Below are 60,505 nucleotides of genomic sequence, written 5' to 3'. Positions count from 1 at the left end.
GGATGATAAAAAAAATAAAAAAGAAATAACGACGACTTACAAGTACCAGCAGCTTTCTTTTTCCCCGTTTTTTCACCATCATGCACAATCGGTATAGACTTTAGAAAATAAATACTATCATATTAAAAATCAACACAGCCGTATTAGGGGTCATCCATAAATGACGTCACTCTTTTTGACACTATTTACCTCCCCCTTCCCTCCGTCACACGTCGTCACAAAAAGCCAGACCCCCCCCCCCCCGCAAATTGACGTCACACCTCAACCTACAACCCCCCTTCAAAATTGCAGTTGAATTTTTTTTAAACATCGAAATTTTTTCCAAAATCTTGTCTAAACTATTACAATTTATTAAAAACAGTTATCTAAAACGCGAAAAGAAAGTCTAAAATTCGTTTCTAACATTGCTTTTTTATAATGCAAAATTGTGACGTCACAACATCTGAACCCCCCCCCCCCCCCTCATCACACATCGTCACAAAATTACGGACCCCCCTCCCCCTACAAGTGTGACGTCATTTATGGATGACCACTTATTTGTCTTTAAGTATTTTTTATAATCTACTGTAAAGCAACACGATCAACATAAAAAAAAAAATTAACGAAACAAGAAATAATTCAAATAGTTTTCATGATTACATAGAACTGGTTGAGAAACAATTCCCTGGTGTGTCCCAGTATGTAGACCTTGAGATTCGCGATGGGCACTGACGTCGATGTTTTGGTCATGTCATTCGGCGCTACATAAAACACACACTGCTTTAACACATCGTGGACACACATATAGGCGACGGACGTTTGTACAAAGGCAGGTTTATTGAAAGCACGACAAATCTCCAATGGTTTTTTTTTATCCAAAAAGAACAATCTCACACAGAGAAACACGCATGCATACACACACATACACACACATATATAATATATATATATAATATATATATATATATATATATATATATATATATATATATATATATATATATATATATATATTTATTTATTTATTTATTTACTTATTTACTTATTTATTTATATATTTATATTCATATATTATATATATATATATATATATATATATATATATATATATATATATATATATATATATATATATATATTTATTTATTTATTTATTTATTTATTTATTTATTTATTTATTTATTTATTTATTTATTTATTTATATATATTATATATATATTTATTTACAAATATTATATATACATATTATATATATATATACATACATATATATATATATATATATATATATATATATATATATATATATATATATATATATATATATATATATAATATATATATATATATCTTTTTTCTCCAAAAAAACCTCTCACACACACAGAAATACGCATGCACACCCAAAACATTATATATATATATATATATATATATATATATATATATATATATATATATATATATATTTATTTATATATAAATTTATATTTATATATATATAAAATGTATATATATATATATATATATATATATATATATATATATATATATATATATATATATATATATATATATATATATATATATATATATATATATATATATATATATATATAATATATATATATACGCTTATACACATGTTTATGTATGCTTATCCGTGAGCGGATGCTCGTGCGTGTGTTTGTGTGTATGTATGTATTTTCGTGCGTGTGTGTGTATGTGTATGTGTTTGCGTGTGTGTGTGTGTGCTTTAAAACAATAAAAAGCATTCTTATATACAATACAATAAGAAAGAGATCGTTAAAATCGAGAGACAGAATAAAATGAAACAGAACAGAATTTACCTGGGACATCCACCGGTAAAACGTTTTTCATTTTTCTAGACAGATGGAGGAAATGTGTATTAAAATATATTCTATACGGTAATCTATATTTTTTTCTTTTTCTTCGTTTTTAATTCTAGTGTCTGGGGGGATTCCGTTCCATTACAATTCAATATTACTTGTCAAATTGTTATGAGACATATATACCGTTGGCTCACGCTTTTTTTTCCTTTTTTTTTTGCTTTTCTTTTTGGATTTGCTTCCATAGCGTTTGATCCAACCTAGAAAAGCTACAAGTCAGCAGTTGTCTGATTTTGGAGTTTTCTCTATAGTATCTGCCCCCAGATATCGAGCCTCATCTGCCTGGGGGTTGATACTTGAGACTTATCTAATATCTTCTCGGGGAATTTTTTTTACACGGGTCCGATATTAGACCCGTCTTTAAAAAGGGATTAGGTTACTGATAGTTAACTAAACTACGCATCTTATTCAGTCTGATCACATAAGCAAATGTATTGAAATAGACCAGATGAATGGCACGTTAAATTAGTACTTTAAAGAACACTACGAACCTAAATATGAATATAAAGATGACCAGGATTGCAATAAATAATGCGGGTAGCACAAACAACAAATGCATTCCACCAGATGTGTCGTCGGAGCCTTCTGTAAATGGTTTACATCGTGTCATATATAAAACATTGTGAGCATACATTCTTGAACAATACAGGAATGTATATACAAATATGTATTGAAACATAATTAAGAAGAAGTAACTAACGCACGTGTGAACATACTCATATTAAAATATCATTGGGCATAGTATAGTAATGTTAAGTGTGCAAGCAGAGTTTCTTTCAGGCACCATTTCTCTTCCACCCCCCTCCCCTTTACGAAGAATGTCAAGCCCACCCCCCCCCCCCCCACCTCGATCAGATAAAAATTATGTATGTATGCTTTTATACGCCCCCCCCCCCCCGAAAGTTTCAAGTGCCCCTCTCCCCCACGCCCCCACCCCCCGGAGAAAGTCTGCAAGAAACACTATGTTCAAGGTAGAGTGTCTGCCCATGTAAAATGAAGACACATTAAAACTACCATTAATATCAAAGAATATGTTTAGAAAAACCAATCGATTCCTTGTCCTGGATGTTCAAACTTTCTCTTGGCAAGCTCGTCTCGACCACACACTCACCCTCGGCATTTGGGTCATCTGGAAATTTGCTTTTGAGAAGACAATCGCCGGTGATGACGTCACACAGGCGTTTGATCTCAGTAGACTCGGGCACACAATTAGGGTCACATTGTTGTTGGCAGTTGGGCCCGAACGTTGTGTTGCTACACTCTGTGGAAGTTAAAGGGTTACAGTGGTTCCAGTTTAAGGGTTAGAGTATTTCTAAAAGGGTTAAAGTGGTTCTAGTTATCCAAGGGTTAAAGTGTTTCTAAAAGGGTTTAAGTGGTTCTAGTTGCCCAAGGGTTAAAGTGGTTCTAGTAGTCCAAGGGTTAAAGTGGTTCTAGTAGTCCAAGGGTTAAAGTGGTTCTAGTAGTCCAAGGGTTAAATTGGTTCGAGTAGTCCAAGGGTTAAAGTGGTTCTAGTAGACCAAGGGTTAAAGTGCTTCTAGTAGTCCAAGGGTTAAAGTGGTTCTAGTAGTCCAAGGGTTAAAGTGGTTTTAAAATTCATGTTTGTTTCATCTTCACACTTATAGCAATCATAAGCAACTGATTTATTTTAACGAGAGGCAGATTGTACTTTTTGGCTTTATGCAACAAATGTGTCTGCATATCAAACACCCTTATTTGTGTGGACCTATGCTACACATTTGTTTTAATGACATTACAACATAATTGTTTTTTCTCAGGTAGGTTAGGCCATAAACGTCAGTTATGTCAGCACCCCAAAATCATTCAAATCTGTTTAAAGACACAACTGAGTCCACCCAGCCGTGATGGGTACCTGACTCGCATTGGGGAAGTTAAAGTCACCTGAAATATTGCTGACTATATTACGATTTCAAAGGCCTTTGACAAAGAAATGTCGGTTTAATTTAAATTCCCTATTGTTTGAATGTATGGGACGGCGTGGCCGAAGAGGTAGATCGCTCTACTGCTAACCCGAAAGTTCGAATCCGGGTGCAAGTAGTAGAACGTCCGTGAGTCTCATGTTAGGGAAAATAAAGGCGGTTGTGCAAGGTGCTGACCACACCTGCCCTTCTTATGTCTAAAATATGAAATCTATTCCATCTGCCCAATTGATCGCAAGGTCTAAAGAGGATTATATATGGATCAAATGTCCGAATAAGTATTATTACTTAAGTATATGAACATTAAAAAGGCATACAAAATCTGTGTACCTATGGTCCGAATAAGGAATATTACTTTACTGTAGAAAGATGTCCATAGGCATACAACAATAAAAAAATAAACGATAACAATTCATTCCATGATCAATTGCATGAAACTACAAGCTGCAATGTTGCCCCAATTTACCATTTTCACAGAAATCTCCAACCCTTCCGGACACACAATCAAAACATTTCCGTGTTGCTGGATCGCAGGCCCGACGGTCGCAGTTGCTGCTGCATTTCTCTTCTCTGTTGCTCTCGTTCGCCCCAATACTTGATGGGTCTGAGGGCAATGTAGGTGGCTGATAAAACACACGCAGGTACACACGCAAACACAGGAACAGGTTCACACAAACACACATCTATGTATACATATATTTACACACACATGTATATGAATATATATATATATATATATATATATATATCTAATATATAAAGCTCAGTTCTGTATGTAATGCATTTGTATGTCGTTGGAATTGTACGATTTTAAGTGTTAGAAAAATTATCGTGCGCATTTGTCTAAATTTATGAGCTAAAAAATTACCATTGAAAGTGTTGGGAAATAATTTTCATTTTTCAAATTATAGTAATAATTGTCGGCATGTTCATTAAACACAAGTTTTAAAAAAAATATCATCTTTTACAAAAATTCTAATTATGTCTTTATTTAGTCCTATAGCACTTACTTCCCTTTGATAAATTAGGAAAAACACAATTACTTCCCTTTATAAAACAATTGCATTCCGTGAAAATAATTTACTTTTTAATTACTTTGTTTTGGTGTTGGGAAAAAAAATAATTACATAATTAGCGGGGATTGATCAAGTGCAAATGTTGTAGGTATTTTACGGATAAGCTTGGAGTATTAAAATTGTTTATTAAATTGAAACAGGCGCGTTCGTTTAAGTGAGTGCAAAAGACTGTGAATAAGTTGGGGTACTATAGTCGTTCATTAAGCTAAAACAGGTGATTCCGCCCCGGGCGTTTATGTTCGCGTTAGTGTTTTCTTTGTGTTTAGGTGGGTTTGCGTTAGTGGTTGCGTTTTGATTTGGTTCGTTTTTGTTCTTTCTTTTTTCGTTTTTGTTTGTGTTTTTTTTTTTGTTTGGGTTTGTATTTGTGTTTTTGGTTGGTTTTGCGTTTGGATTTGGTTTGTTTTCGTTTGCTTTTTCGTTTTTTTTTTTTTTTTTGTTGGTATTGGTGTTTGTGGTTGGGTTTGTTGTTAGGTTTTTGTTTTCGTTTGCTTTTTTGTTTGTTTTTTCTTTGTGTTTGTATTGGTGTTTGTGGTTGTGGTTGGGTTTGTTGTTAGGTTTTTTGTTTTCGTTTTTATTTGTAATTGTGTTAGCGTTATGTTTGCGTTTTGTTGTTTTGGTTGGTTGTGGTTTGGGTGGGCAATGCCGGGTTTATGATGATTACTAAACACACAGGTAATGGTCTTTAACAGAAAGGTTTTTCACAGAAGCCAGAGCAGGGCCTGGCCGGGACGGCTAGTATATATATATATATATATATATATATATATATATATATATATATATATATATATATATATATATATGAATATATATATATATTTATTTATTTATGTATGTATGTATATATATATATATATATATATATATATATATATATATATATATATATATATATATATATATATATATATATATATATATATATATAGTTCCTAACTATCTGAAACATAAAACTGCATGTTATTTTTTCACCTTGTTTAAACAATTCAAACATGTTTACTTGAGCCAAGAAAACTATTGCCTGGCTTAATTTTCGGGATATATTCACAGCAAACTGTGCATGACGTCTGCATTTCCACCCACCTTTATCGCAGAAGTCGCCCAGACGCCCGACAGGACAGCTTAAACAGACGCCATCTGTCATGTTACACAGCTGGTCGACGCAGTTTTCGCTGCAAGTCTCCGTACAGTTTTTTCCGTAGGAATGTTTCTCACATTCTAAATATAGAAACAACTTCTAGTGGTGCTTTTGGAAAATATAACCTGCACTATATAAATGTGAACTTATTCAATTGGTGCTTTTGGAAAATATAACCTGCACTATATAAATGTGAACAAATTAGAGTTCTGCTTTTGGAAAGTATAACCTGCACTGTTTAAATTTGAATAAATTCAAGTGGTGCTTTTAGAAAATATAACCTGCACTGTATAAATTTGAAAAAATGCAAGTGGTGCTTTTAGAAAATATAACCTGCACTATATAAATGTGAACAAATTCAAGTGGGAACTTTAGAAAAAAATAACCTGCACTATACAAAAGTAAATTTAGAAAAGAGTCGTTTTTGTGTAAGATATAAATGGATGAATAATTAGGCTGAATCTATTCCTTATATTTCCTTAAGTATGTGTAAATGAGATGTATATAGATAGGCCTACACAACAACCAACCAAATTGAGATGTGTAAAAATAGACCTATCCAGAGCACAACAACCTACCCAATAGAGATGTGTATAGATAGGTCTACACAACAACCTACCAAATTGAGATGTGTATAAATACGCCTACACAACAGCCTACCAAATTGAGATATGCATAAATAGACCTACGCAGCAGCCTACCAAATTGAGATGTGCATAAATTGACCTACACAACAACCTACCAAATTAAGATGTGTATAGATAGGCCTACACAACAACCTACCAAATTGAGATGTGTATAAATAGGCTTACACAACAACCTACCAAATTGAGATGTGCATAAATAGACCTACACAACAGCCTACCAAATTGAGATGTGCATAAATAGACCTACACAACAACACACCAAATTGAGATGTGTATAGATAGGCCTACACAACAACCTACCAAAATTGAGATGTTTATAGATAGATCTACACAAAAACCTACCAAATTGAGATGTGTTTAAATAGGCCTACACAACAGCCTACCAAATTGAGATGTGCATAAATAGACCTACACAGCAGCCTACCAAATTGAGATTTGCATAAATAGACCTACACAACAACCTAACAAATTGAGATGTGTATAGATAGGTCTACCCAGAACACAACAACCTACCGAATTGAGATGTGTATAGATAGGCCTACACAACAGCCTACCAAATTGAGATGTGCATAAATAGACCTACACAACAACCTAACAAATTGAGATGTGTATAGATAGGTCTACCCAGAACACAACAACCTACCGAATTGAGATGTGTATAGATAGGCCTACACAACAGCCTACCAAATTGAGATGTGCATAAATAGACCTACACAACAACCTAACAAATTGAGATGTGTATAGATAGGTCTACCCAGAACACAACAACCTACCGAATTGAGATGTGTATAGATAGGCCTACACAACAACCTACCGAATTGAGATGTGTATAGATAGGCCTACACAACAGCCTACCAAATTGAGATGTGTATAGATAGGCCTACCCAGAACACAACAGCCTACCAAATTAAGATGTGTATAGATATCCTACCCAGAACACAACAACCTACCAAATTGAGATGTGTATAGATAGGCCTACCCAGAACACAACAACCTACCAAATTGAGATGTGTATAGATAGGCCTACACAACAGCCTACCAAATTGAGATGTGCATAAATAGACCTACACAGCAGCCTACCAAATTGAGATGTGCATAAATAGACCTACACAGCAACCTACCAAATTGAGATGTGCATAAATAGGCCTACCCAACAACCTACCAAATTGAGATGTGTATAGATAGGCCTACACAACAACCTACCAAATTGAGATGTGTATAGATAGGTCTACCCAGAACACAACAACCTACCGAATTGAGATGTGTATAGATAGGCCTACACAACAGCCTACCAAATTGAGATGTGCATAAATAGACCTACACAACAACCTAACAAATTGAGATGTGTATAGATAGGTCTACCCAGAACACAACAACCTACCGAATTGAGATGTGTATAGATAGGCCTACACAACAGCCTACCAAATTGAGATGTGCATAAATAGACCTACACAACAACCTAACAAATTGAGATGTGTATAGATAGGTCTACCCAGAACACAACAACCTACCGAATTGAGATGTGTATAGATAGGCCTACACAACAACCTACCGAATTGAGATGTGTATAGATAGGCCTACACAACAGCCTACCAAATTGAGATGTGTATAGATAGGCCTACCCAGAACACAACAGCCTACTAAATTAAGATGTGTATAGATATCCTACCCAGAACACAACAACCTACCAAATTGAGATGTGTATAGATAGGCCTACCCAGAACACAACAACCTACCAAATTGAGATGTGTATAGATAGGCCTACACAACAGCCTACCAAATTGAGATGTGCATAAATAGACCTACACAGCAGCCTACCAAATTGAGATGTGCATAAATAGACCTACACAGCAACCTACCAAATTGAGATGTGCATAAATAGGCCTACCCAACAACCTACCAAATTGAGATGTGTATAGATAGGCCTACACAACAACCTACCAAATTGAGATGTGTATAGATAGGTCTACCCAGAACACAACAACCTACCGAATTGAGATGTGTATAGATAGGTCTACACAACAACCTACCAAATTGAGATGTGTATAGATAGGCCTACCCAGAACACAACAACCTATCAAATTGAGATGTGTATAGATAGGCCTACCCAGAACACAAAAACCTACCAAATTGAGATGTGTATAGATAGGCCTACACAACAGCCTACCAAATTGAGATGTGTATAGTTAGGCCTACTCAGAACACAACAGCCTACCAAATTAGGATGTGTATAGATAGGCCGACCCAACAACCTACCAAATTGAGATGTGTATAGATAGACCTACACAGCAACCTACCAAATTGAGATGTGCATAAATAGGCCTACCCAACAACCTACCAAATTGAGATGTGTATAGATAGGCCTACACAACAACCTACCAAATTGAGATGTGTATAGATAGGTCTACCCAGAACACAACAACCTACCGAATTGAGATGTGTATAGATAGGTCTACACAACAACCTACCAAATTGAGATGTGTATAGATAGGCCTACCCAGAACACAACAACCTATCAAATTGAGATGTGTATAGATAGGCCTACCCAGAACACAAAAACCTACCAAATTGAGATGTGTATAGATAGGCCTACACAACAGCCTACCAAATTGAGATGTGTATAGTTAGGCCTACTCAGAACACAACAGCCTACCAAATTAGGATGTGTATAGATAGGCCTACCCAACAACCTACCAAATTGAGATGTGTATAGATAGGCCTACACAGCAACCTACCAAATTGACATGTGTATAGATAGGCCTACACAACAACCTACCAAATTGAGATGTGTATAGTTAGGCCTACTCAGAACACAACAGCCTACCAAATTGAGATGTGTATAGATAGGCCCTCCCAACAACCTACCAAATTGAGATGTGTATAGATAGGCCTACACAACAACCTACCAAATTGAGATGTGCATAAATAGACCTACACAACAACACACCAAATTGAGATGTGTATAGATAGGCCTACACAACAACCTACCAAAATTGAGATGTTTATAGATAGATCTACACAACAGCCTACCAAATTGAGATGTGCATAAATAGACCTACACAGCAGCCTACCAAATTGAGATTTGCATAAATAGACCTACACAACAACCTAACAAATTGAGATGTGTATAGATAGGTCTACCCAGAACACAACAACCTACCGAATTGAGATGTGTATAGATAGGCCTACACAACAGCCTACCAAATTGAGATGTGTATAGATAGGCCTACCCAGAACACAACAGCCTACCAAATTAAGATGTGTATAGATATCATACCCAGAACACAACAACCTACCAAATTGAGATGTGTATAGATAGGCCTACCCAGAACACAACAACCTACCAAATTGAGATGTGTATAGATAGGCCTACACAACAGCCTACCAAATTGAGATGTGCATAAATAGACCTACACAACAGCCTACCAAATTGAGATGTGCATAAATAGACCGACACATCAGCCTACCAAATTGAGATGTGCATAAATAGACCTACACAGCTATCTACCAAATTGAGATGTGCATAAATAGGCCTACCCAACAACCTACCAAATTGAGATGTGTATAGATAGGCCTACACAACAACCTACCAAATTGAGATGTGTATAGATAAGCCTACACAACAACCTACCAAATTGAGATGTGTATAGATAGGCCTACACAACAACCTACCAAATTGCGATGTGCATAAATAGACCTACAGAGCAGCCTACCAAATTGAGATGTGCATAAATAGACCTACACAACAACCTACCAAATTGAGATGTGTATAGATAGGTCTACCCAGAACACAACAACCTACCGAATTGAGATGTGTATAGATAGGTCTACACAACAACCTACCAAATTAAGATGTGTATAGATAGGCCTACCCAGAACACAACAACCTATCAAATTGAGATGTGTATAGATAGGCCTACCCAGAACACAAAAACCTACCAAATTGAGATGTGTATAGATAGGCCTACACAACAGCCTACCAAATTGAGATGTGTATAGTTAGGCCTACTCAGAACACAACAGCCTACCAAATTAGGATGTGTATAGATAGGCCTACCCAACAATCTACCAAATTGAGATGTGTATAGATAGGCCTACACAGCAACCTACCAAATTGAGATGTGTATAGATAGGCCTACACAACAACCTACCAAATTGAGATGTGTATAAATAGGCCTACACAACAGCCTACCAAATTAAGATGTGCATAAATAGACCTACACAACAGCCTACCAAATTGAGATGTGCATAAATAGACCAACACAGCAGCCTACCAAATTGAGATGTGCATAAATAGACCTACACAGCAGCCTACCAAATTGAGATGTGCATAAATAGGCCTACACAACAGCCTACCAAATTGAGATGTGCATAAATAGACCTACACAGCAGCCTACAAAATTGAGATGTGCATAAATAGACCTACACAACAACCTACCAAATTAAGATGTGTATAGATATGCCTACACAACAACCTACCAAATTGAGATGTGCATAAATAGACCTACACAACAACACACCAAATTGAGATTAGTATAGATAGGCCTACACAACAACCTACCAACATTGAGATGTTTATAGATAGATCTACACAAAAACCTACCAAATTGAGATGTGTATAAATAGGCCTACACAACAGCCTACCAAATTGAGATGTGCATAAATAGACCTACACAGCAGCCTACCAAATTGAGATTTGCATAAATAGACCTACACAACAACCTAACAAATTGGGATGTGTATAGATAGGTCTACCCAGAACACAACAACCTACTGAATTGAGATGTGTATAGATAGGCCTACACAACAGCCTACCAAATTGAGATGTGTATAGATAGGCCTACCCAGAACACAACAGCCTACCAAATTAAGATGTGTATAGATATCCTACCCAGAACACAACAACCTATCAAATTGAGATGTGTATAGATAGGCCTACACAACAGCCTACCAAATTGAGATGTGCATAAATAGACCTACACAGCAGCCTACCAAATTGAGATGTGCATAAATAGACCTACACAACAGCCTACCAAATTGAGATGTGCATAAATAGACCTACACAGCAACCTACCAAATTGAGATGTGCATAAATAGGCCTACCCAACAACCTACCAAATTGAGATGTGTATAGATAGGCCTACCCAGAACACAACAACCTACCAAATTGAGATGTGTATAGATAAGCCTACACAACAGCCTACCAAATTGAGATGTGTATAGATAAGCCTACACAACAACCTACCAAATTGAGATGTGTATAGATAGGCCTACATCACAACCTACCAAATTGAGATGTTTATAGATAGGCCTACACAACAACCTACCAAATTGAGATGTGTATAGATAGGCCTACACAACAACCTACCAAATTGAGATGTGTATAGATAGGCCTACACAACAGCCTACCAAATTGAGATGTGTATAGTTAGGCCTACTCAGAACACAACAGCCTACCAAATTAGGATGTGTATAGATAGGCCTACCCAACAACCTACCAAATTGAGATGTGTATAGATAGACCTACACAGCAACCTACCAAATTGAGATGTGCATAAATAGGCCTACCCAACAACCTACCAAATTGAGATGTGTATAGATAGGCCTACACAACAACCTACCAAATTGAGATGTGTATAGATAGGTCTACCCAGAACACAACAACCTACCGAATTGAGATGTGTATAGATAGGTCTACACAACAACCTACCAAATTGAGATGTGTATAGATAGGCCTACCCAGAACACAACAACCTATCAAATTGAGATGTGTATAGATAGGCCTACCCAGAACACAAAAACCTACCAAATTGAGATGTGTATAGATAGGCCTACACAACAGCCTACCAAATTGAGATGTGCATTGTTAGGCCTACTCAGAACACAACAGCCTACCAAATTAGGATGTGTATAGATAGGCCTACCCAACAACCAACCAAATTGAGATGTGTATAGATAGGCCTACACAGCAACCTACCAAATTGACATGTGTATAGATAGGCCTACACAACAACCTACCAAATTGAGATGTGTATAGTTAGGCCTACTCAGAACACAACAGCCTACCAAATTGAGATGTGTATAGATAGGCCCTCCCAACAACCTACCAAATTGAGATGTGTATAGATAGGCCTACACAACAACCTACCAAATTGAGATGTGCATAAATAGACCTACACAACAACACACCAAATTGAGATGTGTATAGATAGGCCTACACAACAACCTACCAAAATTGAGATGTTTATAGATAGATCTACACAACAGCCTACCAAATTGAGATGTGCATAAATAGACCTACACAGCAGCCTACCAAATTGAGATTTGCATAAATAGACCTACACAACAACCTAACAAATTGAGATGTGTATAGATAGGTCTACCCAGAACACAACAATCTACCGAATTGAGATGTGTATAGATAGGCCTACACAACAGCCTACCAAATTGAGATGTGTATAGATAGGCCTACCCAGAACACAACAGCCTACCAAATTAAGATGTGTATAGATATCATACCCAGAACACAACAACCTACCAAATTGAGATGTGTATAGATAGGCCTACCCAGAACACAACAACCTACCAAATTGAGATGTGTATAGATAGGCCTACACAACAGCCTACCAAATTGAGATGTGCATAAATAGACCTACACAACAGCCTACCAAATTGAGATGTGCATAAATAGACCGACACATCAGCCTACCAAATTGAGATGTGCATAAATAGACCTACACAGCTATCTACCAAATTGAGATGTGCATAAATAGGCCTACCCAACAACCTACCAAATTGAGATGTGTATAGATAGGCCTACACAACAACCTACCAAATTGAGATGTGTATAGATAAGCCTACACAACAACCTACCAAATTGAGATGTGTATAGATAGGCCTACACAACAACCTACCAAATTGCGATGTGCATAAATAGACCTACAGAGCAGCCTACCAAATTGAGATGTGCATAAATAGACCTACACAACAACCTACCAAATTGAGATGTGTATAGATAGGTCTACCCAGAACACAACAACCTACCGAATTGAGATGTGTATAGATAGGTCTACACAACAACCTACCAAATTAAGATGTGTATAGATAGGCCTACCCAGAACACAACAACCTATCAAATTGAGATGTGTATAGATAGGCCTACCCAGAACACAAAAACCTACCAAATTGAGATGTGTATAGATAGGCCTACACAACAGCCTACCAAATTGAGATGTGTATAGTTAGGCCTACTCAGAACACAACAGCCTACCAAATTAGGATGTGTATAGATAGGCCTACCCAACAATCTACCAAATTGAGATGTGTATAGATAGGCCTACACAGCAACCTACCAAATTGAGATGTGTATAGATAGGCCTACACAACAACCTACCAAATTGAGATGTGTATAAATAGGCCTACACAACAGCCTACCAAATTAAGATGTGCATAAATAGACCTACACAACAGCCTACCAAATTGAGATGTGCATAAATAGACCAACACAGCAGCCTACCAAAGTGAGATGTGCATAAATAGACCTACACAGCAGCCTACCAAATTGAGATGTGCATAAATAGGCCTACACAACAGCCTACCAAATTGAGATGTGCATAAATAGACCTACACAGCAGCCTACAAAATTGAGATGTGCATAAATAGACCTACACAACAACCTACCAAATTAAGATGTGTATAGATATGCCTACACAACAACCTACCAAATTGAGATGTGCATAAATAGACCTACACAACAACACACCAAATTGAGATTAGTATAGATAGGCCTACACAACAACCTACTAACATTGAGATGTTTATAGATAGATCTACACAAAAACCTACCAAATTGAGATGTGTATAAATAGGCCTACACAACAGCCTACCAAATTGAGATGTGCATAAATAGACCTACACAGCAGCCTACCAAATTGAGATTTGCATAAATAGACCTACACAACAACCTAACAAATTGGGATGTGTATAGATAGGTCTACCCAGAACACAACAACCTACTGAATTGAGATGTGTATAGATAGGCCTACACAACAGCCTACCAAATTGAGATGTGTATAGATAGGCCTACCCAGAACACAACAGCCTACCAAATTAAGATGTGTATAGATATCCTACCCAGAACACAACAACCTACCAAATTGAGATGTGTATAGATAGGCCTACACAACAGCCTACCAAATTGAGATGTGCATAAATAGACCTACACAGCAGCCTACCAAATTGAGATGTGCATAAATAGACCTACACAACAGCCTACCAAATTGAGTTGTGGATAAATAGACCTACACAGCAACCTACCAAATTGAGATGTGCATAAATAGGCCTACCCAACAACCTACCAAATTGAGATGTGTATAGATAGGCCTACCCAGAACACAACAACCTACCAAATTGAGATGTGTATAGATAAGCCTACACAACAGCCTACCAAATTGAGATGTGTATAGATAAGCCTACACAACAACCTACCAAATTGAGATGTGTATAGATAGGCCTACATCACAACCTACCAAATTGAGATGTTTATAGATAGGCCTACACAACAACCTACCAAATTGAGATGTGTATAGATAGGCCTACACAACAACCTACCAAATTGAGATGTGTATAGATAGGCCTACCCAGAACACAACGGCCTACCAAATTGAGATGTGTATAGATAGGCCTACACAACAACCTACCAAACTGAGATGTGTATAGATAGGCCTACACAACAGCCTACCAAATTGAGATGTGTATAGATAGGCCTACCCAGAACACAACAACCTACCCAATTGAGATGTGTATAGATAGGCCTACCCAGAACACAACAACCTACCCAATTGAGATGTGTATAGATAGGCCTACACAACAACCTACCAAATTCACAGAACTCCCCGTGCCTGCCCTTTGGACATTCCATGCATGTACCGTCCACGTTGTTACAGTAACTGTAGGTGCAGTTAGGGCTACACGGTAACACACAATTTGGGCCGTAAAACTGTACCCCGCACCCTGTTCAATAAACACAAGTAATTGTTGTTTCTTAAAATATAACGCATCGCCTGTCCCATAAATACAATTAAGTATTGTTTTAAAAATATAAAGCATCGCCTGTGAACTTAATTACAATTAAGTATTGTTTTAAAAATATAAAGCATCGCCTGTGAACTTAATTACAATTAAGTATTGTTTTAAAAATATAAAGCATCGCCTGTGAACTTAATTACAATTAAGTATTGTTTTAAAAATATAAAGCATCGCCTGTGAACTTAATTACAATTAAGTATTGTTTTAAAAATATAAAGCATCGCCTGTGAACTTAATTACAATTAAGTATTGTTTTAAAAATATAAAGCATCGCCTGTGAACTTAATTACAATTAAGTATTGTTTTAAAAATATAAAGCATCGCCTGTGAACTTAATTACAATTAAGTATTGTTTTAAAAATCTAAAGCATCGCCTGTGAACTTAATTACAATTAAGTATTGTTTTAAAAATATAAAGCATCGCCTGTCCCATAAATACAATTAAGTATTGTTTTAAAAATATAAAGCATCGCCTGTGAACTTAATTACAATTAAGTATTGTTTTAAAAATATAAAGCATCGCCTGTGAACTTAATTACAATTAAGTATTGTTTTAAAAATATAACGCATCGTTTGTGAACATAAACGCAATTAATTATTGTATTTAAAATACGACGCATTGTCAGCGAACCTAAGCACAAATAAGTGCTGTTTTACAAATGGAACACGTATTAATACGATCAAATTATCACTTTAAAAGTATAAACCTATTTTTTTAACGTATTTAAAAATGTAAAAAAATATATTAACAGTGCCACCGATTTATTTTACAAAGAACAGTTATAGCAAAATAATATCTGTTGATGTATAAGCGGCTAATATCAGAGCTCCAGTGTTGAAAATGTCCTAAACTCTTATGTTTCAAATTTTCCTCAAACTTTAAGAATAGATTCGTCAATAATAAAAAAAAACAAATTTACCCTGTTCACAGTAGTCTCCCCGCCATCCAGGGGGACAACTCAAACACCGGCCTGTGATACTGTCACAGGTCTGATTATCACATTTGACGCTGCAGTTCAAGTCACATTCCTGGCCGTAGGTTCCATGTTCGCAGTCTATAAATAGGTTTCAACAATCTTGAGACAGTCTAAAAGTATGTTTAAACACATTTTGAGAAAAGTCAAAAAATATGTTTATCAAATTTCGAAACAGATCTAAAATGTGTCAAAGCAGTTTATATAATCTTAAGACCGTCTAAAGATATGTTTAAACACACTTGGAGAAAGTCAAAAAATGTGTTTATCAAATTTCGAAACAGTAAGTTCTTAAATGTATTTATAAACATCATCTTGAGACCGCCTATAGATAATGTTTAAACAGATTTTGATACAGTCAAAACATATGTTAGAAAATCACGAAACAGTCTAAACACCTATAATAGTTATATATTTTTACCTTAATGTAATAATATTTTGGTATCAAACCGATATATTAAAACTTACTAATAATAATAATACTGTTAAGGGTATGCAATGAAAACTAATGACGGCATAAGAAATGTTACAGAAGTTTACAAAAAACAGTAGGAGATTAGTTGATGCTATCTTCAGTGATCGGACACCTACCTATAATAAACGGGTTGGCAATGTACGGGAGATCCATGTATCTATGTTGAGGATCTAAAATGTTGGATGATAAATTCATGTATACAAATTAGAGCAAATTGACAGTGTAGGTCTGGCAGTAAAGTAAGCTTTTGCCCTACCCCGGTACATTTAGGGATAGTTTTGTTAGTTCCTCTACCCCGGTACATTTAGTGATAGTTTTGTTAGTTCTTCTACCTCGGCACATTTAGGGATAGTTTTGTTAGTTCCTCTACCTCGGTACAGTTAAGGATAGTTTTGTTAGTTCTTCTACCTCGGTACAGTTAAGGATAGTTTTGTTAGTTCTTCTACCTCGGTACAGTTAAGGATAGTTTTGTTAGTTCCTCTACCTCGGTACAGTTAAGGATAGTTTTGTTAGTTCTTCTACCTCGGCACATTTAGGGATAGTTTTGTTAGTTCTTCTACCTCGGCACATTTAGTGATAGTTTTGTTAGTTCTTCTACCTCGGCACATTTAGGGATAGTTTTGTTAGTTCCTCTACCTCGGTACAGTTAAGGATAGTTTTGTTAGTTCCCCTACCTCGGTACATTTAGGGATAGTTTTGTTAGTTCCTCTACCTCGGTACAGTTAAGATTAGTTTTGTTAGTTCTTCTACCTCGGCACATTTAGGGATAGTTTTGTTAGTTCTTCTACCTCGGCACATTTAGGGATAGTTATTGTTAGTTCTTCTACCTCGGCACATTTAGGGATAGTTTTGTTAGTTCCTCTACCACGGTACATTTAGGGATAGTTTTGTTAGTTCTTCTACCTCGGTACATTTAGGGATAGTTTTGTTAGTTCTTCTACCTCGGTACATTTAGGTATAGTTTTGTTAGTTCCTCTACCTTGGTACATTTAGGGATAGTTTTGTTAGTTCCTCTGCCTCGGTACATGTATGGATAGTTTTGTTAGTACCTCTACCTTGGTACATTTAGGGATAGTTTTGTTAGTTCCTCTACCCCAGTACATTTAGGGATAGTTTTGTTAGTTCCTCTACCCCAGTACATTTAGGGATAGTTTTGTTAGTTCCTCTACCACGGTACATTTAGGGATAGTTTTGTTAGTTCCTCTACCCCGGTACATTTAGGGATAGTTTTGTTAGTTCTTCTACCTCGGTACATTTAGGGATAGTTTTGTTAGTTCCTCAACCTCGATACATTTAGGAATAGTTTTGTTAGTTCTTCTACCTCGGTACATTTAGGGATAGTTTTTATAGTTCCTTTACCTCGGTATGTTTATGGATAGTTTTGTTAGTTCTTCTACCTCGGTACATTTATGGATAGTTTTGTTAATTCCTCTACCTCGGTACATTTTGGGATAGTTTTGTTAGTTCCTCTACCTCGGTACAATTAGGGATAGTTTTGTTAGTTCCTCTACCTTGGTACATTTAGGGATAGTTTTGTTAGTTCTTCTACCTCGGTACATTTATGGATAGTTTTGTTAATTCCTCTACCTCGGTACATTTTGGGATAGTTTTGTTAGTTCCTCTACCTCGGTACAATTAGGGATAGTTTTGTTAGTTCCTCTACCTCGGTACAGTTAAGGATAGTTTTGTTAGTTCCTCTACCTCGGTACATTTAGGGATAGTTTTGTTAGTTCCTCTACCTCGGTACAGTTAAAGATAGTTTGTTAGTTCTTCTACCTCGGCACATTTAGGGATAGTTTTGTTAGTTCTTCTACCTCGGCACATTTAGGGATAGTTTTGTTAGTCCTTCTACCTCGGCACATTTAGGGATAGTTTTGTTAGTTCTTCTACCTCGGCACTTTTAGGGATAGTTTTGTTAGTTCCTCTACCACGGTACATTTAGGGATAGTTTTGTTAATTCCTCTACCACGGTACATTTAGGTATAGTTTTGTTAGTTCTTTTACCTCGGTATAGTTAGGGATAGTTTTGTTAGTTCCTCTACCACGGTACATGTATGGATAGTTTTGTTAGTTCCTATACCTCGGTACGTTTAGGGATAGTTTTGTTAGTTCCTCTACCTCGGTTCTTTTATTGATAGTTTTGTTAGTTCCCCTACCTTGGAACATTTAGGGATTGTTTTGTTAGTTCTTCTACCTCGGTACATTTAGAGCGAAATTTGTTAGTTCCTCTAGATCGGTACATTTAGGGATAGTTTTGTTAGTTCCTCTACCTCGGTATATTTAGGGATAGTTTTGTTAGTTCTTCTACCCCGGTACATTTAGGGAAAGTTTTGTAATTTCTTCTACCTCGGTACATTTAGGGATAGTTTTGTTAGTTCCTCTACCTTGGTAGATTTAGGGATAGTTTTGTTAGTTCTTCTACCCCGGTACATTTAGGGAAAGTTTTGTAATTTCTTCTACCTCGGTACATTTAGGGATAGTTTTGTTAGTTCCTCTACCTCGGTATATTTAGGGATAGTTTTGTTAGTTCTTCTACCCCGGTACATTTAGGGAAAGTTTTGTAATTTCTTCTACCTCGGTACATTTAGGGATAGTTTTGTTAGTTCCTCTACCTTGGTAGATTTAGGGATAGTTTTGTTAGTTCCTCTACCTTGGTCAGTTATGCGCCCACGCTCCTAAAAGGTCCCTAACATGAGTACCTGTGTATTTGGACTAGAATTCAAACCCGACACTTAAGACTGTGTAGTTTTCTCTACTGCCAGGCCACAGGGCTTCAAAATCATGCATGAGAGTGTTATAATGTTGAAAGGTGGGTTAATTTATGAACTGAGTTACAAAGCGAGATGGTACATTAATGAGTGAAAATGTAGCAAGTTAGAATAAAACCTATATATATATATATATATATATATGTTCATCAGCCAATGCAAAGTTTTGGTACATTTCTAATTGTATAGAGTGTATACCTATCAAAACACAGCAATTTAACTGATACTAAATAATTATCATATTCTCAGTTCTTAACTAATTTATGCTAATGCTGGTAGGTCAATTTACAATCACACGTGTGTACATGAATCAATGTCAATGTCAATGTCAATGTCAATGTCAATGTCAATGTCAATGTCAATGTCAATGTCAATGTCAATGTCAATGTCAATGTCAATGTCAATGTCAATGTCAATGTCAATGTCAATGTCAATGTCAATGTCAATATCAATGTCAATGTCAATGTCAATGTCAATGTCAATGTCAATGTCAATGTCAATGTCAATGTCAATGTCAATGTCAATGTCTATGTCTATGTCTATGTCTATGTCTATGTCAATGTCTATGCCTAAGCCTATGTCTATGTCTATGCCTATGCCTATGTCTATGTAATGTCTATGTAATGTCTATGTCTACGTCTACTTCTAATGTCTAATGTCTAATGTCTATATCTATCTCTGTTATCTATCTCTATATTCTAACTCTATCCTTATCATTACCATTATCCCTATCCCTTTCTCAAACCGACGGTTCTCCCTAATACCTATACCTCTTACCATACCAACAAAAATTCCAACTGTATCCGATAGTCAAACCGTTCATGACGTTTAAATCTCTATGACAAACAATGAATAATGCCAAGCGTAGGTACGTACTTAATTACGCGCGTACGAACGCTTGTCTTGTATATAAGAGATTGCCATTGTTCTACAATGGAAACCACGGAGCCAAATGTCTGGACCCTATACGTTACCGTTTTCGCAAAACCTAGGTGTGGATGTGCACTCGACGCAAGAGCTCTCGACGTTGTGACACAAGTCCGTGCCGCAATCACTCAGGCACTTAGTGGCACATCCTTGGTTGAAATAGCGACTGGAGCAGACTAAAACATGTACAGACGGATCATCTCTTACACATTGAGCAATATTACACTTATCAAAATGCAGTTGAGTAAGGAGAGTTTAGTGCTGCATGCACTTTTGGATTAACTTTCCTATCTCATGCATATATAATATATATATATATATATATATATATATATATATATATATATATACATATATATATATATATATACATATATATATATATATATATATATATATATATGTATGTATATATATATATATATATATAAACATATATATATAAATATACATTTATTTATATGCACATAAGAATATATGTATATTATATATATATATATATATATATATATATATATATATATATATATATATATATATATATATATATATATATATATATATATATAATATATATATATATATATATATATATATATATATATATATATATATATATATATATATATATAACAAAATAAACAAAAAATTAACTAGACAATTTAAACTCCTTTCAATGTCTTAAACGTCAGATAATTATATTTCAATTGCCATAAAATCCCCTTGTAATTTTACAACAGTATACAAATACTACTCACGATATTTACATTCCCTCAATCCCGCTTTACAGGGCATGTTACACACGTTAAGACCATCACAATCTTTTTTCTGAAACGGGCAAGAACAGACGTGCTCACACTCCAGGCCAAAATGAAAGCTGTCACATTTGGTCTCTGTTGTGGTAGACAAACAAGCAAGCTGAATGGCAAATATCTGACCATTGTCAGCAACACACACGGCTCATAACTATTTGAATTCTGATTGTGGTGTTTATTAATCATCTTTTTTTTTCTACAAGCTTTTAGTTAACTTTTTTCCTTTGTCTGTCGTCATAGATCAAAACGGGGGAGCGAAATTTCAGGCACTTTTAACCGACAGATTCGTTTCAAAGTTGTTGTGTTTGTCAAAACTTGAAGACGATGCAATAAGACATTAAATTGATCTTAATTGGAATTCATTTTTTAATGAATAAATTAAAATGTTCTGAAATTAGTAGGCTGCTCACTACTACAATTCCGCACTATTATACGCACTATATATATTTATTTAATTATTAGTGTATTATTATATACGTAAAGAAAATCATTTATTAAAATTCTTGCATTTAAAACAAATGAAATTGCCAAAAAAATTTTAAAAAAAACGGCCTGTCCAACTTAGATATTCATTGTGCAGTTTTCTGTCTAACCCTTATCGCAATAAATAACTATAAAGAAATTGTAGTACACTATACTATTTATTAGATATGATTACCTTTAATAAAATTTAGAAATGGCCTTTGATTTTCTGTATTGTTATTAAAAAAATAGTGCATTATCATAGAATTTTTAAATCGTTTTTTATTTGTTTTATTTTAGTTATTGAAATATTTGTATTATCTTTTTGTTATTCTCTGATTTATTATTTAAAATTCTGCATTTACAAACATATATTGTAGACACCGCAATTTTCACAGCATAACTCCAACAATTAGCGTATTAAACATACTCATTACACAAGAACTAAAACTCTAACCCCAACAATAATCGCATTAAACACACTCATCACAAATAAACCAAAACCCTAATCCCAACAATAAGTGTATTAAACAAACATCACACAAGAACCAAAACCATAACTCATCAATAAGCGTATTAAACACACTCACAACTCAAGAACCAAAACCATAACCCCAACAATAAGCGAATTAAACAAACATCACAAAAGAACAACTGTTACAGTGGCGTAGGCAGGTGGGGTTAGGGGGGGTCATAACCCCCCACCCCCATAGACCCCTCGGTATATATATATATAAAGTATGAGGGGGGTGCAAATTGAAAGTTTGAGGGGGGTGCAAATCGAAAGTTTGACGGGGTGGGGTGCAAATCGAAAGTTTGTCCCCAGGTAAAAATTGGAACCCCCCCCCCCCCCCCTTGAGACGATCCTGGCTACGCCACTGAACTGTGAACACACCTCCGATAACCTCCACTTCACAAAACGGAAACATCTCGCCATTGCCAACATTGATTTCTATGGCCGACACGAGTGCTAGGATATCGAGAGCATTGGTTACCCACACTCGCCCGTACTGGGTGAAACGACTGTCTAAATCCTGCGCCCAGCTCGAATTCTCAGCAAACCTATAGCTTATTTCAAACGTCACTTTAGCGTTCGCTGCATTGATCAAATGAAACGTACAATTACTGGTTGTGATACGATGATTTTTTTTTCCCGATATTTTATTCATGGGAGCGTGAGGGGGTGAGAGGGGAGGGTTTAAATTTATTGGGGGGGGTGGTGGTGGAGTGTGTTTAAAGTATATATTTACTTTATATAATGTCCAGTTTCTTCGGAGGGGTCGAGAGTCCTTAAACTTGTTTGCGGGGGGGGGGGGGGGTTAAGGGGGGCTATACCTCTTTCACCCCCCTCCCACATTAATATATGTCTCTGAAGACCTCTGTTCAATTATGTACATTAGGAAAGGTATATACAGAAACTCTCAGTTAAGGGAGAAAATTATGTATATATTAGAAAATCTCATCTGTGATGAGATTTTAGAAAATCTCATCTTTATTGATGCATGTGATGAGATTTTAGAAAATCTCATCTTTATTGATGCATAAGATGAGATTTTAGAAAATCTCATTTTTATTGATGCATGTGATGAGATTTTAGAAAATCTCATCTTTATTGATGCATGTGATGAGATTTTAGAAAATCTCATCTTTATTGATGCATGTGATGAGATTTTAGAAAATCTCATCTTTATTGATGCATGTGATGAGATTTTCTAAAATCTCATCTTTATTGATGCATGTGATGAGATTTCGTATAAACAATAGCTAAATATGTTCCCTGTGAAGGACCAGTTTCTGTCTAATAAAATAGAAATCTAAACTTTTTGGCTGCGAATGAAGTAATGTTTTGAAACATGTTCTATTTTACTGTAAAGAACTATATTTTGTATAATAAAAAGAATATCTCACCATCGTTGGTGTGGATGATGATGTTATTTATATAAGACGGTCTAGCGAAGGAACCTCTCCAGTCACTAGAGTTAAAACAATTGGAGTTGCTTGTATTCCCATCCACTGTGATGGCGTCTGTGCTCAGCTGTTTTAGAGCCAGGTTTCTTCCTATGGTCAGCACATATGGAATATACAAGTTCCAGAGATTAGGTTTGGATTGAAATGAAGATCATAGTTAAGTTTAACTTTAAATTTTTAAATTATTATAAGGATATTATAATGCAAATTCACAATGTTTGTTTTCATAAGTGGAAAAGGTAGTACGAAAAGAAAGCCAAACACATGAAAAGGAAAATGTAAGCTAAATGTTAATGTCATATTTAATAAGAGACCTAAAATAAAAATTTCGACTGAATTAAAGTAGGCTATCGCTTGACCTACTTTTACGGTAATGATGGCCGCAGAGAACGAAGATATCAGGTTTCCGTTTTCATTTTTCAACATTTTTCATGGTTATTTCTAACATATTTTTAATCGTTATTTTTGCGTGCTATTCAGCGAGACCTATCTTGTTTTAACAATTGGTGATTAGTCTTTGATGTGGACTAGCCTTTTATACATATCTTTTTGTCAAATAGCTGAGAATATCCAGCAGAACATAAAGGGAATAAAAACATTGATTTCTGTATTTAATACTATTTTGACAACGCACAAACATTATGACATGTAGGAAATTGTATATTACGCCTTACTAAACTAATCGCATTAATTTAAAAAATTCATCAGGATAAACAAAAAAAAACTCATTAAAATTTTAATTTGATCGAGTCAACAGCCAACCAAGACAGCCCTTTAGGCCTGCAGTGTGTTAGAATGGGAAGAATGTAGGCAGAACGGTCAATCGCGTCCAGTGGCGTAGGCAGGGGGGGGGGGTTAGGGGGGGTTCATAACCCCCCCCCCCCCATAGACCCCTTGGTATATAGAAAAAGTATGAGGGGGGTGCAAATCGAAAGTTTGAGGGGGGGGGGGGTGCAAATCGAAAGTTTGTCCCCGGGTAAAAATTGGAACCCCCCCCCCTTGAGACGATCCTGGCTACGCCACTGATCTCGCGTCACAACAACATTCCTTAAAAACTAACCCACCTAACAGTCATAAAATCGTAGCCATTTTTTTTAAATCAAGTTCTAAGCTACCGAAGACAAATGTTAATTATTAAAATTGGTATCAACTTAAAGGTAAATGCATGTAGTTTTCAATTGTTTAATTCATCTTGAACAATAATCCTAGGCAGCACCCTGGATAAAAGCAGTAAAAGAAACCCCTATGCAGTGTTTCTTCCAGACTTTTTTCTACGGGGGGGGGGGGCACTTGAAATTTGGGGGGGGGGGGGGGGCGGTAAACTTTCTTCGGTGTTGCGGACACTGTTAAAAGTATATATTTTCTATATACATTATATAAATTTCATTCCGTTCGGGGGGAGGGGGGGCGGTAAGAAACTGGAAGAAACTCTGCCCCTATGTCAATCACTAGTTAAAATGTGAACGAAACACCAGTGACAGACCTCGACTGAAATACATCCTGCAGCCAATCTGGTCAAACGTGGATGAAAGCACCCGTCGCCGTATATCCAAGAATGGCTGGCAATAGAAATCAAACACGTTTCTATCAAGGTGGGAGAGGTAATAACTTTCGCATTCAAGAGGATCCCCAACGTCGGCTTTGAAATAGATGCTTATAGTACTTGGGAATTCATCTGAATTTTAAAAAATAGAATGGATTTATTATTTAGAAAAACAACAACTAGGATTCAAGATTATAAAAACCTCGTAGTTCAGAAAATAAAAATTGTCTTACAGTTTGTCGTTATGTCTGTGTGTTTGTGTCACAGTGTCTTCCTGTGAACGCTATAACTTTTTCAGTTATTTTAACGAAATTATAAACGTAAGTATTATATTAAATTTGTAGTTATGTAACATATTTGGAATTGACAGCACTTAAATAAAATTAAGAACTTAAAATCTACTTTTGAATACCTCTTTCAAAACTAAATCGGGCCCACGAAAAGTGAGTCAGATCAAAATGGTGTGTTACTAGACGAGCGAAGTCACACGCACTCAAATCAACAAATACATTTGGGTTTAGAGACCTAAAGTAATCCACTGTTGAAAAATAATCATTCATGTATACATGAAATAGTAAAATTAATATTACAAACGAAATGTTATTATGGCTTAGATCATTGTTCTACATAATCAATAATCTAGCTATCACATCTAAGGCAATGTTCTGTACTGTCATCATCGTTTTCTGTTTTAAATATACACAGATCTATTTCAGTTAACATTCATTCTGAGGTAGATGACAAGATTTTTATGTTTTGTAATTCACATTCATCATTGTTTCCCTTCAGTAGACACATGGGGTAGATGAAGTGGAGGTCACCTGTTTTCAATAACCTCGGAACAAGGGGATAATGTGGTCAGCTTCATGCCCAGCCGCATTTATTCAACTAATAGGAGTCAGGTACCCATTTAAGCTGGGTGGACTCAGAGACGTCATACAGACTCGAGCTCCGGGGTACGAACCCGAGGCTATCGAGTTAGCAGTCAAGCTGTTGTACGGTTTGCTATAATACAGAAAAAGTAAATTTTATACTATAGTAATAATAGTATCACTTTTCTCATAGTTCATTTAAATATTACTTAATATTGCTGATCATGATATAGAATCTACATTATTTCAAAAATATTATAATAAAGGTTGCAATTACAGATAAAATACTATCAACGAATTATTTAATATGATCCATTCTACTTGAATCTACTTTACCATACTGGCACTTGTAGCCAAAGTAGCCGTAATCACATCCGTATTCACAATCCCCTCTAAAGCTGCATGGCGTTCTTGGCATGCAGTGACACATATACTGGCACTTAGAGCCGAACCAGCCGGACGGACATTCTGTGGGGGAGGGGAGGGGGGAGGACAAAAACCCAGGCTTAAATCCTAATCAGATAATCTACTGAATTAGGAAGTCTTTAATCCTAACTATCTGGGCTACAGATATTATATCATAATATTTATATATACATATATATATATATATATATATATATATATATATATATATATATATATATATATATATATATATATATATATATATATATATACATAAATATATATATATATATATATATATATATATATATATATATATATATATATATATATATATATATATATTTATGTATATATATATTATATATATATATATATATATATATATATATATATATATATATATATATATTATGTATATATATATATATATATATATATATATATATATATATATATTTAATTATATATATATATATATATATATATATATATATATATATATATATATATATATATATATATATATATATATATAAAGTATGAACTTGTTTAAAGCCAATGGTGTCGCCTCAAGTACTACGATTCCTCACAATGTGTACATCAATTCAACTTACTTATAGCCGGTGCGCCTAAAGAGACTCCAACAAAAACTGTAAACTGTACAAAAGCGGATATCATTTGTGAGTGTCGATTTGGAGGCCAAGCTGACAGTTAAAAAAAAATAGTTAAATATAATAAAAATAGAGCTGTATGTTTTCAGCTGTTTTCCAAAGCTATTACATTAAACTATCAGAGCTGTATTTATAGTGTATATGATAGTGTATCACTATTATTAGTTTTACCCAGAGGCGTAGCGAGGGGGGGGGGCGGGGGGTACGGACCGCACCGGGTGACACCATTTAGGGGGGTGACACCAAGGCTAAAAATAGTAAAATATATACAAAAAAACTTGAGGGGGTTGCAAATCGAAAGTTCGAGGGGGGGGGGGGGGGGGTGCAAATCGAAGATTTGAAAGTTTTTATGAGGGAAGTGCCGCATCAGGTGACACCCGACCTCGCTACGCCACTGGTTTTATCTAATACTCTTTCAAACGTAGATATAAAAACGTAGCAGTAATATTGAATTGTAATATATGTACATTTGAACCTTCAATATTTAATATGCTGTTGATAAACATATACTTCGCATAAGTTTAAGAGCGATCGTTAAATAATTTCGGACACTTTTATTTCATTTTCACTCAGTAAAACATTAACCGTTTTAAGAAATACCAAAACCTTATATTATAAATCTAAAGATTTAAAGACATGCAAAAGGGTAAATACTCGAGACATCATTTTTTTTACAAATGTATTATAATAAAAGCATAGGTGTGTGGTTTTAACGATTTTCTAAAGACTGGACACATTTCATGCTTTTAAGTATTTCGATAACGAAACCAAATTTTAAAACAAGCTAAAAACAAAATTATTTTGCTATTTAATTAAAACCAAACTTTAAATAATTAGGTTGCGCTGACTTTTAAAAATATCAAAATAAATCTTTTTTTTCATATATTTAAAGGCTTAGTAACGCGGTGAGTGGGTGGGGGGGGGGGGGTGGTAGGAGGGGATAGAAAGCCACCGAGCATAACTCACGTTGAATGAAATAGCCAATCAAAGTGGTTTAGCGAAGTGAAAAAAAAGAGTAACATGTTGAATGTAATTATAAATACAAATATAAATTTAATCATAAATTAAATCATACATTTTTTTAAAATCATAAATCAAAAGATATGTAGCCTTAAAAGTAAAGCATATTATAAAAATATCTGCATACAAAATTCTATAACATTAATTCTTACATATACATCTTATTAATTATATTAAGAAGGATTAAATTTGTTTCTGAAGACTAATTATAATTATATAATTATAACATAAACACGTTTTTAGTTCATGTCAACAATATGAACGGGTCTTCTTTTTTGACGAGCTATACAAACGCAAATGGGGATAAACAATCAATAAATTATCTAATTAAATGAGGTAGAGGTTATCAAACTGTACCTGTAGGAAATGGATTGTACAGCGCATGACTGATAAGACAAAATCTCGAATTTGACTCCAGACTTAATACGTCCCAGAGTCCACCCAGCTGTTTAGGGTACCTGGCTTATGTTTAGAAAGTAAAAGCGACTTAGCGTAGTGCTGACCACACTATCCCCTGGGCCACGGAAATAGCTGAGCTCTACTTCAACTGACTCGCAGATGGTCCGATAGGGTAACTTTTGTGTTCTCTGGCTAATTTAAAATGTAAGGGATGTGTTCTTAGGCATCCTTCATTATACAATAGTGTCGTTTCTAAATTATAGATATAGATCAAGGGAATAAATAAATTTCATTCTAGATCTAGACTCCGACTAGGAGCTATTTTTGACTTACTGTTTGTGTAAAATAAAGCACGTTACAGATTTCTTTTATACCTAACAGCGTCTTTAAATAGGAAAAGTATTTGCATACTTATGGATACACGTAGTCTTATGTTTACATTCAGTAACAAGATAAGCAATCGTCTTCCTTAAAAGGTTTCTAATAGTTTACAATGTGAATTACGGCCATGTTTATAAAAAAATTGTGTTGATTCTTTTTACTACGTCATATGTCTTCTCCATTTGTATTCGAGATTAAATTTTTGTTTTCTTAATATTTTTACTTTCTCGTATATACGATGTATAGAGAAAGTCTTGTAATCGTGCAAAAAAAAAATATTGTTTTACACCTCACTGATACGGAAAAACATAATTTTGCAATCTTGTCAATATGTCTGTGTGTCTGTCTGTCTGTCTGTCCGTTTGTAAACACGATAACTTGAGTACCGTTACAGCTAGGTTGATGAAATTTCATATATAAGTATTTTATTAAAATCGTAGATCCGTGTCAACTTTTGAGCGATTTCCGATAACCGGAAGTGGTACTTTTCCTACTTTGAATTTTTCAAAAGCCTATAACTTGAGTACTATTTCAGATAGATAAATGAAATTTCACATGTAAGTAAAAAATCTAATTCTCTACCTTCTGTTAAATTTTGAGTAATTTCCGTTGACCGGAAGTAGTAATTTACTCTGCTTCCGATTTCTCAAAAAACGCATGTAAATTTTAAAGTACTAATAATATTGCGCACTATTATGCACTTTTTTAATTGGCGTTCACTTGGTGTGCGATTCTTTTGTCTACGAGATTTTATTCTATTTTTAAAACTTTAAGTATTTAAAATGGATTAAAAATCATGTCTATAGCCCGACTTCCCATCCACTGTTATTTCATATAAGAATATTCGAGAAAGTTTAGGGGAGATCACTTCCGGTTTATTTGTTCTTATTAAAATGAAGATTTATTTTACACAGGAAAATTTTATGAAAAAGAGATTTGAAAATATTTTTTTTGTTCGAGAAATAATAGAGATAGGGTAATCCCTTAGTTTAGCGTCGGTTATTATTCCGGAATCGTATAGCAGTAAAAAACAGTAAAACAATGTCAAAGTCTGTCACACACTTCCGGAATTCACCGGAAGTACTGTAAACCATACTTTATTTGGCGTCATCTTTTATTTTTATACAGAATGTTTAAATTTGGATAGATTTATTTTTGTAATCATTTTACATTTTGTAATCATTTTTACTATTTTCGTAATCTAGATTTTTTTACTTGGCCTAGCAGCTAGATATCTAGTTAGATCTAATTAATTAATGGTCGCAAATCCGCTGCAAGCCAAATACTTGAAATACATAAAACATTTGACTTCATTATTTATATTTATATAAATAATATATGTTGTTTTTTTAATGTTTAGATCTATTAATTTAAATCTACTATTATATTTATTCTTGTTTCCTTTTTTCGATTAAACTTAAAAAAAATTAAAACATTTATTTACTACAATCGACTTTCAATTTATTTATATTTCAATGGTCAAATAAACGATAGTTTACCGTAACTCTAGTTACCGAAACTCAACAAACATTACCCGATAATTTCCGACGCTAAACTAAGGGATTACCAGAGATAGATCTAACATGATGTCAAAAGAAGCAAAAACATCATTGCGAATATTTTGATTCGATAATTAGTTAAGGCCTACTCATTTGTAAATGTAAGTTTCAATCTCTCATTTTAGCTCGGCCAACTTAAAAATTAATTTTATAATTCCTTTCAAAAGTGTGCGCTTGATTGATTCTCTCAGGCTAACCTGGGACGGAGAGGTCTAGCTGTAGAGAGCTGGACTGCTAACCCGTAAGTCTCGAGTTCGAATCCGGGTTCAAGTCACTAGACCGTCCCTGAGTCCACCCAACTCTGATGTGTACCTAACTCACGTTAGGGAAAGTAAAAGCGGCTGGGCATAGTGCTGACAACACTATCTCTTCATATGCCGAGGTCACAGAAACAAGTGAACTCTACTTCACTTGCCCCATAGACCGTCAGAATTGGCAAAAAGGTGGGATGGTACCCATTTATCAAGGGTACTAGATCATGGGTTGCATCGAGATAGGTTTGTCTACTCTTAAACAACTAATCCAAAGTCTATTTACAGTACTAATCCAAACTCTACTCACACTATTGTATCACAAACACAAATCTACTTGAACTATACTGTAACTAGCTCATAATCTATTATCTTTAATTCTATCATTAACCTATGGTCTACTGGTATAAATAATTGTAATTTCATTATCTAATCATGCACATTATCAATAATTGCATCAGTTGTTTTTTTTTAATTTGGGTTCTATCGAACTTAATATTTTATAGAAACAGAATGGTAAAGGATTCGTTAATTTCTTTTGTTTATTCTATTTTTATGAATGAGATAATCATTTAGGCTAATTTATAATTATATTTTAAAATGTCTCTTTATACTGTTACTTAATTAATAAAAGAAAATATTAGCGCTTTTTTTAATATAATACCTTGAAATGAAAATGTTCAGTTCATATAAAAAAGATTCCTCTTTAGACCTAGCGATCCATTGGGTAGATGAAGTGGAGTTCATATGTTGCTTGACCTCGGCATGTGAAGGGATAATGTGGTCAGCATTATGCCCAGCCGCCTTTACTTTCCCTAATGTGAATTAGGTACCCATCACTAACTTGAACCCGGATTCAAACTCGAAACTATCGAGTTAGCAGCCTAGCGCTCCACCCCTAGGCAACGCCGTCTCTTAGTTCATATCCACCGTCAGCTTAATGCTCCTCGTTACAGTCACAGTTTTGTGTTTATAGATTCAGTATTTAAATTATATTGTAAAAACTGGTGTTCACTAGAACTAGAACCAAACTATATTCATGGTGAATTGACTTCAGACAGATTTTACAAACAATATTACACCTTTTTATGGTGTAAGATATGTAACAGAAAGAAAGAGGCGTTATTGGTGTTCCAAGTAATAGCTAAAGTTAAGTTCACTATTCTTACTGTATACGACATGAACACAAAGTGCTCATTATAACATACTTTTCATCAAGTTTGATAAAAGATTTAAGATGAATTTTGTGCTCGTTACTGACGCGTCTGTCAATGTTTGAATTGTGACTGTAGTAACGGTTTGCTAATGGTTCGTTTAATTAGTTTCTCAACATGTGAATTTCTACACAAATATGAAAACTTTTGTAAAAGCGATGTATACATAGACAAGGGACGCAATACTGTTCACTCAAGAAAATGACTGGATGTGAAAAAATTATTATGTTTAATCATTACATTTTACTCTCTTGTCTACAGAAAAGATAATTTAATTTTAGTTACTTAATTTAGCGTATTTTATTTATTTTGGTCTGCTCCTTTCCATTACATGAGTAACTAAGGTCAAACTTGGGTGTATTTTAATCAGGCCTTTTATAATGCAGGGTCTACAGTACAAATCACGTTGTATATTGGTTTTTCTTTACCCAAAATATTGATTTAGCTGAATCTTCACATGTCTACTTAATAACTATATTTCATACTAATACATTTTACAAATAAAATCATTTAAAATGTTAACAATTGCAATTATGCTCGTTTTGTATACAAAACGGTTTTTTAAAGTTTTAATCGAAAAACTTTGTGTTATGTCATTTGAATGTTTAGCTTGTGAGTTGTTTTTCTTATTTACCCTCACGCTACATCAACAGCGTGGTCTAGCGATAAATACCTAGACTGCTAACTCAACTGTTTGGAGTTCAAGTCGGTAGAACGTTCATGATTTCACCCAGCACTAATGAGTACCTAACTCGAGTTAGGGAAAGTAAAGGCGGCTGACCACACTATCCACTCATATGCCGAGGTGACAGAAACACGTTAACTCTACTTCACTTTCCCTATGGACCGTCAGGTTCCAAAAGTGAACACAGACCGACGCCTTGTCGGACGTTCTTTTAGGTAGTTGGACTGTGGTTTTCTGTTGTTTGCCGTTACGCATCAATGCTTCAATTCTGTTAGTGAATGGCAGCACCGCCTGAATCACTTCTAACTTGTGGGTAAAGGCAAAAGGTGGGAGTCGACAGTCTATTTATCCCCACTTTCACAGTTCAACTATTAGAGTTAGAGTCGATTCCTTTGTACCTTTCACCTTTTTCATGTGTTTGGTATTTGACAAAGGTTTTATGAATCAGTAAAGATCTCCTGTTAGGTTTACCAACTGCCTCCGTTTTTCAAACAACATTATACTTTTTTTCTCCTGATGACCGGCGGCAGCCATTTTCTAATGCCCTTGTGACCTATTTTGTCAGTGTGGACAGTACCTAACTTTATCCAGATTCTCTCATATGGAGATTTTCGTATGTATTTTAAGGTCTTATGGTGACGTAAGTTACTTTAATTTCACCATAGTAATAATGACCTTTTATCTACAAAATAGGCACCCCGACCATGACAGAGAAGTGTGAAAAAAATTATCTTCCATTAACGAAGCATGTGATACGTACAACTAATTACTGTACAACATGAAGCCGTGAAAAAAATATTACACAACTCATGACACAATTGTTAATAGAGAAATAAAAACATTTTACTCAAGGAAAGATAAACTATAAAATAATACTGCATTTTTTATAAAGCAAAAGTTGTTTTTCTGTAATACCGTTTCATTAGATACCGTATTCTAATTTTGAAATGTGATGTTTATTTGTGTTTCAGCTAATGTTACGTAAGAACTTAACAAAACACCATGTACACTATTTGTAGTTGCCTACAACAATAGGTTGTTTATAATGAAATGGGAGACGTCTTATTATTTAAATACATCCTAAAGTTTACCTGGCATGCACATGAAAATAGTGATGGATACGATGACTGTACTGTTGATCTAAGTTGGCCACAATGATTAACATTAACTGCACTTATAACCGTTGTATACGCTACTAAACCATGTCAAACGCATTATTCATTACAAATTAAAATTAAGTTGCAATTTTTACATTTCCAGTTTAAACATTTAATTAAATGTTAAAAATAAGATAGTAAAACACTGTGTAAAGAAAAATAAATTCATTTCCAATTTTTAAATGTATGTTTAATAGAATACTTTGAAAACTGTAACATATTTTTAAAAAATATTTAAGTATGAAAATTATAATACGAATAATATTTGTAAAGAAGAGTTCAAATTGAAATTAGTGTTGTAACGCATTTAAAAAAAATTAAAACAAAACTCAATGAAAGCGCATGATAACAAACATGCGATGCAGAATATGTAACAGTAGAGTCTATGACTTCCAATGTTGATACTCAGGGCATACACACATCAGACAGTTGAGCTGTACTCTGCTCGATGCCTCTCTGTAGAGATCACTGCTTCAGTGTAGAGTTTCATTGTCTCGTACACAAGAATATACTGTTGCTGTAGGTAAACAAAGAACATATATATCATAGGCTTTTTTGTATGTGTTGCATAAATTAGAAAAAAAAATCGAAAACATTTGCAAAGTGTAGATTGGCACACATTGAATGTACACAAGTACTTGGACAACGTAAGATAAAGAAAATAATTGGTTAGACTTACAAGTGTAGGAATGGCGTGCGGTCTGATGGATTTGACTTTACCAACAACAACAGGAACGGTCAAATAGTTCTCTTGGTCCAGTCTGTCCATCAGAGTTGTCACAACATAGGCCAGTCCACTCAGTTCAGTACCGTTTCTTGGAAAAAACAATTAAAAATACAAACATAAGGTTAAAGTTCAAAGGTCTGAGTTAAGTTTGTTTACTTCAGATGGTCATCTATAAATAATACTTCAGTTCTCCAGTTATATCTGCAAATATCTAATTATCTACAGTAGTTAAAAATAGTATGGTTAAGTAAGTTTTGCACTTTACTTAATTTCTATTTGACTCGTAGATGTAAACTTTTACGTTGGTGTTGTTGTAAAAAGAATGGCGATGGATGGAGGGGGGGGGGGAACTACACCATGTATCACGTATCCTAGATACAACACTAAGTAGGCTTAAGTTCTAAGATCCATATGGAAAAGGGAGTATATTTCATAACTTTTTTTACACTGGTATATGAATGTGGGGCTAAACTATCCCCATCCGCCTTTACTTTCCCCAACGCCAGTCATGTACCCATCAAGCCTGGATAGAGTCAGAAATGTCCGGAAACACCAGTCATGTACCCATCAAGCCTGGATAGAGTCAGGAATGTCCGGAAACACCAGTCATGTACCCATTAAGCCTGGATAGAGTCAGAAATGTCCGGAAACACCAGTCATGTACCCATCAAGCCTGGATAGAGTCAGGAATGTCCGGACCGATCGCTCTACCACACCACCACGGCGTCTCAGTTAAAGATCTATCGGTCTATATACTGCGTTGGTGACTTTAATGGAACTGTGTATGTCGGGGGGTTAAAGGTGACGATGCTATCTGATGTTATAGATTTAGTCTAGCTAGTGGTGGATGGGCGTAAGTTAAAGCTTATATTCAATACCAAAGACAACAGACAATTCAAACATGCATGCATGTACAATTACGCCAATGGTTGCTATAAATAAATAAAACGCATAACCAACACACTTGCCTGCACGTGTAAACTACTGACTTATCCGGAGTTCTCAACGATCGCGCGTATTGAACAAACGGCAGGAGATTTTTGGGTTCGATAAGACGCTCTGTAAACGTGAGATGAGTCACTTCTTGCGTTTGTTTCCCCTAAGAGAAAGGAAAAAAAAATATGTTTTTTTTTAAAATTAAGTTCGAGCTACAGTGTCCTTTCTTACATTGTAAAAAATATTGGTGAAAAATGAAAAATTCAAAGCAGCATTTTAATACTAGTAAACTTAAAAATCCCGAAACACAAACATAAACACTATGTAGACATTTTAATATACACCAACATTTATATTTTATATAAACAAACTTCTATGCATATATATATATATATATCTGTATATGTATATATATGTATATGCATGTTTTAATAGTTACATATATATATATATATATATATATATATATATATATATATATATATATATATATATATATATATATATATATATATATATATATATATATATATATATATATATATATATATATATATATATATATATATATATATATATATATATATATATATATATATATATATATATATATATATAATGTATTTTTGTGTAACATCTTAATTGCATATTTCGCGTTTCAATGATGAAAAGCGTACGCTATATAGTTCTCAAACAACGTGTAAGATGTCAGCAGTGTATTGTGCAACATTACCTTAACGGTAAGCTTCATTTCTGTCCATGTTGGTGCTGTTGTTACTGACTCGACATTGACAGCTATGTTCCCACATTGTAACGGCTGGTCTTGTTCTTCAGGTAAGTAGATAGCTAAGGACTGGAGAAAAAAAAACATGTTTTTTTTTGTTAACTTTATTTCAACATTTACACGTTGAAGGTTGGGGTGCTTTAGATTTTGGTATAACAAACTGTATATTAGGCCGTCAAGAAACCACTCGCTGCAGAAGTGACAACATCAGATTTTTCCAGTCCACCTCATCAAGTCAACATTCCGTCTCGGCTTCTTCAGTTACTTGTAAGCCTTTCACCATATTTTATGTTTGGTTGGCTTGAGTCGGGTACCTATATACAGCTCGATATATTTTTAAACATCTGAACCAAGCTCTTACCCCTGGTCACAAGCCGAATTCGACACAGAACGCTTCTATTATTATCTTCTATTATTAGCTTCTATTATTAGCTTCTATTTTTAGCTTCTATTAATAGCTTCTATTTTTAGCTTCTATTATTAGCTTCTATTATTAGTTTCTAATATTAGCTTCTATTATTTGCTTCTATTATTAACTTCTATTAATAGCTTCTATTATTAACTTTTATTACTAGCTTCTATTATTGGCTTCTATTATTTGCTTCTATTATTAGCTTCTATTAATAGCTTCTATTATTAATGTTTAACCTGGCATAAAACACTACACTACAGCACTCAATTAGGATAGAGGTTAAATGGTAGAGCTGTTAACTGATAACTCGAGCCTCGAGTTCGGATCCCTGGTTTGAGTCCACTCAGCTTTTAATGGGTACCTGACTCACGTTAAGGAATCTAAAGGCGGTTCGGCATAGTAATAACCACATTATCGCTTTATACTGCAACTGGTCTACTCTAATTCTCTTGTTCCATGGACCGTAGGATTTTCAAAAATTTACGTTTACTGCAACACACACACACATACACACACACATACACCTACCTTGTCCTTTTCATAGGATTTAAAAGCAACAATCAAGGAGACTTTATACTGTGTGACCAGTCTCCAGAAATCATTGACCGTAGTGGGCATGGGAAGCTGGGTCAGAAACTGTTTGGTCTGGGTGTACAGGCTCTGGTTTTAGATGGGATACAAATCAATAATAGCCGAATAATCAAGTATAAATTATTGTTAGCTCAATAATCAAGAACAAATCATTAATAGCCCAATAATCAAGAACAAGTCAATCTTGTCACAACCATAAACACTTTTCCGATTGCATAATTGAAGACCTTAGTGCTAAAAGTACTTAAGTCACAAAAACAACATTTTGAGAAAAATGAGTTCAAAGATTAAAATTTACTATGAAACATTACGTTTTTATATTATTTGTTTGTTTGGAAGAGCAAATTAAATACATTCTTCAGTATCACTATTTGTTTATAAGATAAAGTTAAACTAGAGGAATAACGATCAATGCTTGGTTTGATTTTCACAAAAATGTGACTTAAGTACTTTTAGCACTGGGCTCTTCAATTTATAATGTGTTTCTACAATTGTATATTGCTAAATTTTTATTTTCTTTCATTAAATAAAAATTAGTTTGTACATTTATAACATCCACTATATTATTTTCAACAAAAGTCCGTATCGTTAAGTGCTCGATATATCGCTGAACATACTGATTATATAGCCTCAAAAATATTGCGAACAGAGAGAGAGAGAGAGAGAGAGAGAGAGAAGTGCGCAATGGGCTTTTAGATATAAGGATTGTATACAATTAAAAACATTTAAAAACTAAGCGAAAAAACAGTCTTACAGGTAATGTGACAGCATTGATATAGCCCTCTTCTCCGGGGGAATCCACTTGTAAAAGAGGTTGATACTTTTTGTCTAAACAATACATAGATTAGTTAATTGATCAGAAATAATTTATAGTATAAGCCGCTTGTGTCATTTCGCTACTTCCGTTCGTCAGTCAACAGTATAGCTACTTTTTCTTCGTTTCTCAAGCTTCATTTCAACTCACGACAGTAAGAACATAATTAATGGAATACACGGCCGTTTGTTTGATTAAGCAATTTAATAACGCGTTTGCGGTTATATTTTATTTTGTGTTTGCATTTTTGTTTGCGTTTGCGTGTTGCGTTTGCATTAGCGTTTGTGTTTGCGTTTAAGTGATGCGTTTGCCATAGCGTTTGCGTTTTGTTTTGTGTTTATGCTTGTGTTTATATTTGCGTTTTCGTTTGTGTTTGCGTTTGCGTTTGTGTATGTGTGTGTATGTGTATGTGTATGTGTATGTGTATGTGTATGTGTATGTGTATGTGTATGTGTATGTATATCTGTATGTGTATGTGTATGTGTATGTGTATGTGTATGTGTATGTGTATGTGTATGTGTATGTGTATGTGTATGTGTATGTGTATGTGTATGTGTATGTGTATGTGTATGTGTATGTGTATGTGTATGTGTATGTGTATGTGTATGTGTATGTGTATGTGTATGTGTATGTGTATGTGTATGTGTATGTGTTTTTGTATGTGTATGTGTATGTGTATGTGTATGTGTATGTGTATGTGTATGTGTATGTGTATGTGTATGTGTATGTGTATGTGTATGTGTATGTGTATGTGTATGTGTATGTGTATGTGTTTGTGTATGTGTATGTGTATGTGTATGTGTATGTGTATGTGTATGTGTATGTGTATGTGTATGTGTATGTGTATGTGTATGTGTATGTGTATGTGTATGTGTATGTGTATGTGTATGTGTATGTGTATGTGTATGTGTATGTGTATGTGTATGTGTATGTGTATGTGTATGTGTATGTGTATGTGTATGTGTATGTGTATGTGTATGTGTATGTGTATGTGTATGTGTATGTGTATGTGTATGTGTATGTGTATGTGTATGTGTATGTGTATGTGTATGTGTATGTGTATGTGTATGTGTATGTGTATGTGTATGTGTATGTGTATGTGTATGTGTATGTGTATGTGTATGTGTATGTGTATGTGTATGTGTATGTGTATGTGTATGTGTATGTGTATGTGTATGTGTATGTGTATGTGTATGTGTATGTGTATGTGTATGTGTATGTGTATGTGTATGTGTATGTGTATGTGTATGTGTATGTGTATGTGTATGTGTATGTGTATGTGTATGTGTATGTGTATGTGTATGTGTATGTGTATGTGTATGTGTATGTGTATGTGTATGTGTACGTGCACGTGCACGTGTACGTGTACGTGTACGTGTACGTGTACGTGTACGTGTACGTGTACGTGTACGTGTACGTGTACGTGTACGTGTACGTGTACGTGTACGTGTACGTGTACGTGTACGTGTACGTGTACGTGCACGTGTACGTGTACGTGTACGTGCACGTGTACGTGCACGTGTACGTGTACGTGCACGTGTACGTGTACGTGTACGTGCACGTGTACGTGCACGTGTACGTGTACGTGTACGTGTACGTGTACGTGTACGTGTACGTGTACGTGTACGTGTACGTGTACGTGTACGTGTACGTGTACGTGTACGTGTACGTGTACGTGTACGTGTACGTGTACGTGTACGTGTACGTGTACGTGTACGTGTACGTGTACGTGTACGTGTACGTGTACGTGTACGTGTACGTGTACGTGTATGTGCATGTGCATGTGCACGTGCATGTGCATGTGCATGTGCATGTGCTTGTGATTGTGCATTTGCACGCGCGTGTGCGTGTGCTTGTGCTTGTGCATGTGCTTGTGATTGTGCATTTGCACGCGCGTGTGCGTGTGCTTGTGCTTGTGCATTTGCATTTGCATTTGCATTTGCATTTGCATTTGCATTTGCATTTGCATTTGCATTTGCATTTGCATTTGCATTTGCATTTGCATTTGCATTTGCGTTTGCATTTGCATTTGCATTTGCATTTACATTTGCATTTGCATTTGCATTTGAATTTGAATTTGAATTTGAATTTGAATTTGAATTTGAATTTGAATTTGAATTTGCATTTGCATTTGCATTTGCATTTGCATTTGCATTTGCATTTGCATTTGCATTTGCATTTGTCTTTGTTTTTGTGTTACGGTTGTGTTTGCGTTTTTGCTTGCGTTTGCGCTTGTGTTTGCGATTGCGTTTACGTCGAATCTATACTTACACTGACCAAGTAGAATGTCGATTCTATATTTTTATTTATTAGGTAGAATGTCGATTCTATATTTACACTTACTAGGTTGAATGTCGATTCTTTATTTACATTTACCATGTAGAATATCGATTCTAAAATTTACTCTTACCAAGTAGAATGGTGTTTCTATATTTACACTTACTATGTAGAATGTTTAATCTGTCGTTACGCTGAGTGATAGAATGGTGTGCCTATTTTTACACTTAACTAGTAGAATGTTGAATCTGTCTTTACACTTAGTAGTAAAATATAAAATCTATTTTCACACTTACTATAGTTAATGTCGTTGCACACTTACCTGGTGCAATGTCGAATGTTGTGTTACACCTCTTACATACTTAGATTCTAGATTGGTGAATCCATCTTACTCATGTTCCACACTTACCTGATAGAATTTCTGAATCTATCTTTACTGTTGGTATACACTTACCTGGTATAATGAGGAATCTATTTTTACTATTGGTATTCACTTACCTGGTATAATGAAGAATCTATTTTTACTTTTTGGATCTTGGGTAACGTCCCCTACACCACCAGTAAGTTGTGTCTCAAAACTAAACAGGTTCTGAAATAATGGGTATTGAACACCAATTTAATAGTGATTTACTTGAATAAAAATCATGTTGTAAAAGCACATGTTTAACAGTAGGTAATGTGTAACTAATTCTTATTAAGGTTAGGTTGGCTGACCCAAGCACATTACCCCGAGGCTAATGAGGCTGCAACCAATGTAGATGAGGAAATGGAGTCTATTAAGTGATATGACTACAAAATATGCTTTTTTTACTTATGTTTCGGCAACCTAATCTGGTACAAAAGATAATGCATAGTATTCCTTTGAGATATTCCGGCACACTATACTGGTTGTATCTGATAGTCGGAATCATAATTTATTAAACATATTATATAGTTGTAAGGAACCATACCCCCGCATAATAAGAGCTGCCGAGTGTTGGCAATCGAAAAAAATATTATTCATTGAGCATTGATGTTTTCATCAAAATATTTTTATTTACAATCAGAATACGAAGAAACAAAGCCACTGAATACAAACTTACATTGAATTCATTTTCAAAATTATTTTTCCCGTCGACGAGGTTCCTCATGAGATGTAGTTTGAGACAGATGGCGCTGATGTGTGTGTAGCTGCCTGTACAGGCGACGCTAGCCTGCGCAGCGTGGTGCAGGAACATGTACTGCTCCTGGAAAACAAATGCAAGTAGCTAGTCTCTCTCTCTCTCTCTCTCTCTCTCTCTCTCTCTTTCTCTCTGAGGCCTGGTCAAGAAGCATGTTCTTCTCCTGGAAGACACATGTTTCGTTAAGTAACAAGTCTCTCTCTCTCCCTCTCTCTGTCCCTCTCTCTCTCATTCTATCTCTCTCTTCCTCCATCTCCATCTCTCTCTCTCTCTCTCCTTCTCTCTCTCTCTCTCTTCCACTCTCTCCTAGTTTGCCCCACTTAGTTTTGGTGTCACATATCTTCTAGTGTGTACTTATATTACCAACACTTCCTCTATGCAGCGAATACAACAATATCGATGACAGTGATAACACAGTACAAAACGTCTGTTAGAAATTATCCAGTGATCTAAACAATTGTCCTAGTATTATTCTTAATAACAATTCAATTTTTACTGGGTTTTTTTTTTATTTTACTAAACAGTTGTACACTTCCTCCAAACTAAAAAAGAGTTGTGAAACAATGACAAATTGTTTGGTGATAATTAGAATGCTTGTTTTTTTAACGTTGTATAAATAAACCTAATGCATTTGTAATGTTTGATTCCAATTGAAAAAAATTAACTGTAGAGCGTTTCAGAAAGGAGTTGTGTTATTAACTAGATCCGTTGTATGTTTTTCTTTTTTATTTAAATCCGTTAATCCGGCTACTCATATCTCACTTTTTCTCGTATATACACATGTTTTTTTTAGCTCACTCGATGACTCTATTCTAAAACATCTCATGTGTGAGTTATTTTGAAACCAAAATATCAATTCCTTTTTTCTTTTTATCAATTACAATATTAGTGTAGTTTAATATTGATTTAGAATTAGTTAGAATCTAATATCAAGTTAAAAATTTGCTATACAATAATCTAAATCTGATGCTTTATTTAGCGAATAAATTTGCTACGTTTTTGTTTTAAACATTTTATGCAAGAAATAATTTTACATCTTTTGATGAAGGAAAAAATCTTGACAATTTGTTAAAATATTTCATTTAATGTTCGTTATTTTATTTTATTTTTTTATACTAAAGAGCTAGTGAGAAAACATTGCAAGTGCAATAAACCGGGAGTGATCTCCCCTAAAATTTCTCGAATATTTTTATATAAAATAACAGGGGATGGGAACTCGGGCTATAGACATGATTTTTAATCCATTTTAAATACTTAAAGTTTTAAAAATAGAAAAAAATCTCGTAGACAAAAGAATTGCACGCCAAATAAAAAAGCGCATAATAGTGCGCAATATTATTAGTATTTTAAAAATTTACATTAGTATTTTTAGAAATCGGAAGTAGCGTAAATTACTACTTCCTGTCAACGGAAATGACTCAAAATTTAACAGAAGGTAGAAAACTAGATTTTAAACTTACATGTGAAATTTCGTTTATCTATCTCAAATAGTACGTAAGTTATAGGCTTTTGAAAATTTCAAAGTAGAAAAAGTACCACTTCCGGTTATCGGAAATCGCTCAAAAGTTGATACGGATCTACGATTTTCATAGAATACTTATATATGAAATTTCATCAACCTAGCTGTTGCGGTACTCAAGTTATCGTGTTTACACATACACACAGACAGACACAAAGACACACAGACATACGGACAAGATTGCAAAATTATGTTTTTCCGTATCAGTGAGATGTAAAACGTCAAGATTTGTAAAAATCTCGATTTTTATTTTGCACGATTACAAGACTTTCTCTATAGCATACTTCTAATATACGAGAAAGTAAAAATGTCATTTCTTGTAACATGTTAATAAATAAACCGGGAGTGATCTCCCCTAAACTTTCTCGAATCTAATAAAGAAAGCTGAATCCAGTATATTTGTTTGTAAAAATAAGTTTGTCGTTGACATACTTTTATGGATTTAAGTGTTAGACTATTATCGATTTCATGGTCTAAATTTAACAGTTAAAAAATTACTATTGAAAGTGTTGGGAAATAATTTTAATTTTTCAAACTGATAGTAATAATTGTTGGCATGTTCATTAAACACAATTTTAAAAAAATAACAAAAATTCTAATTATGTCTGAAAATTATTTATATTTAGTCCTTTAGCACTTACTTCCCTTTGATAAATTAGGAAAACACAATTACTTCCCTTTATAAAACATTCCATTAGTGGAAAAGAATTTACTTTTTATTACTTTGTTTTGGTGTTGGGAAAAAAATAATTACATAATTAGCGGGGATAGATCAAGTGCAAATGTTGTAGGTATTTTACGAATAAGCTTGTAGTATTATAATTGTTCATTTGCTTTGGTTTGGCATCTACGTTCGTTTAAGTGAGTGCAAAAGACTATGACTAAGTTGGGGTACTATAGTCGATTATTAAGCTGAAACAGGCGATTCTGCCCCGGCTAGACTGTGAGCACTTTGCGTTTATGTTCGCGTTAGTGTTTTCTTTGTGTTTAGGTTGGTTTTGCGTTAGTGGTTGCGTTTTGATTTGTTTCGTTTTTGTTCTTTCCTTTTTCGTTTTCGTTTGTGTTTTTTTCTTTGGGTTTGTGTTTGTATTTGTGTTTGTGGTTGGTTTTGCGTTTGGATTTGGTTTGTTTTCGTTTGCTTTTTCGTTTGTGTTTTTTTCTTTGTGTTCGTATTGGTGTTTGTGGCTGTGGTTGGGTTTGTTGTTAGGTTTTTGTTTTCGTCTGCTTTTTTGTTTGTTTTTTCTTTGTGTTTGTATTGGTGTTTGTGATTGTGGTTGGGTTTGTTGTTAGGTTTTTGTTTTTGTTTGTATTTGTAATTGTGTTAGCGTTATGTTTGCGTTTTGTTGTTTTGGTTGGTTGTGGTTTGGGTGGGCAATGCCGTGTTTATGATGATAACTAAACACACAGGTAATGGTCTTTAACAGAAAGGTTTTTCACAGAAGCCAGAGCAGGGCCTGGCCGGGACGGCTAGTATTCTTATATAACTTGGAATATAGACATGATTTTTAATTACTTAAACTTTTAAAAATAGAAAATAATCTCATAGAAAAAAAAATTGCGCACCAAGGGAACGCCAAACGAAATGTGCATAATAGTGCGCAATATTATTAGTACTTTATAAATTTACATGCATTTTTTGAGAAATCGGAAATTGCGTAAATTAGTACTTCCGGTCAACGGAAATTACTCAATATTTGACAGAAGGTAGAGAATTAGATCTTTTACTTACACGTGAAATTTCATTTATCTATCTGAAATAGTACTCAAGTTATAGGCTTTTGAAAAATTCAAAGTAGAAAAAGTACCACTTCAGGTTATCAGAAATCGCTCAAAAGTTGATACGAATCTACGATTTTGATAAAATACTTATATATAAAATTTCATTAACCTAGCAGTAACGGTACTCAAGTTATCGTGTTTACACACAGACAGACAGACAGACAGACAGACAGACAGACAGACACACAGACATACGGACAAGATTGCAAAATTATGTTTTTCCATATCAGTGAGGTGTAAAACGTCGAGATTTGTAAAAATCTCGATTTTTTTTGCACGATTACAAGACTTTCTCTATACTTCGTATTTACGAGAAAGTAAAAAAGAATGGTTTCTTTAATTATGATTAGAAACATTTCTGGTGTATAATCTATATACTACTAAAAGTCAAGTTTGTTTACATGTTTCAATATTTATTTTTTTGTTTGTTTTTTTGTTTGGCTGATTGACTATTGCACATGGTTGCACTCATCGTGGAGAGCTGTAAAATAGTATGTAGGTTGAGTTTTTTTTTTGTTTTAAGTCAGACTGTTAATCACACCTTTATTTGAAGACGTTAATTAATTTATTGATTTATTCATAGGTAGAGTAACCCTATTTTTTTAAAAAGATCAGAACGACCACTACACTCGGCGGGACCGTGACGTCACAGTTTTTTGTTTACTCTTTAGTACAATAAAATGGCGGCGTCTATCGAAGAAAATTATGTTCCCATTCAAAAGTTTAACGCTTTCTAAATCTAAATTTCTGTCGGTCATAACTTTAACAATACGTCCGTTTGCTGTATTTATTACGTTCCAACACTTATATCAATTTTCAACTGTCTTTTTCATTTAGTTTTACGATAAATTTCTAGAATTTAGAATCTAGGTCAAATCAAAGATTTATTAGTTATAAATACAATCCAAAAAAAACGAGACTTAAGCAAACCAGTCGTAGATCTAGAATATAGATAATTCTATCTAGATTTAGATAATAATGAGTTTCTATATACTAAACTATTTTAGACCTTTATTATTTTGTATAAATCTTTGTTTCGACTATGCAAATTTTGAAATGCTGATTCCAGGGCCTATTTGCGTAGCTTAAGATTCATACGCGGCTTCGATACCGGTAATTTTGCTAAATTATAAACGTAAATTCTAAATATAGCTCAGTCGTAGATCTAAAATATAGATAATTTTCTATCTAGATTTAGAAAATAATGATTTTCTGTATACTAAACTATTTTAGACCTTTATTATTTTATATAAATCTTGGTTTGGAATATGGTAATTTTGAAATGCTCGCTCCGGGCCTATTCGCGTAGCTAATGATTAGATCTAGATCTAGATTCTAGATCTAGCAAGAAAAACTAAACTTAAGACTTAAGCAAACGAGACCTTCTTTATTTTATATAAATCTTTGTTTGGCTAATTTAAGATAAAATTTAATTCGAAAGTTACTACTACTAGACTTAGATCTAGATCTATGAGCGTAAATCAAGTTGCAAAAGGAGACTTAAAATATAGTATAAAAATTCACTTGTGACGGCACGAGTAAATAGCTAAGTTGGTAGTGTAGTCGACACTCATGCGGGTGGCACAGGTTCAAGACCAATTTGTCAATGATATTTTTTTTTTCATTTTTTTTTAATGTGAATGATAAAGTTGCCTATCTGAACTTGGCAGGATACAGGGCAGGTGAAGTGGAGTTCCATCTGTTTCTTTGTCCTAAGCATATGAAAGGATAGTGTGGTCAGAGACATGCTCGGCTGGAATCGTTTTTTAAACGATAAAAACATGTTGTCTGAGACTTGGCGGGACACTGGGCAGGTGAAGTAGAGTTGAGTAGGTCACTTGTGACGTCAGTATAGGAAGGGATAGTCCGAAATCGGTGTTTTCGTTGTTTTTAAAAGATAAAAAACATATTTTTGAATGTGGGGTCTGTTTTTTGTGACGATAAGTGACACTGCAGTAGCGTAGCGAGGAGGGGGGGGGGGGGGGTGGGGGGGGGGACATATGTCCCCGGGCGCCGACCTTAGGGGGCGCCAAAATGGGTTGGAAAAATAAATTGAAAGGTTGAGGGGGGTGCAAATCGAAAGTTTGGGTGGGGGGGGGGGGCGGGTTCAAATCAAAATCTTGAGGGGGGGGGTGCACATCAAAAGTTTGGGGGGGGGGGGTTGCAAATCGAAATCTTGCGGGGTGGGGGGTTCAAATTGAAAAGTTTGTCCCCGGGTGCCGGGAAGGGTCGCCATGCCTCTGAGTGACAGACGTGATGTTTTTTGATGGATTACCCACGAAACCCACAGTTATCCAACGGATGACGGGTAGTCTAGTCTAAAGTTAAAACTAGAATATTTTTAAAACAGAGTTGTAGAGCGTCGAACTTACAAAGGTTTGAACCGTGTTGGGCATGTCGTGTCTGAGTCTGGAGACCGTGTCGACAAAGTCCACGGCTTGGTTCAGCTTGGCTTGACGGATCAAATCGTGTAGTGCTATAAACACGGAGCTTCTCGTTGTATCCGTCCTGTTAGGTACACACGGGAAATAATGTGTCAAATGTGGTGCCTATATACAATGGCAGAAGTAGTTGATAAAGTACAGACTCGCTTCTGTTATCTCTGTATTAAATGCTATATTTGTCTAAAATAGTTTATAGAATGTATGTGTACTATAAATACTAAATCGAGAAAATGTATATCAAATATAACCACCATATTAACTACTTTACTAACAAAATAAATCGGGAGTGATATCCCCTAAACTTTCTGAAATATTCTTATCTATATATATAATTCTCTTCAGGGAGCCGTTAGAAAACAAGCTGCAAGCGCGCCTTACAGTCCCCTCTCTTCCTCTCTATCGCTACCACCCCCACCCCCTCACATGGTCTGGTGAGCTGTGGTTCACGCTGTTTACATTTTACAATCATAGAGACGGGTTTGGTGACGGCTATTAGGGGCAGATAATTTAGGTTGAAACGATTTTAAACTTAGAGGAGGTAACTAAGAGGAGGCTGCTTTCACGTGGGGGGGGGGGGGGAATGGGGGTTTAGTGTTTTTAAGCAAATATTTTCAGTGGCAGCATTGGTACTGTCGAATTCACAAATTATAAATTACTGAAAAGTAGAAAAAAAAACAACTAAATAGCGGCGTATGATACGCAGCGGGTCGGCTCGTACAAAATAACAGGGGACGGGAACTCGGGCTATAGACATGATTTTTAATCCATTTTAAATACTTAACGTTTTAAAAATAGAATAAAATCTCGTAGACAAATTAATTGCACACAAAGTAAACGCCAAATAAAAAAAGCGCATAATAGTGCACAATATTATTAGTACTTTTAAAATTTACATTAGTTTTTTGAGAAATCTGAAGTAGCGTTAATTACTACTTCCTGTCAACGGAAATTACTCAAAATTTTACAGAAGGTAGAGAATTAGATCTTTTACTTACATGTGAAATTTCATTTATCTATCTGAAATAGTACTCAAGTTATAGGGTTTTGAAAAATTCAAAGTAGGAAAAGTACCACTTCCGGTTATCGGAAATCGCTCAAAAGTTGATACGGATCTACGATTTTGATAAAATACTTACATTTGAAATTTCATCAACCTAGCTGTAACGGTACTCAAGTGATCGTGTTTACATACGGACACACAGACAGACAGACACACAGACATACGGACAAGATTGCAAAATTATGTTTTTTCCGTATCATTGAGGTGTAAACCGTCGAGATTTGAAAAAATCTCGATTTTTTTTGCACGACTATAAGACTTTCTCTATACTTCGTAAATAAGAGAAAGTAAAAATGTATTATTTAAATGATATATATATATATATATATATATATATATATATATATATATATATATATATATATATATATATATATATATATATATATATATATTTATTTATTTATTTATTTATTTATATATATATATAGTCACAGTTAATACATGTTGTAAAATATGTCGTTTTTGTGTCTTTCAAAGCTTACCCAGAATGCACCAGTGTGATAGTTTCTAGTGTGTTTATGAAGACCTTGTGTTCAAAGTCAACCAAACTCCACATACACGGGTCAGACCCGTCTTCCGGCCAAGCCGTGTACTGGAAGTGGGTCACACGACGTGGTGGGTTGTCGTCCTTATCATTGGGGAAGAAAGAAACAAGCATTATATTTATAGATGGCAGAAAATTCGATTAAACCTAACAAATCCTATGCTAATGTGAGTTTTTGTAATATCCTTTCCTTAATTTCGATATGGTGTGTAATTATAATTGCTTTGTTTTTGTATGACTTTGTTGTAGTACTTATAATTATGTTGCTGTTATTAGTTTACGTTTATCTCGTGTATGCTTGTTATCACCATGTAAATTTATATGAGACAATGTGGTCGGTCGTCTCAAGTTCGGATCCCGGGTTCGAATCTGTGTCACGCCCCATAGCCCACTAAGCTTTGATAGGTTCGTCACTTACATCAGGGAGAGCAAATTCAGCTGCTCATGTCACTGACCACGCTATCTTCATATACGCCTACCTTGGGTCATGGAAATGGGTAAGCTCTACTTTATCCGAACTAGTGACTGTCAGATACATAACAGCATGCAATTTTACATTTAATACAATTTTAAAGTTTAAACAAAAATAAATATCGTTATTTTTTTCTTCAAAGGCTTAGCAAAATATCTATCTATATCTTACTTTGTCAATGCGCACAGACGTAATATTTGTTATTTCTACTATTTTAGTTCTATTTTAGAGCGGGACTACACTCTCGACCTTTGAAATAATAGTTTAAATTTTATACCGTTTTAAAAAAGAATAAACTTTTGAAATAAAATACAATTTACTTTTGTGATTTCCAAAGTCCGAATAGTATAATCTAGAAAAACTTCTGTTTTCACCGTCTTCACTCTATAGCAATCAATGTTTTGATCTTTCATTGACCAATAGCTGTATTCATTCTAAAAAAATGATTTTTTGATAAAGTATTTTCACCTTAGAAATATTCAAGTTATCGAACAAAAAATATAAACAAAACCGCTGTCATTTTCCATACCAATCTTACATGTTTCAAAACACATTTTACATTGGGAAAAATCAGAATTATTATCTATTTAATTGGATAATGGAGCAGTACTCTGATGTTTGTGTGTTTTTGCAACTTACATCGATTTTCTCTGTGCTAATCATGACGACTTTTACAACTTGTTTGTCCCATAGCAGATTGAGAAAGCCGACCACAGTCGCAGCTACCGGACCTACGAGAAGATGTGAAAAAATGAATGAATGTTATTTACCTAAGCAAATATTCGTAATAACAAATTTTGCTACTGACTATAGTAATATTTAAAGTAATTTTTAACTATGTAATGTCTAATTAGATTGGCAATTAGAAACTGTTACGTTGTTATTGTAATAAATTTTACTTACTCAAGCATAGATTGAAAACAAGTTAAATAGTTTTTATTTCACGAAGACCTTCAAAAGCAAGTTAAATTACTTTCATTGCCTTAGGCTCAACTTCTTTCAATGATAAAAATGTGTATACGTATACAAAGTTAGTAATCCAAGCTAGACTCAACATTAACACATTTTACTAGAGAATATATGAAAACGTTAACAAATTACCTTGTGATACTATTATTTCTTCTTTAGCCAACTTAAAGAAATAGAATAATTCAACATGGTTAGTCAAAACAAGAAATATTCAGTTTTTTTTTTTATATTCATGTTTCAACCCAAAATCTAGTTTATTAATATGTGCAAAGTAACAAATTGAGTATTATTGATGTATAAACGTATTATAATATGAATGTGCAAAATATGTATTAGCCGAAGTGAATAAGATAAAAACAGTATTTTTCATGTATAGGAAGAGAGAGTTAAGTTATAGATTTTACATTGTGTTGCCGGTATGAATTAGCGTCTTGTTGTAACAATTATTGAAAACCAAGTTATAAACATCTTGAGATATTTAAAGAACATGCACAATAAAATTTACTTTACAAATTTTAGCTGCGCCATTTTTAAATAAAGAAAAAAAGTCATTACATACAAAAATATGGATAATCGTACTGATTTTAAAATTATATGACAGCAAGTAAAAATACTAAAAAATAAATCACTTTTATTTTGTGTAGTCAAAACATGTTTTGCTGAAAAATTATCTAAACAAGTACATTTTCGATTAATCTCTTTTTAGTACTTTAAAAGCCTTATTTCACAAAAGTATTTACCTCATTTTTTTTTTACTTTTTAACAATTAAAAATTAAATTGCAAAGATAAATGTAACTTGAAACTGTTTAAATGAATACCTTTATTTATTTTTATATATCATGTATTTATTAGAGGTTTTAGTTTAAGATCAGATATTTAGCGCGCGCTCTTAACTCTAGACGACACACCTGTCTCATTAACGTCGGTCACTAAGTCTCAGGTGTGTAAACTCACGATTACAACACACCAGTCTCCCCCCCCCCCCCCCCCCCCTCTCTCCCAAGTGGTTATAGCTAACTTCGCTACCGACTCTAGAAAAATTTAAAATATATTTAAAATAATTAATGATATAATATCTAATTAGATTTGAAATTATATACTCGTGCATTGTCATTGGAAATAAAAATTTCTGGAAAGATTGAGTTACTCGATTCAACAAGAACCCCACCAGAGACGGAAGATTTAACTAAAGTAAAAACAAAACAATACATATTAAACATCCGCGCCTCACCGCCAGAAATGAGAGGCTGAGCAAATTGACAGTCTTTTTCTCGGGCCACGGTGTGACGTTGATGCATGCATGGTCATCTGGGGATGTAGACCAATGGTCATTTATGGTGTAAAAGGTGTACAAATAGATATGAACAAATGTATGTATAATGGGGATGTTAGTTCTTGATTGTTAATGTTTTAAACGTATTTTAAAATCTATATACTACTAAAAGTCAAGTTTGTTTACATGTTTGAATATTTATTTTTTTGTTTGTTTGTTTGTTTGCCTGATTGACTATCTCGCATGGTTGCACTCATCGTGGAAAGCTGTAAAATAGTATGTAGGTAGAGAAAAAATTTTGTTTTAAGACAAACTGTTAATCACAAATTTATTTAAAGACGTTAATTAATTTATTGATTTATTCATTGTTAAATTAACCGTATTTTTTTAAAAATGTTAATACTTTGAATAAACTTTGTGGGGATAGTGACGTCCCTTGATGTGTTTACTTTTTTGGTACAATAAAAATGGCGGACTCCATCATAGACTTTGTGGCCCATTCAAAAGTTTAACGCGTTACAAAGCTAATTTTCTGCCGGCTATAACTTAAACAATACGTCCGTTTGCTGTATTTATTACGTTCCAACACTTATATCAATTTTCAACTGTCTTTTTCATTTAGTTTTACGATAAATTTCTCTAGATCTAAAGATCAGCTATCGAAGGAAAGTTACGAATCTAGCCTAGATCTAGATCTAGATCTAGCCTAGATGTAGGTCACTAGACTCAATGTAAATTCTAGATCTAGGCTTAATGTAAATTTTACATCTAGATCTAGAATCTATTTCAGGCCTTAATTATTTTATATAAATCTTTGTTTGGCTAATTTAAGATAAAATTTAATTTGAAAGTTAGTACTACTAGACTTAGATCTAGATCTAGAATCTATCCGCGTAAATCAAGTTGCATAAGGAGACGCATAGTATAGTATAAAAATTCACTTGTGACGTCACGAGTAAATAGCTAAGCTGGTAGCGTAGTCGGCTCTCATGGAGGTGGCACGGGTTCTAGACCAATATGTCGATGAATTTTTTTTTTCAATTTTTTTTTTTTTAGATGTAAATGATAAAGTTGCCTTGCTGAACTTGGCAAGATACAGGGCAGGTGAAGTAGAGTTCATCTGTTTCTTTGTCCTAAGCATATGAAAGGATAGTGTAGTCAGAGACATGCTCGGCTGGAATCGTTTTTTTAAAGGATAAAAACATGTTGTCTGAGACTTGGCGGTACACTGGGCAGGTGAAGTAGAGTTGAGTAGGTCACCTGTGACGTCAGTATATGAAGGGATAGTCCGAAATCGGTGTTTTCGGTGTTTTTAAAAGATAAAAAACATATTTTTGAATGTGGGGTCTGTTTTTTGTGACGATAAGTGACACTGCAGTAGCGTAGCGAGGAGGGGGGGGGGGCGGGAGGTGAAGAGGAGGCGGGAGAGGGGAGGCGGGGTGAGGGGGAAGGGGGGGGGGACATATGTTGGGGCGCCAAAATAGTTTGGAAAAATAAATTGAAAGGTTGAGGGGGGTTCAATTCGAAAGTTTGAGTGGGGGGGGGGGGGTGCACATCAAAAGTTTGAGGGGGGGGGGGGGTTGCAAATCGAAATCTTGCGGGGGGGGGGGGGTTCAAATAGAAAAGTTTGTCCCCGGGCGCCGGGAAGGGTCGCTATGCCTCTGAGTGACAGACGTGATGTTTTTTGATGGATGACCCCCGAAACCCACAGTTATCCAACGGATGACGGGTATTCTAGTAATAATTTGAAATTAAGAAAAATAAAAAAAATAAATTAATAGGACAGTGAACATTTGTCTGATGGCAAACATTCCGTCACGTTGTTCTAGAACTATTTGTCACTTTTGTCAAACCCTTCTATACTTATGTTACGCACTATAATACTTATATATTCCCTGATTTACTCGTTACGCGTATACAATATTTTGTTATAATTATCTATTATTTTAAGAAAGAAAATTAATTCAGACACTAATTCAGTAAATCAAGGGTTAATATCCCACTTAGACTTAAGTTACGGCCTCCAACATTCACGTGATAACTTCATGCTTTACCCACTAACACACATAAACTTATTTTCTCACACACATTTCATTCACAATACAGTGACGATGTAATAAGAAACCAACGACTTACAGGTACCAGCCGTGTACTTTTTCTCAACTTTTTCACCATCATACACAGTTGGTATAGACTGTGGAATATAAATACTGTCATAATGTAAATCAATACAGAAAATTAGCTGTCTTTAAGCATTTTAAAAATATACTTGAAGTCAACACACGATAAAATTTCAAAGGAACGAAAAATGAAAAAAATTATTCAAACTTTTTAGTGACTACCTTGAACTGGTTGAGAAAGAATTCCTTGTTGTGTCCAAGTATGTAGACCTTTAGATTCGCGATGGGTACTGACGTATCTGTTTTGGTGGTTTCGTTCGGAAATTAAAAAAAAAAACATACAATACCAATACACGACATGTATGCATATATAGGTGACGGAAGTTTATCCAAAGGTAGTTTTCTTGAAATAAAGACTAAACCCAAATAGAACACATGCACACGCACACACACACACCACACATATATATATATATATATATATATATATATATATATATATATATATATATATAAATACATATGTATATGCCTATATATGTTCTTAAACAAATGCTTATGTATGCTTATAGGTGAGCCGTTGCTCGTGCGTGTGTGTGTATGTGTGTGTGTGTGTTTGTGGTTATGTGTGTGTGTTTATGTGTGTGGGGAGGGGATGTATGCTTTAAAACAATAAAAAGCAGCCAGGTATACAATACAATAAGAATGAGATTGGTAGAATCAAGAGACAGAATAAAATGAAACAGAATAGAATTTACCTGGGACAGCCTCAGTTTTAACTGTTTTCATTTTTCTAGACAAATGGAGGAAATGTCTTTAAGAATATATTGATAAGGAAATCTATATATATTTTTTTTCTTCTTTTGCTTCGTTCTTAATTCTATTAAATATTTCGTGTCAACTTGTCCTGCGCTATTTAGGCCGATGACCCTGGATTTTTTTTTTTTTGTGGTTTTCTTTTTGGTTGATTCTATAGCTTTTGTCCAACCAAGAACAAACTTTAAGGCAGCAGTTGTTTGATTTTGTAGGTGCCTATCCCAGATGAGTAGCAGTACCCAGGGGTAGTCCATAAATGACGTCACACTCGTATGTGGGAGGGTGGGTCCGTAATTTTGTGACGGCTTGTGATGAGGGGAGGGGGGGGGGGGGGTCAGATGGTGTGACGTCACACTTTTACTTTATAAGAAAAGCAATGTTAGAAAACGAATTTTAGACGTTATTTCGAGTTTTAAAAAACTGTTTTAATTTATTGTAATAGGAATTGATTAAAATACTCTTTTTTGACAGAGTTCAGACAAGATTTTAGAAAAATATCGATGTTTAAAAAAAATGCAACTGCAATTTTGATTGGGGTTGTGTGACGTCATTTTAGGGGGGTCTGGCATTATATGACGACGTGTGACGGAGGGAAGGGGGAGGGAGGTAAAAATCGTCAAAAAAGTCTGACGTCATTTATGTATGACCCCCCCCCCCCCCCCCCCACCAGCTGTTAACCTCGTCTGTCCGGGTTTCAAACTCGAGACCTCTCGAATATTTTCTCTTATTTAGTCTGTTCACAATAGCAAATGTATTGAAATAGAACAAGTAATTGACACGTTAAATCAGTACTCTACAGAGCGCTACGAACCTGCGTATGAATATAAAGATGACCAGGATTGCAATAAGTAATGCGGGCAGCACAATCAGTAAATACAGTATATATGTATCATCCTTGTTTTCTGTAAATTATTTACATTGTGTCATGTATTAAACATGGTGTATATACATTCTTGAACCATACAGGAATGTATATACAAATGCATATGGAAACACAATACATGAATAAAAAATTAAGTAACAAATACACGAGTGAACATAACATACTCATATAAAAATACAATCGGGTCCAATATAGTGATGTTAGTTATGTAAGCAGAGTTTCTTTCAGGCATCTATTACTGGGGAGACTGAAGAAAGTCTACTGCCCATCCCCCACCCCACCCCCAAATCGAAATGAAATTGATATAGAAAATGTATGCTTTAACCCCGGAACATTAGTCCGCCCCACCCCCTTCCGAAAATTTCAAGTACGCCGCCCCCGATGAAAAAAGTTGGATTGAAAGAAACACTACGTACACGGTATTGTCTCTACACCTGTAAAATGAAGACCCGTTAAAACTACAACTAATTTCATTTATTGGAATATGTATTAAATTAAGATTTAAATTTTTCAAAAACTATGTTAGAAAACCAATCGATTCCTTGTTCTGAATGTTCAAACTTGCTCTTGGCAAGCGTGTCTCGACCACACACTCACCCTCGGCATTTGGGTCAGCTAGAATCTCGCTTCTTAAAACACTATCTCCGTAGATGGCGTCACACAGGTGTTTGATCTCAGTAGACTCGGGCACACAATTAGGGTCGCATTGTTGTTTGCAGTTGGGCCCGAAAATTGTGTCGATACACTCTGTGGAAGTTTAAGGGTTAAATTGGTTCTAGTTTAAGGGTTAAAGTGGTTCTAAAAGGGTTGTAAACATTTCAGTTATAACGCCTGCTTCCATCCTTTACCATGTTTACACTATACCCATTTAAGGAAGCTACTATTTGTCTGTATCGTCGTCCCTGTATTTGTGTCGCCTGTGTGGTCGAATAATGGTCCTTGTTGTGTGTATGAGGCTAACGGTCAGTCCCATTCCGGGTTCAAAGGTCACGCCAGCCCGCGTCTTCCGTGAACAAGTTGTTGATAGTGCTCGGTCATGAAAGCTTTATTTTGTAAAGCTGATTGGCTGAATCGGTTACACGTCTGACTTGATGCATGGAGGGCGAGGCGATTCGGTGCCGTGTGGAATGGTAGGTTTCGGATCCCGTCTGGGTTCTGACTGTTCTGTCTTTACTTGGACTATATTCTGTACCTTTGTCTACCCTTGGCGTTGAAATATCACTATATATATATCACTATATATATATATACATATATATTATTATTACTACCGCATTGATTATTATAGGTTAAGGTTCATAATTAAAAGAGAAAAATGTTAACATTATTGATATTATTTATTATTATTTTCTAATTAGTCTATGATTACTCAAAATCACTATTTTTTTGCTTTTGTTTTTCGGTGTTATGAAAACAGATGGTGAGATTTGACTTTTGTATACTCACAAATAAAATTTAAATAGCCAACTTTTATATAAAAACTAGTTTATTTAACCACACTCAAAGTATGAATTCTATTAAAATAGAAACTGTAGCCTATATAGGGCCTACTGTGTAAATGCTTTAGTTGCAATAAATTAATTTAAATACTTAAATCTTTACAGATTTTCTTCTGGTGTAAGATCTAAAAAAAATCTTCTTTAGCTCATTCTTTATTTTGCCCTAAATATGCGTCACTGAGATCTCTATAGATAGGCTTACCTGGAGCATGAATAACTAAACAAAGGAAGAATAAAAACTAAAGTTAACAAGTAAATTAAAATTAAACCAAAACCAATAATCTTTTTTTTTTAAATTTGAGGGATGGAAAAGAAATTTCCATTTTAAAAATAGTTAACATCTATCACTAGATGAGACACACTTGAAGCACCAGAGACAAAACTTATACATTCAAACAGCTAAATCGGCTAAATAATAGACGCGGGAGTTTGTGATCGATCAAACGACAACATTTTAAAATTAGCTAAAATGAAAAACAAAGACACAAAAAATTGTAATTTAAAAACTCTATAGTAAAATCAGTATAAAGACTCCGAGCATATGTTAAAAGGAAAACAGTTTCTGTGATTCTCTATAGTAATACAGACTTTGGCTTTTTATCTCGCCTGTAAATATTACATTTTCAGAGATAGTTTACGCCATCGAATCGCTGTAAATGTTTGCCGACTATTCCAAGTTCTGTAATTGTTTGTATCATGTTATTAGTTATATACGGATGTAGCTTAAGGCTAGCTATACGCTATGATGTAATTGTATGAAGCTTGAGGGTGCCTACATAACAAATGCATCACTTGTATAAAATACACAAAAAATAATTTACCCTGCTCACAGTAGTCTCCCCGCCATCCAGGGGGACAACTCATACACCGGCCTGTGATCCTGTCACAGGTCTGATTCTCACATTTGACGCTGCAGTAGAAGGCACATTCCTTACCGTAGGTTCCTTTTTCGCAGTCTATAAGTAGATTTCAACAATCTTGAAATTGAGTATGTTTAAACACATTTTGAGAAAGTCAAAAAAATATGTTTATCAAATTTCGAAACAGTTCTTAAGTCTGTTTATACATACTCAAGGCAATTTACATACCAAATGCTTTACTTGTAGAAAATACACACACATATCTAATATATATATATATATATATATATATATATATATATATATATATATATATATATATATATATATATATATATATATAATATAAGCGGGCTGTGTCTGTCCTTCCTTCCTTCCTTCCTTCCGTCCGTCCGTCATCGCTATAGATTTTGGAACTATAAAAGTAAACATCGCACCATGCTGTGCTTTGCAGTGCATCGCATTGTCTTATTATAAGTATTAGAGTAGGGTCTGTTTATATAACGACATAGAGCTATTTTTTTAATTTCCACTCTTTGTACAATTTTGCATAACGTAAAGAGAATATTAAATACACGCACATTGCTAAAACATATTAAAAGGATCAATGTCAAATATAGGTTTCGTTAATGTTCCTAGAAAAAGTGGATACATTTTTATAACATAATAACTGTAGATTAGAAAAATCTAATTAAACTGTTTAGTAATTTTGCCAAGGGAGGTATTTTAAAAATAAATTGTTGGAATAATATAATTAGCAAAATGTGAATGCAAATTATGCAGACGTGTAAGAGTACATTATTGTTGGAATATTATAATTAGCATTGATTGATAAAAGGCTATTTTTTTATTTATTTTATTCACTGAATGTAATGTTTACTACTTATAATTTTTAATCAACTATTAAGCACTATTATAGACGCGTCATCACGTTCATTTGGTGCGAAATGGTTTTAGTTATGAAACTCTATTGTAATTTTTTAAAATTTAAAGTACTGGGAAAAAAATGCGTGAATTGATAAAGTAATATAATTATAGATGCTGCTGGGGGTTTTATAGGAGAGGCGTAGTGAGGAGGGGGGAACATATGATCTAAGGGGGCGCCAAAGTGGGTTGAAAAAAATGTGCGGGGGGGGGGGCTGGAAATCGGAAGTTTGAGGGCGGTGGGAGGGTGCAAATCGAAAGATTTACCGTGGCGGAGCACGGGATGCAGCTAGTATATATATATATATATATATATATATATATATATATATATATATATATATATATATATATATATATATATATATACGCGACGGCTAATATCAGAGCTACATTGTTTTAAAAATTCTTAACTTGTGTTTCAAATATCCTCAAACTTTAGAAATAGATTCATCAATAAAAAAACTTTTACCCTGCTCACAGTAGTCTCCCCGCCATCCAGGGGCACAACTCAAACACCGGCCTGTGGTGCTGTCACAGGTCTGATTCTCACATTTGAAGCTGCAGTTTAAGCCACAACCCTGGCCGTAGGTTCCATGTTCGCAGTCTATAAATAGGTTTCAACAATCTTGAGACAGTCTAAAAGTATGGCTAAAAGATCAATCAGAAATTGTTACCTCCGCTTCGTTTCAAATCGGTTAATTCCAAATTATCTGCCCCTAACCCGACTATACGATTGTAAACATTCGGGGTGAACCACAGCTCACCTGACAGGTTGGGATGAGGGTGGTGGCTAAGCTGCGTGGTGATTATAGTCTCCGTGAAGAGAATTATATATATAGATATTTTCCATACCAATAGTACTGTCTGTTTTTTATTGTTTACCTTCTATTTAATAGTACTAGCGTGCTCTTCGGGATAGAAGAAAATCTGATGATATATGTAAGAAGCGTTCTATCAATGCGTTATCAATCATGTATTATTATACGTGTGAGCTTTTTGTTTCTAATACTGAGTTTAAATTTAAATGTTAACAGTGCCTGCGCCTATATTATATATATATATATATATATATATATATATATATATATATATATATATATATATATATATATATATATATATATATATATATATATATATATATATATATTATATATATAAATATATCGGGGCACTTGTTTACCTACCGCATGAAAAGCATGGTGAGGTAGAACACACTGTGGTGATCGCTCAGGTTACACTACCTCAGGGGCGCCGCGTACGGTCACTGGCTGTTTAAATTAACTTAAGCGCCCTGATGCTCACAAGATA

At 34.6% G+C, this 60,505-nt stretch overlaps 1 protein-coding gene and 2 long non-coding RNA genes across 3 annotated transcripts; all 3 read right to left on the bottom strand.

Moving 5' to 3' along the window:
* Window positions 1-2,998: 2,998 nt before the first annotated feature.
* Window positions 2,999-26,502, bottom strand: LOC131932543 (multiple epidermal growth factor-like domains protein 6; the record flags this gene model as incomplete). The annotated part of the gene is made up of 12 exons (XM_059289464.1): window positions 26,472-26,502; window positions 25,645-25,836; window positions 24,102-24,251; window positions 23,089-23,289; window positions 21,675-21,809; window positions 20,964-21,092; window positions 17,338-17,391; window positions 16,693-16,827; window positions 15,563-15,697; window positions 5,984-6,118; window positions 4,291-4,428; window positions 2,999-3,148 (listed from the first exon to the last, which is right to left on the bottom strand). Coding segments are annotated over exons 1-12 (1,585 nt in total), but the record flags the coding sequence as incomplete, so codon positions are not given.
* A 433-nt stretch (window positions 26,503-26,935) lies between these two features.
* On the bottom strand, window positions 26,936-29,587 carry LOC131932540 (uncharacterized). The gene is made up of 3 exons (XR_009384603.1): window positions 29,411-29,587; window positions 27,602-27,691; window positions 26,936-27,044 (listed from the first exon to the last, which is right to left on the bottom strand). It is a non-coding gene; the product is annotated as an uncharacterized LOC131932540 (long non-coding RNA).
* An 8,941-nt stretch (window positions 29,588-38,528) lies between these two features.
* On the bottom strand, window positions 38,529-42,081 carry LOC131932541 (uncharacterized). The gene is made up of 3 exons (XR_009384604.1): window positions 41,948-42,081; window positions 41,364-41,454; window positions 38,529-38,602 (listed from the first exon to the last, which is right to left on the bottom strand). It is a non-coding gene; the product is annotated as an uncharacterized LOC131932541 (long non-coding RNA).
* Between the last annotated feature and the right edge of the window lie 18,424 nt (window positions 42,082-60,505).

Source organism: Physella acuta, unplaced genomic scaffold, assembly GCF_028476545.2.
Source record: "Physella acuta isolate Inbredline_101_S28 unplaced genomic scaffold, ASM2847654v3 ptg002202l, whole genome shotgun sequence".
Taxonomy (NCBI): Eukaryota; Metazoa; Mollusca; class Gastropoda; family Physidae; genus Physella; species Physella acuta.
The sequence above is the reverse complement of the archived record's forward strand: the minus strand, read 5'-3'. Positions and strand labels throughout refer to the sequence as shown.